This window comes from Callospermophilus lateralis, chromosome 3 (assembly GCF_048772815.1).
Source record: "Callospermophilus lateralis isolate mCalLat2 chromosome 3, mCalLat2.hap1, whole genome shotgun sequence".
NCBI classification, from domain to species: Eukaryota; Metazoa; Chordata; class Mammalia; order Rodentia; family Sciuridae; genus Callospermophilus; species Callospermophilus lateralis.
Window position 1 is genome coordinate 117,977,329 of NC_135307.1, and position 69,197 is coordinate 118,046,525.

Below are 69,197 nucleotides of genomic sequence, written 5' to 3' on the forward strand. Positions count from 1 at the left end.
CCTTTGTGACCACACAAGGCATCAGAAGGGTGCTTTGGGATTAACTTCAGGCTTTGAGGCGGCAGTTCTTAGGATGAGGAGCAGGAGCTCCTCCAGCTCTTAGGTGAGGCTGGGTTTGGGTACAAAAGTCCTTTGGTCACTGGATAATCTAGCCAAGATTGCTTCTGTAAGTAGAGCTACTTCAGACATCTGAAATATGAAGGATATAACCCACTACTATCCTGGTGGCCACAGGGGGCCCTCTGAGGAGGTGGTGCCCTTTATGAGGGCAGCAGCCGTCAGTTTAAATACTGATTTTTTACACTGAGGATGGAAACGAAGCGTGCTCAGTTTCAGTGGCTGCATGGCTGTCTCTTCTATGGGAGGCCATTGCTCTCTAAGGGTAGACAGGAGTGGACAGTTAGCTAGCTTCCTCCTCTGGGCTTTCCCCTCACTGTCCAGCTCACACTCCTGGGTTAACGCACACGTCATAGTTTGGTAGTTGTCCGTTGGAATGTCTGGGGCTCTCGAGAAGGGCTGGGTCTGTTCCTTTTTGAATCTCTCACAATATTTTTGGCATGAAATGCCTTTCCAATGTCTGACTGCTCTTAGCAGTCACTATGCAGGGGCAGCAAGAAGTAGGAGAGGGCCTAGTGTGGGGTGGGGGCGGAAGTCCAGCGGGTTTGGTTGCCCATGTCATTTCCACCCACTTGCCAGGCCTCCTTCTTATGTTGTGGCCAGGAATGGGAGACCCACCCAGAGAACTCTGGAGGTCTGCTCGAGTACCTCCATCTCTTTAAGATCTGGAATCTTCTGGGACCAGAGGAAGATGCCAGTAGCCCTGGCAGTTCCCGTTGGTCAGGGGAAGCTGGGGTGGAGAGGTGAGGGAAGCACTTCTCTGGCTCCCTATTGGAGGATGAGTGTTCCAGCTCAGTGCATTCCACAGCTGCCATGGCAACCCCACTTAAAGGGACAGCTTCTAGAAGGCTTCAAAGGGAGCCTCTTCTTTAGCACCTTAGAGGTGCTAATTATTGAGAGTGGTAGGCAGCATCTTCAAGCTAGGGACTCAGGGATTTGTGCTCCTCTGGAAATCCCTCCCCACACCCATGGGTTCACATTCCAACTCTGATGTCAGCTTTGGTCTCTTAATGGGAAAGGGTACCCTGGTCCTCTTAGCTCCTGGGCCTGTGGGAGGGCCTCTTGCACACACAGATGGGGACAAGAGATCTGGAAGGCACCAGGGGGTGGACACTCAGGCAAGGAGCAAATGCTTTTGAAGTTTGTGTGTGCACCTTCATGTGTATGTTCAGGATTGATCTGTGTTGTGTTTGAAAGTCATGAGCAAACCTGTGTTCACATACCCAAGCATGCACAAGTGCACGTGTCTGTATGTGTGTATATGAAGTCGAGGGCCAGAGGCTTCCAAACATACCCAACACTTGGACAATGGTTGGCTCCTGTCTCCCATGCCATGGGGAGCAGCTTCTTAGAGGAAGGGGATCATGTGGTATTTTATACAGTGAGTGGCGCCTGCTCTAAGTTTTGGGTACACATCTGAACATCAACAAAGGCTCCCCGTGCAAACTGAATTCCCAGAATTGGTGTGCCGGTGAAAGACCCCCTCTGAGGTCCTGGCAGGGCTGCTGGCCAGCCCACTGTCCAGTCCAGGCTGAGAGGAGTGGAGGGTGTCAGTCAGCACCAGCTCCCTGGGGGTGGGGCAAGCCAGGCTGTGTGAATAGAGTGTCGTCAGTTCTCTGGAGAAACTGGAGATGAGGCTAGATCCTGCCTGACAGGTCTGTCACCCCATCTCAGCTTACACTTCCAGGGAAACTGGTTACCCTGGGTGGAGGCTGGTCCCAGATATCAAGGCCCTGAGGATCTAGCCCTGAGCTTCAGAGAGGGGCAGGAGAGTATGGGGTGTGGTGTGGAGACACCCTTGCCTGGAGGTGCCGGAAAGACCAGGCTTGTAAACCAAGGTAGGGCTGCAAGCTCAGGGTGTGGGACACTCTGGGGCCACCTCATCTCCAAGCCTACAGGCCTTGGGCACTCTTCTTGGGGCACAGTGCTTTTCAGTGTAGCAAGAAGAGCCTCACTGGGCCGTGGAGGTCTTGCGTACTTTCCTTCTACTTTATTGTGTGGCTCTAGTTAACCCTCTTTCCCTCTCTGAACCTCAGTCACCTCTCAGTCCTTTGGAAGGAGGAAGCTTGAGAGTGGAGAACCAGGAAACCGGGTGCTGAGATATGAAGGGCATCAGGGGAGGGCGGTCCAGGGACAGGATGGTGGGGAGGAGGGAGTCTCATCCCTTGCCTTCGTTCCTGGACCAAATGTTATCGATTCTGGGGTACAGGAGGACGTCACTTTGGTTCTCAGATGCAAGTCAGTTTCCAAAGGCTGGCTGGGCTCTCTACCCCCAACCTAGCTGTACTCAGGCCCAAGACTTCCGTATTTCTCCCCAGAACTCAGACACCTCTCACGTTTCCCTTCTGATGACTTCAACCTACTCTCAGGGCCAGACATGTCCCCTGGGATCCAGAGTCCATCTCTATTGCCCCCAACCCTGTGACACCCTCTAAAGGGCAGGGCCTGAGGGTGGAGCCTCCTTGGTAACTCACAGAATGGCTCAAAGGTCTCAGGACCCATTTCTAACCAAATGACAGGCCAAGGACAGGGACATCTAGCTCTTTTGGGTCTTTGCTGCTTCTTGTACCTTCAAGAAGAAGCGCCTTTGGTCCTTTTGTTGGAGGAGGGAGGCAGCAGAAGTCTTCCTTTCCAAGTCCACAGGGAGTTGAGAGGCAGCACCTGGGGCAGCCCCCCCCCCCCCCCCCCCCCCCCGCATCCTCGCTCTGTGTGCCATGTTCCCGCCTCAGGGTCCCCAAGGTCCCCCACCTTCTCCTTTGCCACTCCAAACACAAGTGAATGGGGAGGGACAGGGCTGTGGAGGCCCAAACTCAGGCAAAAAAAAAAAAAAAAAAAAAAAAAAATCTAGGACTGGGAGCATTTATTTTGATGTTTTCCTTGAAGCTCCTTGTAAAGGACTTGGCCTATCTCTACCTAATTGAAGGGCTTTGGTCCCATCCAAAGACTGGGCCACCTGCCCACACAGGTGGGGACAAGAGATATGGAAGGCACCAGTGGGTGGACACCCAGGAGCTTGCCTGGCTCTGTTCAACTGCTGGCTGGGCAGGGCCAGATGCCCTGCCCCAGTAGAGTGAAGCCCATGTGGACAAAGGCCCATTGCACGGTCAGACACAAACAACACACAGCTGTCCAGAGCCTCGGAAGCACCATTTATCCAGGCTCCATGGAGCCAAGTGTCCCTGGTGTTCAGGGGAACATAGGCACTGCAGTGACCCTCAGCCCGAGACCCTCCATGCTTCCAACACGTCTGCTCCAGGACTGCTCACCACAGTGGGGCCCTGGGAATGAACTGGCTTCAGATCCTCCATCCCACACCCCCAGGGACTCCATGGGGCCCAGCCAGCCCAGCACCTGTTAAATAACTCCCTGCAATCCCCTGAAAACAGCCATCCCCAGAGCAACCCACCCACCCTGCACCGGGAATATATTATTCTATCAGTTTCTGTCTCCTATTGTGGAGGGGCTCTCAGCTCCAGGGAAAACCATCTCCTTAAAACACCAGAGGGGAAGAATTTTCCCCTAACCCTGGAGCAGAGACAAGGGGGGCCTGGGTTGGGGTGGAAAAGCCAGGAATCACCCCTGTGTCCTCTCTCTGCCTGGGGTACGTACTTCCTTCTCCTTGCTCTCTCAGCAGCTGGGGCAGGTGTGACTTACCCAACATCACAGACCCAGGACCCAGAGTCCTGACCCACCCAGGAGGTCACCCTGGTTTTGACAGCCCCAGGCAGCTCCAGGGCAGGGGGCGGACTCCCTGCCTGCTCCTGCTGGGCCCCTGCAGTTCTCTAGCTTCTGAGTAGCTGAGGAAGGTTCCAGCTCTTGACTGCACTCTGTCCAGGGCCCATGGGGCTGTCCACTAGCACCTTCCACCCCTGGCGCCTCCAGGTCTCTCTTGCTCTGGGAATTCTCAGACAGCACCACGGCATGGAAGCCATGGAGTCTGGGGTGTGGGCAAGCCTGGCCCTGGCCCGATCAGCATCTGGGCCCAGGCCAGGCCTCATACCCAGTATTGGCCATTCCTGAGGGCAGGGTTGGGTGTCCGGCAGAACTGCAGCAGTTCCGGGTCAGGCTGGCCTCCTGGCGGGGACCCCTGTCCAGGCACAGCTGTGAGGGGTATGGCCTGACCCGGCTCTACCTTGCGAAAAGTCTCTGTGTCCCCGGCCAGGCCGTTGCGGGGTTTGGCGGTCAGGATCTGGACATCATGCTTGCCCGTCTTGTTGCGTTTGCGGAGGTAGAAGAGCAGGGGCAAGATGAGCGCCAGGAGCAGGAGGACCAGGCACACAGGAATGATGATGCTGAACATGTTGGCCTCCAGGAAGCCCAGGAAGCCACCCCTGGCCACAGTGGGCACAGGGCTGGATGCTGCCGGGCCTGGCTCACCCGTGGGAGGGATGCTCTCTGGCTCCCCTGAGTCAGTCTGAGCAGCCTCAGGGACACTGAGCAGGGCCACGCTGTAGGGCCGGGCTGCATTATAAGGCTCGGTAGTAAAGTCCAGGGAGGCCACAGCAGGTGGGACACCCCGTGCCCATAGTTCCAGAGTGAGACTGTCCCCTGCTGGGCCAGGCACCCTACCCTCTGGCCTGCCCACCTCGAGCCCCAGCCTGCCATCCTCCAGGTCCTGCTGAGTGAAGTGCTCCACAAGTGGCTGGCTCCTGGGCTCCGTCCTGGCCCGCGGCACCCGAACCACGCGGCCATGCTGGGGTCCCGCCAGAAGCCTGAAGCGGGGCACGCTGCCCGTGCGATTGGCCAGCTCGCCGGCATCCAGCACGGTGGAGTCCAGGCGTAGGGTGGCACCCTGGGGCCACGGCCCACCTGCCCACACGTGCAGCAGAGCCCGCACGGTGACATTCACTGTGGCTGATGCATTGACGCCCCTGGCCAGCGCCAGGACCTTGAAGTGGTCATGAGAGGAGGAGAAGTTGGTGAAGGAAAAGACCACTTCGCCCTGGTCCACCTGGAGCTGGCTGAAGGCTGAGGCAGGCTGCCCGCCCACCAGGAGGTGCCCGTACTGCGGCCCCTGGGTGAGGCGGTAGGCCACGTCGGGCTCCTCCCGATCCGAAACCACCTGGAGCTGCTGCCGGCTCAGGGGGGAGCGCCCCAGGGCTTGGGGCACCTCCAGGGGGGCTCGCGGCTGCACCTGGATGGCAGAAGGCAAGACGTCCACAGCCAGGGTCATGGGCAGAGGCGGGCTAGCCCCATCAGACATGCTCAGCTGGAAGACTCCCGCCACGCTGCTCCCATTGGCCACAAAGGCCAGTCGCCCCGCATCCACGTCGGCCTGTGTGAAGCGGGTTGTGGGCCCCGGGCTGCCCCCCAGCAGACTCAGGAAGCCATTGTGGGGTGCCCTCTGCACCTCATACTCGATCTCCCCAGGAGCTGAGTCTGGGTCCACCACACTCAGCTGGGCTCGGGAGACCAGGGCGCGAGAGCCCCGCGTGAGCCGCAGCGGCATGGAGGCCTGCGGCTGCGGAGGCCTCTCGTTCACGTCCCGCACGGTGATGCTGAAGGCCTCTGAGGTTTGGGGTCCCACCACAGAGGCTCCAGCTGGCCCCTGGAGATGAGCTCGGAAGCGGAAGCCATCCTGCTGGGTGCCCCCACCACCGTGGGCATACACCAGGCTGTCCCGCGGCCACCTCGGACTGCAGGAAGTGGGGCCTCCCGGCGTGGAGGGGCTCCTCAGACACCAACAGCTGGCCCCGGGTGGGGAACTGGGTGACCTGGAACAGCACGTCATGCTCGGGGCGCTGGGATGCTGGGATGCTGGCCAGGAGGTTGGAGGCATCAAGGGCAGTGATGGTGATCTTGGCCCGCTGGCCCTCAGAGACCCAGAGACCTGGGGGTGGGACACAGGCTGTGAAGGTCCAGTCCACTGAGGGAAGAGCCCAGATGGCTAGAAGGGGGACTCCAGGGCAAGGTTGTGTCTTTCTTCAGACCAGGAACCCCAGAATTGGGCTGGAGGCCCTGGGGGGGCAAGGATTCTATTCCCCCATCACAAAGCCCCCAACCCACCCTTCCTATAACTTGCCAGATCTCGGGGAGCTGTAATAGGAGCTGCTGACCAGTCCTGTTGCCCTCCTCGTGGGGCCTCTCCCTTCACCCCCAACCTTGCCAGGGCATCAGCTTCTCACCTTTGTTTCTCCAGAGGCGGGTGAGACGCTGGGGACAGGTGGCCTCAAAAGAGATAGTCACAGCGAGGGTGGCAGCCATGTCAGGAGCAGGGGGCGAGGACAGCAGGAGCTCTATGGCATCATGGGCTTCCCAGAAGGGCTCAGGGGACATCTCATGCTCATATAGGACATTCCCAGCATATACCTGAAGGAGACACCGTTGTTGGGGGTGACAGGCTGGCACCAGCACTGGGCACTCCTGTCTCCCCAACAGTCCAGTGCCCAGCCTCACTCTGGGCTCTCCCAGCTGTGCCCAGGCCTGTGTGAGTGTGTACTCTGCTCTCTGCCTCACCAGCCCAGGGGTCGCCATTTGGCAGTTGGGTGGCAGCAAAGGGCTGGGCTCTGGAGTCAGCTGCCTGGGTTCCTCTCCCATTTCCATCAGCTGGGCCAATCCCCAGCTCTCAGTCCTTGGGGAATGCCATCATCTAACTGTGCTCCCATCGACTGCAAGTCCTGGTGATCCACCAGGTCCCTTCCTCTCTGACTTACTAAACACACCACTTCTATAATCTCCCTTCTTTCTCCAATTGGATCAGTGCCCCCCACCATGATCATTCTCTCCATTATTTAACCATAATATTCTTCCTTCTGTCTTAAAGAAAAACACTCCTATCCACTTCACTTTTTCCACCAGTGCTCGCAACCTCCTGCCTTTCTGCTTTTCTTTGCAGCAAAACTACCCCAGAAAAAATGTCCACGTCCTCCTCCACACATCATCAGTCGCTCCACTCAGGCTTGTGATCCAAAACCTGTTCTTGCCAAGGGCACAGGGGGCTCAGGGGTGTCAGACCCAGGGGCAGGGTCTCGGGCCTCACGGACCTGCTCGGCATCATTGACCAATGGAGCAGTCCTTCTCCATGATAGCTGTTGACTTCTGGGCCATTCTACCCTCTGGGTTCTCCTCCTAGCTCACAGACTCTTGATGGTTTCTTTACTTTTCTCCAGCGTCTTATGGAGGCCTTTGACTCTGTCCTGCTAGACTCCCTGGTGCTTTCAAGCAGATGCAGGGCCTCAGACAGCAGCTCTGCTAAAGACCCCTGATCCAGATCTCTAGTCCAGAATGCTCTTGCCTGAACCTGAGACCCAGATTTCTTTCTTTCTTTCTTTCTTTTTTTTTTTTTTTTTTGGTAGTGGGGAATGAACTCAGGGGTGCTTTAACCACTAAGCCACATCCCCAGCCCTTTTTGTTTTTTGAGACAAGGTCTGCACTGAGTTGCTTAGGGCCTTGCTAAGTTGCTGAGGCTGGCTTTGAACTTGCGATCCTCCTGCTTCAGCCTCCCAAGCTGCTGGGATTACAGACGTGACCCACCGCACCTGGCTCCAGACTTAGATTTCTACCCAAGTCCTCAGCAGTACCATGTGGATGTCCAACGGACATCTCAAGCTTCACAGCCAATTTGGACTCCTGCTCTGCCCTGCCTCCCAGTCTCCCACCACAGATGATGGCAGCTCAACTCATCAGTGTCTCAGTAAGAACCACAGAAGTCCTCTGTGGCTGTTCTTCACCACCACATCTCCTGCCTGGATTGTAGCAATAACTTCCAGGCTTGGTTGCTGGCCCACGCCCTCTACAGTTTGTTCTTTATATGGAAACAAAGTGAGACTAAAAGTCAAGGTTAAGATCTTTTTTTTTTCTCTTCTGAGTCAAGTTCTTGCTATGTTGTCCAGGCTGGTCTCCAACTCTTGGGCTAAAGTGATTCTCCTGCCTCAGCCTCCTGAGCAGCTGGGACTACAGCATATACCATTGTCCCCAGCTTGTTAGGTCACTCTTTTGCTCAAATTCTATAATGGCTCACCATTTGAACACAAAGGCCCCATAATAACCCTGTTGCTTCTGTGACTTCAACTCCCTCCAACAATCGCTGCGATTACAGGCATGTGCCATGGCACCAGCTCTGAATAGAAACTTAGTGTGCAGAGACTCCAGGCACAGCGGGGACTGGGGTGGGCTGGGAACAAGCTGGTCTAAATGGGGAGGAGATCTTGTGCTAAGGGAGGCGCTGATCCTCAGGAGTTTGCTACAAGAGAGAACACAGGCCTTTTAAGAAATGGATAATCAGGGTTTTGGGAACACCATGATTTATATGCTGATGGTTAACTTAAAAATATAAATTCAAAGTGTGCCCAAATAAAACACATCTGTGGCTCAGATGTAGATTGCAAAGAATGAAAGACTCCCAGGCCGATGAACAGGCTGCCAGGGAATGGAGACCCCCAAGCAGTGGGTGTAGGAGGCTGGATGCCTGTGTTCCAGAACTCCTGTGAGTAGGCGGTGTCTGGAGGGGAGTCAGGTAAACCCAGGCCAGGGAGGAGGGATCCCTGGGCTGCGGGAAACAAGCACTGTCCTCTGGTGAAAGGAAGACCAGCGGTCAGAAGGCAGTGCTGGTTTTGTCTCTTACTAGCCACGTGCTCTCACCTGACCTCCATGAGCCTCAGTTTCCTTATCTGCAAAGTGGGACACCTGATCCCTGCCCTGCCTAGCTCAGAGCAATGTAGGACAGCGGTGCTATTAAAACCCTGCCAGTCTGGTCTTGCCCTGCCCCCTACCTCTAGTGGAGGAGGGTGTCTCTGCCACGTAGCCTCTTCCCAGCCTCCCTGGGTGACACTGCCAGCCTGGGCCGCTGGTGGCCATTCAGTCTAGCTCTTCACTTTTCTGGGGTATGAGGGAAGTTAATGTGGGGACTGTAGAGCTGGGGAGGGGCACATAGAGCCTCATCCTGTGCCTTCTCCCTTCCTGAATATTCAATGTCACGGCTCCTAGAGACTTGGGGTACTCGGCTGCTGTAGCCGCTGGCCTGCTGGGTATTTTGCTGTGGGAGGGGGCAGGCAGGGGCCCTCATAGGAACTGGGGTTCCAGGGGAACAGGAAACCCAGCTTTACAGCATTGATGCGATAGACCTAAGAGCTCTCCCTCCACCTTGGTCAAAGCCATCTCCTTCTCTGTCTGCGCTACTTGCTGGGGCAGGGACTGGCTTGTCACGTGCCGAGTTCCACTTAACATGGTGCTTCTCAGAAGAGACTGGGCACCCTGGTGGGGAGGGAAGGAATGATTAGGGCTTAGGAGGTCTCTGGGAGGAGAGGAGGGGAAGTTGGAGAGGGACCTGGAGGTGGGGTCTGTTGTTTTAGAGGGAAGGCAGGTCCCCTGGGAGGTCCTTGAAGCAGTACCAGTCCTGAGCACCCCGAGACTGCCCCTGCTCAGGACTAACTGGGATCCTGTGCTGGGCCTGGACACCAACACAGGCTCTGGGCAGGAGCATCAGGGGCACCGGCAGCTCAGCAGAGCCCATGTTCTTCTCTGCCTTTGGGGAAAGACAAGGCTGTCAGGAAACTCACGGCACCTCTATCTACAGAGGCAGCGATGATTTACATGATGGTGGCTGGCCCCACAGGTGCAGTTAGCAGAGAGCCCTGCAATCCCAGCAGCCTAGCAGCCTGCCTCTACCTGTGACTGAGAGTTCTAGTTCTGACTGGTGGCCCTGGTATGCCCAGGGACAGCTATACTCTGAAGCTGCTCTGATGGGTGGCAGTGACTTCACTCCCAGCCTGGCCTACTCAGCTGCCTGTCTACCGAGCTGTTCCCACGGCCCGCTCTGCTCCTTGGGGGCACCTGACTCGAGCCCCAGGCTCACTCCTCTGCCCTCAGCCTAACTTCATCTCAAGTTCTATCCCCTGAACCAAGCACCGCTCCTCACCAGCTACTGGGCTGCCTCTGCTGCCTTCTCCCCTGTACCTTTCCAAGCCTCTAGGATCTAGTTGCAGCTTCCCCAGATGCTGGGCCCCAGGACCTTATCCTTGCTTTGGGACCCTGCAGCACTGACCTTCTGTATCCTTGTCCTGCTCCCTTGACCACTAAGCCCCACCTGCCTGGCAGTACCTGGAGTGCAGGCCCCGGGGGGCTTTGCTGCTAATGATGCTGGAGCTGGTACCCGTGTTCACGTGGAAGTCTTTAGGCCCTGCAGGTCACCTGAGTTTGGATGGAGACCTGTGGTGGCTGCAGAGTTGCGCCCTTACCTCAGCCTGAGTGAAGTTCACCAGGGCCTCCCCAGCACTGCCCTGCTGGACGTGGAATAGCCGGCCAAGCTGGGGCCCCCGCAGCACCCTGTAGAACAGGTGGTGGGGGTCCGTGCCTGCGCTGGAGCTGGCTCTCAGGCTCTGGCTGCTGAGAGGCTGGACAGACTCTGTGAGAGGCAAAAAGGGCTGGTCAGCCTTTGCCCAGGAGCCAAGACAAACCCTGCAGCCACCAGAGCCACATGGTTCTGGTGGCTGCCTTCAGCTCTGCCCCAGGTACTCAGCAGACCCACCTGGGCAGACGGTCAGTGTCCGGCTGCCCTCCAGCGACAGCAGCACTTGCTTCTGGGCTGCCACGCGGAAGAAGTGTCCGGAGGAAGTGTGCTCCCCATCAGAGAGGTCAAAGCGGAAGCCTCCATCCAGGGCTCCTGAGGACAGGGGTGGAGCTGAATCCCACTGGCCCAAGACGGGTCCCTACCCTCAGGACATCCCCACGGGCTGCAGAAACCCAAGCACTCACCTCTGTGCGAGAACAGTACGAGCCTGCTGTCCAGCTGGGCCTGGGTGAAGTGGTGGACCTCGGTGTCTGGCGCCATGCGCAGCACTACACGCCCATTGCTGGGCTGCTCAATGGTGTAGACTAGGTCCTCGGGTCCCGAGTCGCCGTCTGTGCTCCGAAGGGCCTCAGTAGGTATGGGCACAGTGGCCCCCTCCCACATCTGGGGACATAGGCCTGTGAAGGTTCCATCCCCGCCATGCTTACCCACCCCCATTCTCCTGGCCTGGGGCCACCATCTGAGGGGTGGGGTCTTGCCCTTAGATCCGGTTATATGTCCTTCTGGGTCAATCACTCATGGGGAGTGTTGAGAGGGGCCCCCATTCCCAGAAACACCGGTCTTTTGGCATTCCTGGGCTCCTCCCTCCTACAGCCCTTGGAAGAAGAGGCTCCAGCCCAGGGCTGGGGACACAAACATGGGTGGATGGCACCACCTGGTGGCCAAACTGCCACACAGCATTCCTGGCCGGTGGTTGCCCAGGCAGCCTTTAGTCTGAGTCATACTGGTTTCCCCGCCCCCCAGCTGCCCCCCCCCCCCAAGATATATCCTAAACCACAAAGGACTCTGTGCCCTATGTCAGAGACAGCCCAGCTTAGCCCTCTTCTGGAAATTATTTAGTACTTGGAGTTGAACCGAGGGCCTTGCACATGTGAGGCAAGTGCGCTGCCACTGAGCTACCTCCGTAACCCTTTTTTATTTTGAGCCAGGCATGGTGGCACATGCCGGTGATCCCAATGACTGGGGAGGCTGAAGCAGCAGGAGGATTGCAAGCTGGAGGCTAACCTCAACAACTTATCAAGACTCTCAAAACAAAGGATAAAAAGGGCTGGAGATGTGGCTCAGTGGTAAAGCACCCCTGGGTTCAATCCCTGGCACAAAGGAAAAAAAAAAAAAAAGGTGGGGACATTTAAAATTTATTTTGAGATATGGCCTTGCTAGGGTGCCTGGCCTGGCCTTGAACTTTCTATCTTTGCACCTCAGTCTCCTGAGTCAACAGAATTACAGGCATGAGCCACTGCCCCTGCTTGGAACCTTATAGAGCTCCTACTGACGGGGGTTGTCTTCACCCCGGAAGCTGGCAATCAAAGCCCTGCCTATCCCGTGTTGTGCCATGTGGGCTGGGCCAAGCTGCAGCCTTTCTGTTCCACAAGTAACATCTATCCTGTCCGGGCCTCAGTCTTCACCTCTGCAGAGTGGGGGTGCCACTGCTCTGCAGTGACATAAGGGTTGGGAGAGCCCAGCTATGGCCTCTGCTTGTGGAGGATGGAGGTGGAGGCTTAACTTCTCCCCACCTGAGGACCACATTTAAGGACTCGTAAGAAATTCTGTCAGGTGTTTTGTTTTAGGAAAAGCCTTCTGCTACAAGTGATTCCAGGAGCTAGCAGGGCCAGTGTAGCCATTCACGAGGCTACTGGCTGCACACAACAAAAGCTCACCCCTGTGTTCTATCCTCGGCACGGTATCCCATCTCGTCTTCCAACAACCTACTAAGGCATGTGCCACTTTGCAGAGGAGGAAACTGAGACTTGGAGGGGGTGTACTATATGCAGGGAAGTAGGGGACCCTGGCCTCTTCATAGGAGCAGAGGTGGGGGTGGTCCCAGGGATGCTCCCACCTGCAGGCCTGTGTTTGTGATGAGGACAGGGGGCTGGTCATTGACTGGCAGGATGGTGATGGCGAAGGTCACGGGATGACTCTGGCGGTCCACCTCGGAAGCATTTGCCACCAGAACAAAGCTGTCTGTCAGCATCTCACTCCCATCGTGCACATAGCGGATCAGCTGCTCCTCCACCTACAGGCAGGCGCAGAGCCAGCGGTCAGGCCCCAGCAGGACTGGGATTTACCGGTGGTCTCAGGCCCAGCACCCTCATGCCCTGCTTTTGGGTGTAGGAGGAGACTGCCTCTTCAGAGCTTCAGTTTCCACAGGGGGAAGGCGGGAAGAATAATTTCTACGACCCAGAGGGATTGAGGGGAAAGGTGGTCCCTAAATTCTGTGGCTCCCCATCTCTTCTCGGTATCTACCCCTAGACTGGGAATTTCTGGGGCTCCTCACTCTGTGCCCAGGGGTGGGCAACCGCATAGCCCCTGGGTCTCCTGGACAGCTGTACCTCTTTCCAGGAGAAGGTGCTGAGGGTCCCATCTTGAGCTTGCTCCTCCCTCTGCAGGGCACCGTGCCGGGGCGGCTCCAGCACCTGCAGGTTGAGGCTTGGCAGCGTGGGGAAGTAAGGCCCAGTGACACGGAGCAGCGGAGGGGCCAGGGTACGGGTACCACCCTCGGGAACACTGAAGTTCTGCGCCTCCAGGGGGATGGCAGTGGGCAGCACCTCCAGCTCCATAAGGATGCCCTCGAGGGGAGCACCCAGGCCAGAGGTCACGTCCAGGGAGAAGGTATCACGCCAGGCCTCAGGGCGGGAGTGTAGGTACAGGACGCGGCCCGCATCCACGGCCTCCTGAGGGAAGCTGTGCACGGGGTCCAGCCTGGGCGGCTCATCCGCTGAGGCACCATGCGACACCATCACCAGGTAGCCGGCACTTGGGGGGCTCTTCACTGAGAACACGATGTCTGCTGGTGGTACTGCCTCCTGGGCTGCCTGGTCAACAGAAGGCAGTGGGGACTCACAGCAGGCCACAAAGGGGGCCGTCTCTCTCTCTCTGTCTCTCTCTCTCTCACACACACACACACACACACACACACACACACACATGCAGGGTTGTACTCAGACTCTGCTAAGGTGATTCCTGGTTTGCCTGGAGCCTTCTGTTCCCCACCCTGCTGTTACAATCTCTGGCCACCAGAGGGCGCCCAGTCCTTCCTAGAGGCACAGGCTCCCACACTCCACATGCCAGAGAGTCTGAAGGGGGACCTGCCCAAAAGCTGTGGGGTGCTCCCTCTTCTGAAGAAATGGAGCCACAAAAAACAAGGCTAAAACTACCACCAAATGCATATTTCTGATCCTGTGCCTCTGCTTGGAATATCATCCCTTTACCCTGCTATTGACACCCAATATTCTTCAAAGCCTGGCTCAAACGCAGCCTTCTCTCGTGGGGGGACATCCTGACACCAGATGTGTTTAGTCAGTCTCTCCAAGACTCCAGACACTCAGAACCAGAAGGGCTTCAGAAACTGGCAGTGTAGGAGAATACAGCCAAGAGAGGGCAAGGGCCTGGCTCGAGGTCACGCAGCAAGTCAATGAGCCTGCCAGACAGCCTGTGGTTGCGCTGTGAGGTTCCTGGGTGGTGAGAAGCCCTTCACAGATTGTCACAGTCCTCATATGGGGGTCTGGAAAAGGAACTGAGAGTGCAGGAACTTGAGGGACACTGAAGCCTGTTTCCACGCCCAGCAACTCTCAAATCTCTGTGCCCATGATAACCTCCCTGGGAACTTACTAGAATGCAGACTCTTGGGCTCCACTTCAAAGACTCTGAGCGTCTACCTATATATAGCCCAGGAGTCTGCATGGCTAGCCACAGCAGGCGCACACGTGTGTATATCTAAAGGCACATACAACTCATGGGCAGATGTGTGTCCCACAAGTTCCCCAGAACCTGGGGGCCACAACACGTACAGGTACCCACCGAGGCAAGGGCACACTCACCCCAGAAGCCAGCACTCACATCCCCAGCACACAAGCATGCTCGGCAGGAGGCTGCAATGGAGACCCCACCTGGCCCAGCCTGGTCCACCCAGCTCCTCACCTCCAGCTGGTCCCTTCTGATCTCAGCTGCTTCCCCCTGGAAGACGTAGATCTTTTTGTGCTGAACCAGTTGCAGTGGGGCCACTGGGCCCTCCAGAGCAATGGTCACCTGTAGGGTGGCATCTGTGTGCACTGGCCCTGCTTCCACAGAGAGGGACAGGGTGTCACGGGGGCTGAGGCTGCCATTGTGGCTGTAGAGAATGGCCCCATCCAGCAAATCCTGATGGGAGAAGCTGGTGGTTGGCTGGCCAGCCCGGAGCAGCTGCCCCCAGCGAGGGCCAGCCGTGACGTGATAATGGACCTCATCCCCACTGCGGATGTCCAGGTTGGTGTCCAGATGGAGCACTGCAGTATCGATGGTGCCTTGGCCTCCTTGAGGGACCACGAGGCTGGAGCCATTGGCCACACGGAGGTAGGGCGCGGAGGCCTGCACCTCGAGCATCGCGGTGGCCTGGTGCTGCCCATCGGACACCTGCAGCTGCAGCCAGCCGTGGTCAGCCCCTGAGTGCACAAACAGGACCTGCCTCTTCCTGAGGTCCTCCTGTGTGAAGCGGTAAATGGGCCGGCTTGGCTCATCCACAGCCACGATGCTGCCAAAGAGGAGGTCCTTGCGGGTCAGCACCAGCTGAGCATCAGTGAAGCCCGAGTCGGCATCGCTGAAGGCCACGTCGTCCGTCGTCAACAGCCGCTGTCCACCTCGGGCCACGTGAAAGACACGGCTGATGGTTTGCACAGGGGCGTGGTCATTCACAGGCTGGATGGCCACTCGGAAGACACCCCGAACCTCCTCCCAGGCCATGTCACCGCTGCCCTCGCCCTGGCGGGTGGCCACAAATGGGATATCATCTTCTGTGGTCTCAGAGTCATCATGCTGGTAGACCAGCCGGCCACGCAGCAGGTCTTCGTTGGTGAAGGATGTTACCATGGTGGCCTGGTCCTGTGACCCCCGCCAAGCCAACCTTCCGTGGCGGGGTCGCTCCATGACCTCATAGAGGTAGCTGGCACTGTTGAGACTCTTGACAAAGAGGTGGTCAGCAGAGAGGACACCCTCACCACCCTCGGGCACCGAGAGGAGGACGTTGGTGAGCACCGGAGCATCTGGGTCACCACCGATGTGGATAGGGAAGGTATAGAGCGGGGAGAAGTGTGGAGGGGTCGTGACCCGGAAGCGGAAGGAGTCCTCGACTGCCTCTGAGGCCCGTGCTGTCGCCCCATAGGTCACCCGCCCAGCCTGCAGGTCATCCTGGCTGAAACTCTCGCCATCTGCCAGCCTCCGGCCCTGTAGCTGAAGGTTGCCTTTCCTGGGGGCCTGAGTCACCTCGTAGTGGAAGGACCGGGGCCCCGGGCCTGCCTCCTCCACGGCAGCCTCCAGGTGGGCTGCGGTGAGGACCTCCTGCTGGGTGTTCTGGGTGTGCAGCGGCTCTAGGCGCACCATCCACACCGTGGCTCTCTGGATGCTCACTGGGAAGGACAGATTGCTCAGAGTCTCCTGGCCCACCTGCACCTCCAGGGCCAGGTTCTCCACGGTGTCCTCAGAGTGGTGCTGGGGATCGGTGCTCAGGTACCTCACCCGGCCCTGCTCCACGTCGCGCTGGTGGAATGCCTGCGTGGCCCACCACTCAGCGCCCTCCGCCCCGCCTGCCCCCTGCTTCTGCAGCTCCCCAAACTGCAGGGTGCCCGTGACTCGGAAGAGCACACTCACATCCTGCCCCACAGCGTTGGTCTCCACCGACAGGTTGGCGGGCAAGATGGGGGTGGCAGAGCCCTGGGCCAGGCGCAGCCCCGTGCTGTGGCGGATCCGGATGGCTGGCCGGACAGCCACTACCTTCAGTGTGGCTGGGGGGCTAGCCTGCAGCCCATCACTGACACGGAATGTCAGGTCCTGTGCGGGGCCATCACGGTGGACGTACACGATGCTACTGGCCTCTAGCTCCCGGCAGGAGAACTCCGTGGCCGGCTCCCCAGGCTGATCTCGGTGCTCCACAGGGAGGCGGGTGGAAGCACCTAGGAGCTGGAAGGTGAGGCCCTCGCAGGCAGAGTCGGGGTCGTAAGCCTGGAAAATCTCGGGCCCCAGAGGCTTCTGTGTGTGTTCCAGGATCACCATGAGATTCCCGTGCGGGAAGATGATCCGGGGTGGGTCATTGACAGGGTTGATCTGGATGGGCAGGAGGTAAGTTTGACCCTTCCGTAAACAAGAGGGCACAGGTGCCCGAGCCGTCACTGACACCTCCAGCACCAGCTGGTCGGAGGTGTCCTCAGAGCCATCATGGACGAAGCGGGCCTTGCGGTTCACCACGTCCAGCAGAGTGAACATCTTCCGGGCCTGGGCACCAGGGATGTCCAGCTCCAGCTCGCCATGGCGTGCCCCCCGGCTCACACTGAACAGCACCTGGGATTTGCGGAGCTCGGCTTCAGTCAGGTCCAGTGTGGGCTGCACGTGCCGCCACTCAAGCCAGGCCGTGCCACCCTCGGCCACCACAAGTGGGCTGATGGTCAGCAGTTGGGTAAAGTTGGCAAAGACAGGAGGCAGTCCGGGTTCGGGGATGCATGGCTCAGGCAGCTCCATGGCTGGCCAAGCCTCAGGTGCCACGGTGGAGAAAGCCTCGTAGGGGCCGTAGCCGTCCTCCTCGTACTCGTCTCCCTCCAGCCTGCAGCCGGCCGTCATGCCGCGAGTGAGCAGGGCTTCCCGCAGCCCCTGCCTCTGGCCATTGACGCTGAGGTCCTCCATGCAGCCCAGCAGGGAGGCGTTGGCAGCCCCCGGGGCCAGGCTCAGGCGGTGTTCCTGGAGGTGACGGGAGGCCTCTGTGTCCAGTCCCCCCAGGAGGAGACTGCCACGTGGCTCCAGGTAGCTGAGGACCCCACGGTTGGACGTACGTGTGGGGTACTGGTCCACAGAGATTTCCAGCCGGTGAGCATCCATGTGGATGCTGACCTCATGGGGCTGTCCGTCGGCCACAGGCACGCTGTTGTGAAGCAGCACGGTGCCCTGGCCCTTCTCAACCACAGCCCGCAGGTGGCCCTCGAATATGTCTACATAGATGAAGTCCCCCTGCCGGCCCCCTGCCTGGAAGGCCAAGGGTGCCTGCTGGCTCTGGGTGGTGAGCGTAAACTCCAGCGTGCCTTCGTCCTGAGTGCTCCAGGCAGGGAAGGCAGCGAGGGAGTGGGGCCCAGAGAAGCCCAGGGCCACATCATCGCCAGCAGAGAACTCCTCAGCACAGCCGTCAGGAACATCAGGGGTCAGGGGCCTGAGGAGGCTACGGCCATTGAGGGTGGCTGCATGGAGGCAGCCCCTCAGGGGTCGGCTGGTTCCTCTCAGGTAAGGCAGGCTGAGGCTCCCACAGCCCCCCACAAAGAGCCCATAGGGGACCTCCAGGGGGGCTCCCTGGACTGGGGCGGAGGTGTTCAGAAGCCCATCGACAGAGAGCAGGGCCCAGCTGTCTGAAATGGTGAGCACCACAGTGTGGGGGGCTGAGTCGCTGAGCAGCATCTCCCCCGGTGTCTGCAGCCTCAGCTCCTCGTGGCCCAGGACGAGTCTGACCTGAGGAGAGACAGGGAGATCAGAGCCGGAGATGGCACCCTGAATCCACCACCCTGTGTCCCTCACACTTGGGGTTCCCTGAAAAAGGGGTCCTAGGACAAGGGCCCTTGTTGCCTTCTTGCCATTTCTTTACTCATCTCCAGAAAACTCAGCAGAAGGAACTCAGCCAGGTCTGGAGAGACTCAGGGACCCTGGTGTGAATCTGATTCTTGTGCACAGGGGACTGCTGCAGAGCAAGATGTTCTCCCAAAGATTCGATTCATATATCTTTATTCTTCTTCCTCTTTCCTTGGGTGAGAGGTGCCAGAAGAATCACCATGGGTTCTAGAAAATTCTACCTCCAAAAAAATGAGCACCTGGAAATCGTCTGAAAGACCCCATAAGAAAGGCAAAGCCACTGAAGGCAATCGGGGTGACTAAAGGCAGCTGGGCTCACTGCTCAGGGATGGGGACTCAATCAGTGTTTTGATAGTTTAGTAAAGAAAATCTTCCTGACTTGGGGGACTCTGTGTATGTGGGGGTCTTCCATAACATCAACACCAGAACTGGCTCTATTGATACTTCCACAACCAGACAGTAGGATGGGTGGTGGCAGAGCATGGGACCTTGGGAGTCCCAGTATGGAGCACCCTCCACAGGGGTGGCCACCACCATCATTCCTGCAGGGCAGAACTGCATCAGCACCAGGCCATACCGGGCCAGGGTTCCACAGTGACACCTTGTGGCAGTGAGAAGCAATGGCGTCAACAGACTGATCAGGTCACAGCCCACTGGGGTGTGGAGCAGATGGATCTGCCAGATGTGGACTAAGACCCTGGGTTCTCACACTCTTCATGATTAGAGGGAAGACTCAAGGGAGAGACAGAAGATTCCTTGGTAATAAAGCTTGTGTTAAAGGATGAAGGGAAAAATGAGGAGGCTCAGCTGGCGATACTGGCCATTACCATCAATGGATGAACCATAGCCACGCAGGCTAACTAATGCAGTGCCAGGGGATGCCCAGGGGGCAATGGGAGCTCAGGGGAGGCGGCCTAGGTAGAGTAAGCACCAAGGAACTCTCTGGGCGAGGGGATGTGTTATGTGAGGTATCCCCCAAAAGCACATGTGTGAGACAATGCAATTCACGGGAGAAATGATCGGTTGTCAGAGTCTTAACCCAATCAGTGAATTAATCCCATGATTGGATTAACTGGGTGGTAGCTCGAGACAGGTGGGGCGTGGCTGGAGGAGGTGGGACATTGGGGGCATGGCTTTGGGGTATATATTTTGTATCTGGCAAGTGGGTCTCTCTTTCTGCCTTCTGATCATGATGTGAACAGCTTCCTGCGCCACGCTCTTCCACCATGATGCTTTGCCCCACCTTGAGCCCCGAGGAAAGGAGCTGGTCGTCTGTGAACTAAGACCTTTGAAAATGTGAGCCCCCAAATAAACTTTTCTTCCCCTACATGCTGCCATATAGTCATGGCAGCAAAAAAGCTGAATATAACAGGCTGTTTGCATTGAGACAGGAAGGAGACCAGGCTCAGCAGGCCCAGGAAAGGGTGAACACACAGTAGAGGTGGTGTGGGAGCAAAGGCCTATAGCCAGAAGTCGCCAATGGCCAGGGAATGGGAACCGGTTCAGGGTGCTCAGAGTTGAAGTCCAGCTAGGGACATGGTGAGGGGCCAGGCTGGAGGCGGCTGGGGGGCAGAGTCTTTTTACGAGGGAGTCACATTTTCTGGGCTGCTGCTACCCATTTGCAGTGCAGCACTTGAGACCCCAGGGTGAAAGTACTTGCATAAGGCCACGTGACCAGGTGGGCATCATTCTAAGCTTGAGAAGGAATCCTGTCTCTGGTCCCAGAGGAATGTCACTGACCTGTAGGCGTCCAGAGTAGAGTTGCAGCAGGAGGTGGTCAGCCTGGCCTGCTGCCAGGAGAAGAAGGGCTTCAGGCTGAGATGTGGAGAATTGCAGCTGTAGGTCTATGTTGGTCAGGGCAGTGGCCACAGGCACCTCCAGGTGGTTCTCACCGAAGAAGGAGGCTGGGTGAGAGAGGGAGCTGTGGTCAAGGCTCACACCTTGCCTGGAGGAGGAGAGGTGCTGCAGAGATAGGCAGGTGGCTTCAGGGAGGGGGTTCTGGGCTGAGGTACCCTCCTGGTTCTCTGTGGCCCAGCCTGAGAGTATTGGCCAGCTCCCGGAATCATCTTGCTCCCAGCAGAAGGCACAGTTTCACCTTGTGTCCAGTCTAGGCCTTGGACATGAAGAAGGCCAGACCAGAAGTTTCCAGTAACCTAGATCCCTTTCTTAGAGGTGTAGGGCAGAAGGCTTCGGACAGCTTTGGTTCTCCTCCCCTGGACCCCAGAGACTCTCGCCTCAGTGTGGAACCTCCCTGGTCCATAGGAAACCATCCCTGGCCTGAAAACCTCGTTTGGTGGTCACAGAGCCTTGAAATGGAGTGTCAGAAGAATCACTTCTAATCCAAGCTAATCCCTGCTAATATTCCTTCTCCTGGGTGCCCCCAGGGGCACCATACCAGCAAGGGTTCCTGGACAATCCTTGTCACACCACGTCTACCTTCATGGTTGGCTGGGGCCATGCTGATGCCTGATGGTGGTTCTCAGACAGACACCCACCCGGCTCTTCTCCTAGGCCATTCTTACAGCTGCATTTTGGGGTGGGGGTAGTGGCTTGTTGGTCTGAGTCTGCCAAGGAGCAAAGGCTTGGAGGCCAGATGGAAACCACTTGCAGTGTCAGACACAAAATTGGCCAAAACTTCCTCCATCCCCACTGCTATTGCTTCCTGCTGCAGAGCTGTTACCAGTCCCTGGTGAGCACTCAGATCCACCCCTATGTTTTCACCATGGCCAAGGAGTTTGGGATGACAACAGCTGAGATCCTCCTTCCTCAGGCCAATCTGGGGCCCGAGGCTGAAGACACGGTGTGGGAGGCTGAAGGGTCTGCTGAGCAGGCCAAAGAGGGCTCCCAAAACATCAGAGCCTGTTTGGTCACTGCGTAGGGTTCCTCTTGTACCACACTGGGACACTTCCTTTTATTAGTTGCTATTTTCTTTAGGCAGTTTCCTAAAATTAGCCTCCCTTGATCTCCAACCTGCCACCACAATTTCTGGTCCATTCCTTTTGTAGTGATTAGAATAATTGTAACCTTGACTCCGCCTGCAGATGGCCAGGGCTGGGGCGGGGTGTGGGGGGCAGACAGGAATGGGGGAAAGGAGGACTCAGCTCTGTTGGGCTCCCCTGAAACCCTGTGAATAAGCACAGGCTGATGGCCTTGATAGGGATAATCTGGCACCAGCCACACACGTGCTGGTCCCCAGCCAGCCTGAGCCAGCTGACATCCGCCTGAGGAAGTAGCATCAGCCACTGGAGGGGTCTGAGCCTTGTGTGCCCCCCGGGAGGGATGTGCAAGAAAGATATGGCTCTTCCCTAGGCTGGGCTGGAATCCCCTCCAGCACCTTCCCCTGCCAGCACTGCTGGTAACACTGGAACCTTGTCTGGGAGCTAACAGGATCAAGGAAGAATGCTAAAGCATCTGGGCAGGTGCAGCCCAGTGGGCTCAGCAGGCCCAGAGCACCTCAGACCAGTAAGGGACAGACCAGGAAACTGGCAGGTGGTGAGCGCCTATAGGGGCTCCTATAGGCAAGGTCATTGTTTCTGCTGCTTCTTCTTGACCCAGGGATTGAGCCCAAGGGTGCTTAACCACTGAGCCACATCCCCAGCCCTTTTTGTGTTTTACTTTGAGACAGGGCCTTGCTAACTTGCTGAGGCTGGCTTTGAACTCATGATCCTCCTGCCTCAGCCTCCCAAGCTGCTGGGATTACAGGCGTGTGTCATCATGCCTGGCAGGTCATTGCTTCTTAAGAGCACAACACAGCACGCTAAACTGAGAGCAGTCGTGGCACAGAGGATGGGACACGCAGGCCCCACAGGATGGAGCCACCATGGAGATGGGCTGGGGTGGCTCACAGCAGCTGGCAAGAGCCAAGTGTTAAAGTTTCAGGAATTTGGTGAGCCAGGTGATGTTGCCCACAGTGAGAATATTTATATCATGGAAAGAAGTAAACATGTCAAATCAAGACTCCCCCTCCCCTCCAGAAATCCTGTTGTGAAACATTGACCTGCTGGTCCCCCACAAGGAAGGGGGCGCCTCTCCCTCCCCTGGTGGGAGCCAGCCCACCCACACTCCCTTGCACTGAAGGTGTATGTAAACTGGTTGGGATGTGGTGGAAGCCAGGGCGCTGGGCCAGGCAGGAACTGAAGTACACGGCTGGCCCTAACCACTCAGCCACCTGCGGCCAGCCCCCTCCCACAGGAGAGAGCAGCAGTCTGTTTGGCCAGAGTGGGAGGGCGGCAGGAAGCAGAGGTACTTTCCAGAGAGCTGGGGTGTGAATGGGCCTATTGAGGGGCTGGGCCCTGCTGTTTCCTGTGGGTACAGGCGAGGAGGGGCTCACACTGGCTGCCTTGTGCTCTGGAGTACGCAGGCCAGGCAGCCCCTCGTCCCGGCAGAGGCCTCGCTGGCCAGGGCTGTGGAAACTCTGACAGAGCCTCTCCCCCTACTTCTGTTCTTCTTCTGCCCCTCTTACCCTCTCTGATGCGCTACAGTCGCAAGAACCCGGAATCCCTGTCCTGGAGGTGGGGGAGCAGCTGAAGGGGGCTTTGAATGTAGAGGGGTGCAGGATAAAGAAGCCTCCAACTGAGCCAACTCCGGAAAACTTCCTGGAGGAGGTGAGGGTGCCACAGACAGAGAGAGGAAGGGGAAGAGACCATCTCTGAGGTGGGCAGCGAGGCCATGTGAGGGGCCAGTGTGAATACACAGGTCCTCCATCAGTGGGGCAGAGGATGCTTCTGCCCCCTCATCCCCTAATGGCTCTAGAAGGTAGAGAAGCAGAGGAAAAAGCAGCGTGAGCCACGACAGGTGTAGTGGCCAGATTAGGGCAGTGTAGTGGGGAGAGATGGGCGGTGACGAGGCAGCAGCACAGCTGAGACCTGCCCTCCATTCTCTTGACCCCAAAGATTTATCAAAACACCAGCCCAGACTTGCAGCAGTTGGGTAGACTATTCCACTCACTGGCAGTTCAGGTCTCAGTGGTACCATTCTGTGAAATGGACACTCCTTCCCACCCCTTCTCACTTCTGACTGTGGGGACTGATCCTGGAGGTCTCTTCCAGGTCCAGGAGTCTGCTCCCCAGTATGGATGTGCAGAGGGTTAACGGTGTGGGCTGCCAGGGTCGTACCAAGCCTTCCGCATAGAAGGAGCAGGATGCCCTGAGGGCCTGGGGGACATGCAGAGGAGCAGGAGGACAGCCGTGGGCCTGGGCTTCCCTGTCTGGAGGAAGGTGTATAGGAAGTATCCAGGGCTATGCAGATGTGTACTCGCGAGTGTGTGCAAGTGGCTGACGGGGTGTGCTTTGAGTTTGCATAAGGCTATGTTTGTGTGTGTGCGCGTGTGGGCCGGGAGCTGCCAGGACAGAGCAGCGATTGTGCCCAGGCCTGTCCTGCCCCTTAGTGCTTGCCTGCTGCTGCTTGGCTGGGCCTGGCGGTTTGAAAGCAGCCGTGTGTTCCTGGAGGGCTCCTGCCCCTCCCGCTGGCGCCCATCCGAGAGGTCGGCCGAAGGTGGAGAAGCCCTCAGCTGCCCACCCTTCCTCCCAGAACAGGGCTCTGCTGTGCAGGGCGCTGTTGCCTGCGCCCAGGGTGGGGCGGCTCTGTCCTTCTTGAGACCTGAGGGCATAGAAAGAGCCCTGTGTCCTTTCCTGCCAATCCCCTTCTCAGATGGGCAGAAGAAGCCTGAGTCAGGGTCCGCCAGCAAGCCACCATCTGGCAGGTCATGGGCTGTGTTGGCATCTCCTGGCTCCCTGGGGGCATCCCTGGGATGTGTGTGAATGGGGACCTGGTCCCTGCCCCCGGGGAGCCCTAAGCACGAGGCCTGCTTCTTATCATATGCCCGACCTTCTGCCTGTCAGTAGGTTCTTGGGACAAGGGGTCCTTGTGTGGGGAGCACCTCGGTGCATTAGGCTCCTGGTCTGGAGGGCAAGGCCCCAGCCTTTCCTAACCTGAGGCTGCTGCAGAGCCTGCAGAGTTCTCAGGATGTCTGGGGACACGCCAGCTGCCTCTGTCCCTGTCTTGTCCTCTCCGCCATACATGCCAGCCTGGACCTTTATTTTGCCCTGGTCCTTCCCTAGCTTGGTCATGGGCTCCTCCTGCCCTAGAACAGTCTGGGGAATCAGGCCTGGGGCCTCCAGCCATCCCCGCCCTGTACCCCTAATTCCTGGGAGTTGAGTCCCCCAATATCAAAGTTGTCTGCAGCCCAAGCATGCGATGGACTGCACTTCCCAGACAGACACACAGAGGCTGCAGGGGAGAAGCACCTGACAGGGAGGCAGAAAGAGCTGCAGTTTCTGGCCTAGCCACCCGAGGCCTACTTCCCAGGCTCCCCGAGGGCACCCCACTCCCTGGCAGCGGATCCCTCTGTGCCCTGCTCTCCGCCACATTCCCGCTTGCCTGGGGGCAGCCAGGAAGGCCCCACAGCCAGCGTGCGTCATGGGCGGTGGCAGCATTCCTGGGTGTCTGCTGCTGCCTGACTTTATAAGGGAGTAAGTGGGAGCCCAGAGCCACCAGGCAGGATGGCCAGTGAGAAATGCCCAGAGCCCAGCTGAGGGTGGGCCTGGAGACCCGGGCATGGGAGTGTTGGGGGGCACTGAGTGCTGCTCTAAGGGAGAGGTGGCTGGGAAGGGGGGGCATATTCATCACTCATTCATTCACAAATGCTAGAAGGCAGGGATGCGAGAGCCAACCTGGAGACAGTGAGCCTGAAAGAGAGACTGAAACTTAGAATAAGAAGCCCGGTGCGGTGGCGCACACCCGTAATCCCAGGAGCAGAGAGGCCGAGGCGGGAGGATCGTGAGTTCAAAGCCAGCCTCAGCAACTTAGCAAGGCCCTAAACAAGTCAGCGAGACCCAATCTCAAAAGAAAAAATAAAAAGGGTTGGGATGTGGCTCAGTGGTTAAGTGCCCCTGGGTACAATTTCTAGTATCAAAGGATGAAAAAAAAAAAAAAAAAAAAAAAGAAAGAAAAAAGAAAGAAATGAAGATGCTCTCCTCCACAGAGTAAACCCAGGGATTCAGACCAAGGCAGAGGCAGGAGATGGAGGACAGAGAAGGCAGGACGTTGGCAGAGGCCCTGCCTCCCTGGACAGGAGGGAGGAGGGGGCCAGCAGGGGAGGGAGAGGTCCCGCCTGGGTGGAGCTGGACTTCTCCACCATAGCCCCTTGGGGTTTGGCACCAGGGGTGGCAGGTCTGGGAGAGGCTGAAGTCTGAGGTAGCCTGAGGGGGACATGGTGTGCAGTGCGTGGGAGGCCCAGGCAGGGATGAAGTCCTCTCTGTCTCCCCTCAAGGATGGGTGTGTTGGGGGTGGCCCACCTGGAGGCTGAATGCTGGCCTTGTGTGAGAGCAGGAGTGGGCCTGGTGCCCCGCTCCAGCAGCCAGGCCCTCTTTGAGGTCATCCAGCCCTCTAGACCATGGGCCAGATTCCTTCCCTTGGAGCTTCAAGGGACACCCTCACTCTTTTTTTTTCAGTACTAGGAATTAAACCCAGGGGTGCTCTACCACCTGGGCCCATCAAAGGGCTCCATCCCAGCCCTTTTTTTTGTTTTGAGTTAGGGGTTGCCCAGACTACTTGGGATCCTCCTGCCTCAGCCTCCTGGCTGAGATATAGGCATGTGCCACCACAGCACCCAGGGTGAAGGGGTCAGCTCTTCTTAACACCAGTGTTCGGCCCTCAGGACAGGGACACTTACAGGAGGTGGTGTGGACAGGTCTCTGATTTGCAGGCAGAGCCTGTGGGGCTGCTGCTCTGGGCCGGTTCTCCCATCTCCAAGGAAGGACAGTAAAGGGATGTGCGGAGGGCACGGAGCCTGCATGGCTGTGTGGGTGGTGTGTGGGTGTGCCCGGGTCAGCAGCCACGGGCAATGAGGAGGTGAGTGGGTGGTAAGGATGGGAACCCTGGGTCCACACTCTGGTCCACCGTGAACCCTGGACACTGGACAGGACTGGAGGGCCCCTTCCCTGCCTTGTGTCTGCCTCCTGTCTGGGCTCCCATCACGAGCGAGACACTGCCTCTTGGACCTGCTCAGGTGCCAGCCTCTCCGGAACCTCCTCCCCAGCAAACCCTCCATTATCACCCCCACAAGGCTTGGCCGTCCCAAACTTGAGTTATTACCCTCCCCCCAACTCTGCTACTCTGAAGGTGCCATGGGATTTACAGGGGGCAGATTTCAGGTCAGACCCAAGGGACAACATAGCCTGTCCAGGGATGACATGACAGTGGATCACCAGAGCCAAGGCTAGAGAGATGGCTCATTGCTGGCCGAGCTGCAGACCCCACACCTGCAGCCCACACGGTAGTCATGGGTTTTTAGCCATTCTAAATCCCCGATTCCAGATGGTTCTATAACCAGCAGCCACTGCTCCTCTGCTGGCTTAAGATTTGCCTCCAGACAGTGGGAGATTAGTTCAAAATCATATGGAACTTAACATGGCAGCCATCCCTCTCAGGTGACAAGACCTCATCCCGGTGGAGAGCTGAATGCCAGGCTCCACAGGGCTCAGGGTAGACAGCCTCCACAAATAGGCACTGCGGAGACCTCTGCTGGGGTCAGGGTGGCTCCCTCCCACTCCACCCCAGAACTCTTGAGTCACGAGACTCTCACTCCAGGCACTTGACCTTCTTGTTTCATTGCCTTTCCGGTCCCTTTCAAAGGAGGCCAGGGCAGGAAAGTGATTTCCCTGGCTCTTGCTTCAGTCCTGACCCCCTGGGTGCTGGCCTCAGCTATAGGTCCTCTAACCAAGTGTCATGAGTCACCCATGCAGAGGGGCATATATTAGGGAATATTTCCAAATTAGGGCCCTCCTCTGGAAGATGAGTGCCCCTGGACAGACAGCAGGGGATGGGTGGGGTGGTGGATGCTGAGCTTGGTCCATGGAGGCCTACAGGGGCAGACTGGTGTTCTGGGCTCCCAGCCATGTGTCCCAACCCTGGGGCCATGTGGGGCACAGAGGAAGTAGGAGGGAAAATGAGAGGTTTTGAGGGAAGCAGCAGCCCAGAGTCCAGCCCAGGCTGGAGGGGTGGGAGGAGAGGAAGGGCTTCAATGGCGTCTTTGTGAAGCACTACTGCTCCCCAGGCCCGGGCCCAGAGGGTGGGGCTGCTGTGGTGGGGAGCCATTCCAGGAGGCTTTTCCCTGCCTTATAATTTTCCTCCTTGTTCGGGAGATGGGTGGATCTCCTGGCTCTTTTCCACATCCCCAGTCCCTGGCTTTCCAGGACCTAGGGGACGTGGGGCTCTCATCTCAGTGGCCCCTCTTGCTGGAAAGAGAAAGAGGAGGAATTCACCTGGCGTGGGGCCACCCAGCTCCTCCAGCTCCCATTCTACAGGCGAGGAAGCTGAGGCTCAGAGAGGACACTCCCTCATGCTCGGCCTCACAGGGAGCAGAGGTGGAGCTGGGTGTGGCTGGGGCTGGGTGCTGGGTGCTGGGCAGGGTGTGTGTGCAACATCCCAGGCCCAAGAAACGGGCTGTGGATCGGAAGTGGACCATCTGCCCTGGCTGCAGTGGACGAGGGTGTGAGAGCTGGCCCGCGGCCCCTGCCTGCGGAGACACACTTTTTCCCTTCTTGCCCCACTGGGGCTCCCTGTGTCAGGGAGGGGTGGGGGCGGGCGGGGCAGGAAAGCATCTGCTGGGCCGCCAGCCCAGCCTCTTCTGGAGGGGTTGTGAGGTCTGGCTCTGGGGCTGCCAGAAGAGGAAGGGACCTGCCTCGGGGGCTGGTGGGAGGTGGCCAGGTCCAGAAGACTGTGTTAGCGCCAGCCCTGCCCACTGGGGGGCTTGAAGGTCAGGAAGGGGTCAGGAGGGCAGGGGGTCTGAACTCTACCCTGGGCCTTCCCTGGGCAGGATTCAGAGCAGGAAGCCTACTGTTCTTCTCCCAGTCTCTCCTTGGCTCAGCAGCCACAGGGCAAGAAGGTCCTAAGGACAAGGCTGTGGGGACATGGCTGGGCTCCCCTGCCTGGCAGGCTACTTTGGAGAGTGTGAGTGTGTGAGCTAGGGCGGGAAACAATGGTTGTAGATCTGGACAGTGGCTTGGACCTGAAGCCTGGTGGCCATTCGCCATCTCATCCTTAGTTCCCCATGTGACACACAGGGAAGATGAGCAGAATGACCCAGAAAAAAGTCCCTTGTCCAGAGAGATGCCAGGTCAGAGGCCTCCCCCATGTCATTCAGAGACATGTGCCCCATGCTTTCACTGGCCTCAGTTTTCCCATCCATAAAAGGGGCCTAAGAGGGGAGAATAATATATGCCTGGATCCCAGGGTCAGTGGCTGGCAGAAAGCTGTGGTCACCTCAGTGGGTACAGCAGAGCCACCTCTAGTATAAATGGCCACAAGCCTAGCCAGGCTGGAAGCTGCTGCTTTTTTTTTTTTTTGGTGCAGGGAATCCAACCCAGGGCCTTGCTTACATTACACTAAGCATGCACACTTTTCCTTTTTTCTTTAGTTGTAGGTGGACACAGTATCTTTATTTATTTTTATGTGGTGCTGAGGATCGACCCCAGTATTTCGCATGTGCCAGGCAAACGCTCTACCACTGAGCCCCAACCCTGGCCCAAGCATGCACTCGTCCACTGTGCTGTACCCCCACGGGCTAGAAGTTCCTAAGGACACAACCCAGGGCCCAGGGCCCCTGCCAAGCTACCCGCACATCATGAGACCCACGGACACAGGCTGCAGAGGGAACATTAACATCTGGGGGACTAAAGGGATCAAATGGAGGTGGCATTTGGCCCCATTAGAGGGGTTCCATCAGGCAGAGCTCCCCACACAGACAGGCATGCAGCAAGGTCCAGGCACTGCCAGTAGGAGGCTGTGGCCCTCCAGAGGTCCCCATGCTGAGGTCTCACCTCCGGGGCAGGATCCCTCCAGCTGGCACCTGTCAGCCCGCGGCCCCCGGGGGCCAGGCTCACGGCTCCCACTCTCTCTCTCGCCCACCTTTTCTCCTCCAACCTCAGACATGGCCTCTTAGCTGATGTGCCCACAGGACATGTAGGACATCTAAGACCACCCACCATAAGCCGGCCTCAGAGTCACCTCTCCCCAACCTGCTCTCCGTCAGTGAAGGTCCAGTCAGGAGCCACTGCTGGGCAGAAACCTGAGCCACCCTAGACCCTCTTCTTCCTCCCTCCCCAAAGTTGACGAATACCCATATTCTCAATTCTGCTTCTAAATTCTCCTTTAAGTCTGTCTCCTTCTCCTCTGTGCCATCCCTGCCTGGTTCAAGGACCTTCCTGTCCCTCTAGCAGCAGCCACAGCACACCTGAACTGGGTCCCTGCATCCTCCTTCCCTGCCTGGGCGCCTTCCATGCCTCCCTCCCCCAGGCCAGGCCTCCAGACCCCAGCACAACTGGAGCCCAGGGATGGCCTTGCCGCTGCCAGCCAGGCTTTCCTATCACCTCCCCTGGACACTCGACACCAGCTTCACTGGACCTTGGGCTTTTTTATGGACACCTAGCAGGTCCCCATTCCCTGCCTGGGCTCGGCCGGGCCTTCCCTGTCCCGCCCCATACCCCAAAGCTCTTCTGCCCTTTTGTTCCTGCAGGAACAAGTCCATCCACCCCTGACCCAAGGCACCTTCTCTTCAACTGGGGTTCAAAGACGCTCAGCTATGACTTGGGGATCTGCGTTACTGCCACCTCTCTGTTAACACTGTGAGTCTTGGGGACAGTGAAAGAAGATGGAAAGGGAGGAGGGAGGGCTGCTGCAGGGCGCCATGGCGGCCACATCCCCGCCTGGCCCCGCTGGGAGCCCACCCCAGCTCTCTGCCACCTGGCGGCACCCCTGCTTTCCAGCCCTCCAGGGTCCCTGTGCTCAAAGGCAGGGGTTAGACACAGCGGCCAGAGAGGGTGGGGACTGCCCCGGCAGGGAGTGCTTTTCTGGGCCTGTGGTGACTGAGTCTGGTGCTTGTTTTTTTAAGAAAATAGACTCAGAGCCCCTATTTATAGCTGGGGGCCATAGCCACAGACGGAGGGGACTGGTTTGAGGCCATGCAGGCTCCTGCTTAGGCAGGGGCTGCAGGGTGGGGCCATTCCCAGGCCCCTGCCCACCCTAGCCCCCAAGGAAGTGCCTGTGGGATCCTGAATTCGCTGGGACAGGATGTAGCCTGTGCTTTGGGGCTGGGGAGGAGACCCGAGTGAGGAGGATAGAAAATGTCTCTCAGGTTTGGTCCCTGGGGCTCAGAGTCCGCTGTGGGCATGGGTGGAGGTGGGGTCTGTCATGTCTACCAAGGAGGCCGAGGAGGGCCCGGGTGCCAGCAGCAGAGGAAGCACCCCAGACTCCACCAGCGCTCCATGAAGGGTGACCCAGAGAAAAGGGACCAGAGATGGGGAGGCAGAACTGGGGGAGGACAAGATGGGAGAGCAGGGCTGGGGAGAGCGGCCTGCAGGCCAGCTGACCCTGCGGGCAGAGGGGAAAGGGCAGGCTCAAGGAAGCCTGAGGGGGGCTTCTGTTCCCTAGAGTCTCATGTGCTCTAGGCACAGCAGGATCTCAGTTGGATCCAGGTGAGCAAGGAATCAGGCCTCTCTGTGGCCTTTGCCCCACAGGCCAGACCGCAGCCCCTCCTGTTCCGGGGCCTGGGGACCCTCTGTTCTTAGTAGCTGCAGGTTAGAGGCCCTGCAGTGAACTGTTGTTTGTGGTACCCGGGATGGAAGCCAGGGTCCTGCGCATGCTAGGAAGTGCTGCACCACTGAGCCACATCCCCAGCCCCGTCCCAAGGTCCTCAAATGGATGGAAGGGACAGGGCAAAGCCAGGACTCCTGGGGACAGCTCTGGTCTCTGGCTTGCTGGGGAGGGAGTCCCCAGCCTGAGAGGTTACAAGCTGAGGCCACCACAGGCCTCACACCTGCTCCTGGCCTCTACCGGACCCCTCTTGGCTGTGCTTCCTCAGGGCGGTGGGGTGACTCCAGCCTGGGGCATGTGTCTTGGAGCCAGAGCCACAACCGGTGACTCAGACAGTTAAAAAAGGAGCAGCTCCGAGGGGTGACTCAACTGGCTGTGAAGGGCCGGGTGGGTCTGCCGGTTACTAGATGGGGTGGTCTGGGTTTATTTTTGGCAGGGTGGGGCTGGGGCCAGCGGGTGGAAGATGGGAACCGGGGGTGGAGAGGAGCTGCTACGCTCTTCCCGGGAGAGCCCCAGGGCTCCGTGCCAACTTAGGAAAGTAATTTCCCAATGCCAGAGGCTGCCTCTCAGCCCCATTTCAGGACCTGCCTGCCCTGCTGTGTGATCCAGGATGAACAGTTTGCTTTCTCTGGACAGAAGCATAATTTCCCTACCCTATTCTCAATAGGATTGAGCTCAGAAATTTAGAGCTGATCTGGAAGACTGAAGATCCCACTCCCAGAGGTCCAGAAAGGGACAGGAGTCTGCCCCAGGCCACACAGCAGGGCCAGGTATCTCAACTTATCACAGGCTCAGATCCCTATAACAATCTCCCTCATCCCAGGGCTGTCAGTACTTGGAGGAACAGGACCCCGCCTGATTATCCTTCCCTAGAAGGGCTCAGCTGGGCTCCAGATGCCTGGAGATGGAAACTTGGCCAAGGGAAGGCGCCTGGATTCTACTAGCACATATCCGGGGAGCTTGCTGGATTCTGCCCAGTGGCCAATGGAGAAAAGTTATCCCTTTGGGGGGTGAAGGCAGATTGTCCACACAGATGGATCTTAATCTGGAGGCCTAGGCTCTGGCCAGCCCCTGATCCAGAGGGTCCCTGCAGTTGTCACTGCCTCAGGCTGCTTGCTCCACTCTAGCCACCTCTGGACACTCATTTCCCCTCACTTCCCCAACTCCAATTTCACACAGAGGGACCTCAGGCATTACCAACACCCCAGAGAGGATCCTTCACCTCCTTCAGTCTGGATTTCTGCTCCTCATGATGTAGCCACCATTGTTTATCATGGGTGGTGGTTAACAGCTCCATGGTAGTTTTGGCAGTTGAGTCATCTCATGTCACTAGGCCCTGGCCAGAGTCTACATATACCAAGAGGGAGCCCCTAAGAGATTGGCAGAGAGCAAGGAAAAGATAGGCTTCTAGGCTGTCTGGCCCATAAGCAGACATTCACTCTCTTCTCCCCAGCCACCTGCTCTGCAGACAGGGTCTGAGTTCTACTTGGTCAGTGGCTCGACCCCATTGACCAGGTTCTTGCTGCCTCCAGCTCCTGTGTCCTGCCCAGGGGCTGTGGGCCTTGGGAAGTGGGCCCTGGAGGGGTTTGAGGGGCTGTCTCTGCTTCTCCCGCGGGTGGGGGAGGTTTGAGCTTGGCACGCCAGCCAGACAGATGCAGGGGCCCTATTTTTTGTAGGGTCCTGGGCTGGTAAGCAGCAGCGGGCTGATGCCATCCTGGAGAGCCACCTCCCCTCTGCCACTTGATCCCCCACAGACTCACCTCTTCTGAGCTCTTGCCTTGGAAACTTCCTAAAGGCTCCTGATGAAGGCTCCCATACTGCTCTCTGCCCGACCCCAGGAAGAACACGGTAGTAACCCTAACAGTGACCTCAGGTGCAGACCTGGCTGGGTGTTTATTTCAGGTCAAGAATCTTGTTAAATCCTTAACACATGGAATTCTAGGAGGTTTTCTGGTCATTTATTTATTTATTTATTTACCAGGGATTGAACCTAGGGCTGCTTAACCATTGAGCCACATCCCCAGCCCTTTCTTAAATTTAGAGACAGGGTCTCACTAAGTTACTGAGCCTGGCCTTGAACTTGCAATGGAGAGCCAGCCAGCCATGGGGATTATAGGCGTGTGCACCATGCCTGGCTTATTTCTACTTTAGAGAGGAGAAAACGGAGAGGCTTGGAGGGGCCAAGTCACTTGCCCAAGGTCACACATAGAGTAGTAGGGCTGGAATGCAATCCCCAGCTCTCTCACACCATGTTAGCAACTGCTCCTGCTCACCCCGCCCCCCCATGTAGTCCCCAGGGAGCTGAGGACTCAGAAGGGGAAGAGGGGAGTCAGGACAGGAGACTCCCAAAAAGGGTAAAGGGTGATTTGTTCCTTCCCTGATCTGGGTGGGAAGTGTGTGTGTGTGTGTGTGTGTGTGTGTGTGTGTACCAGCGCCTGAGGCCTCCCTGGCTGGCCTCCAGCTGCAGGACAGCCAGCCTGGCCCCAGCTGCTGTGCACAAGCAAAGGGGGCAGGGAGGGGCCGGTGTCGTGGGAATCAGCATCCTGGGCCCATTGATATTTATAGCTGCTCCCTCCTGAAATGTGGGCGGGGGAAGGGGTTGCTCTTAGGTGGGAACGGAAGTTGCTCTCCTCTTCCCAGTTCCCTTTAGGTCCCCAGAGAGTAGACCGGCCCAGGCCAGAGGCCCTGCCCTGTCTGTGGAGCCAAAGGCTGTGTGTCCTGAGTTGGGGGTTTCCCCCAGGGCTGCTGGCTCAGGGGCTGGACACGCTCCTTAGCAGAGCTTGCTGAATAGCGCCGTGTGTCTGAGTGTGTGTACACATGCATATACACACACATCTGCTAGGTGTCAGACTGATGAAGGCCATGGACCAGGGGGCAGAGGGCCAGTGAGAGTGGGCAGGATCCCAGGAGAGAGGCAGAGCAGGCTGTGGGTCTCAGGACCATCTGTGGTTAGAAAAGTCTCCCAGAGGGTGTCCTGCTGGGCGGAGCCTTGGAGGGGCGGGGAGGGAAGGCCAGTTGCAAAGATCAGTGTGGACAGAGGTGGAGGGTGCAGGGAACAATGGATGGTTATCTGATGGCCTAGTTCATCAGCCATCCCTGGGACACAGGATAACCTTGAACATGGACGCTGATACCCTGTGGGGAAGAGAAGGGCACAGCCCCGTAGACAAGGAGGCATTCCCTGCTGGGGGCTCTGGGATGCTACACGCTTCCAGGAAGAACAGGAGCGGGGAAGGTGGGGCAGAAGAGACCCAGAGCTCCCAGGTCTGGCTGCCAGGAAGCTGGGTCCTGGCCTGCACCCCGCCTCCAGGTTCCTGGGGATGGCACTATCTGGGGAAGGACATCTTCCAGGGAACCTTGGTATCAGTCTGATTTAGGAATCTTTGAAAGCCAGGAAGTTTTCAAAGATTTTTTTTCTTTTTCTTTTTAAAGTCACAGAACCCTCTGTCAAGACTACATCTTACACAAAAACCCAATCTACAAACATACATTCAGGGAGCTGCTAGGCATGAATTGGGGAGGGATAGGGGCCCTGTGTTCCCAGGCTCTGCTGCCTCCAGCCGGCTCAGGTGTAAGAGGCCATTGTTGGAAAGCCTCCCGGCCCTCTGTGGGCCCAGCCCTGAGCTCAGCAGTGTGATGAAGAGCCCTAGAGAAAGCAGAGGGGACGTCTGCCCCAGGGAAGCTTCTGGTCCTGTGGGCAAGGCTGCCACCCAAGTCAGGGAATAGGGACAAAGGTCAGGGAGGCCTACAGGAGGCGCTGTGTGACTCTGGTCCGCTGTGTGACTCTGGTCCGCAGCTTTCTTGCCCTGAGCTTCGAATTCCCGCTGAACCACAGCAGGGGGTGCGCTGGTCTGGGGTGGGGGTTCTGCAGTAGAGTCCAGGGAGGGAGGCAGTCTCGCTGACGCACCAGGACAACTGACCGACCAACCATTAAGCCACCAGAGAGACAGCCACGCTGAAACGTTTAAGCATGAGGCATGGCTGGTGGCCTGGCTAACGCACACCAGAACTAGCAGGTCTGGGAGCCGACGGGCGTGGGTAGGCATGGAACAGGAGGAAGCAATGGCCAACAAGACAGGCACTGTCCCTGGCCAGATCCACCCAGGCCACCAAGCCACTGTGACAGCAGCCTCAGGGGTAACACCTTACATCTGAGACAGAGGTGGCTTCATTGGCTGCCCTAGCTAAGGTGTGGGGGGCTTTTTGAAGGGGATTTGCTTCGGCTCTGAAAAGGTAGAGGGTTTAGAGAGGTGGGGGACAATTGCTGGAGGATTATGGGGGGACAGGAGCAGGGAGCCGTCTCTCCCTGCTGGAGGGCCTGAGCCCTCTGCTGGGTGTGGCCACTGGGCCGGATCCAGGAAGGCCTGCTGTTGTTGGGGTGGGTAAGGACGCCATGGTTGTGTGTCCAAGGAGTGACCTGTGGGGCTGTTTCCCGACCGGTAGTGCTGCTGTAACATGGCCAGGGCCCACCAAGAGGTGTCTGGAGGCCAGAGCTCAGGGATAAGATGGCTCCCTCCTTTGCCCTGCTTGGAAGTAAGGAGCCTCCCGAGAAGCGGAGAGCTAGGAACTCCTACCCCAGAGAGAGTTCAAGCACAGAGCTGTTCATTTGAATTTAATTCATTCCGAAATCATTCACACCAATTCAGGAATGATGGTAATACAGTTAGTGTGAAACCCATGCTCTGCCTGTACCTGGAGAAAGTCTTAAGTCTAGAAGGTTCTATAGAACTGGACCCATGCCAGGTCAGAGGGTATGTTGGAGGCCAGAAGGGAGCTGATGCTGCCAAGATTTGGGGGAGAGGCAGTGAGAGAGCAGAGGGAGCAGGCCCAGGCCCTGGATCACCCCCCTGTCCACCTGCTCAGCACAATGCCCTCTGACCCCACCCTGGCTCACTTCTCCCCAAGGTGCTGCCCAGGCCAGGTCTGGGAGGTAGGGACCCCTGAGACAGGCTCCTGGTGTCAGCCCCTTTGTCTGGGTTGGTGAGCCAGGCTGTGCCCATGGTCCGTGCGTCTCTGTGTCCTCTTCTGTGAACCCACATCTGTGAGCGCCAGTGAGAGTGGACGTCAGGGCTATTTCCAACTCCCCCTCCCCTGCCCACCCTCTCGGGCAGCACGCCCAGTTCCCAGAGGCAGCCTATACACTTCCTCTGCAAGCTGCACACGCTCCTGCCAGCCGCCAGCCACAGGGCCCACCTGGCGCAGCCCACCCTCCCCCAGCCGTTCCTACTCCGAGCAGCACTGAAAGGCCCTTCTTATCCTGCCTGGGCTGGTGGGTGCGGGAGGGGGCTCAGTTACACTTGGTTCAGGGACAGCTTTTCTAGAGTCCGAGTGGGCTGGGACAAGGCTCTGGCCCCTGCCCTGCTCTCTGCAGCACCCCTCAGTTCAGAGTTCCTATCCAGGTAACAAAACCCTGCAGGTCAGGCGCTGCATGGGGGTTCCACCTCAGTCCCTCACTCTCTGCCTTTCACAGTCAAGCCAGGCCAGGGCAAAGAAGAGGTACAGGAGCCATCGTCCCTGTATGCTCTGCGCTCAATCTGACCTCCTAGGTTTTTTTTTTTTTTTTTCCATGCGGACAGAAATGCCATCTCTAGGGCTGGGGTTGTGGCTCAGTGGAAGAGCTCTTGTCTAGCACGTGTGAGGCCCTGGATTCAATCCTCAGCACCACATAAAAATAAATAAACAAAACAAAGTTATTGTGTCCAACTACTTCTAAAAAAAAAAAAAATCAATGCCATCTCCTTTCTTGTGTGCCTGTCCTCCAGGCACTGGCTCACACCCCCTCTTTCCCAGGGCCTGCTCCTCTGCTCAGGGCCTCCACAGGGCCTGGAAGGAGCTGGAGGCACATTTTTCATCCATAGATCATAATGACGCAGGGCTGGGAGCTCTTCTTGGGACTTAGAACACCTTGCTTACTCCCTGGGGCCTTGGTTTCCCAATTTGTACAGAGAGTCCAAAAATGCCCGACTCCCAGGCTGCTGATGAGTGACGGAGAGTCTCCAGGATAGTGGAGAGGGAAGCCTTCCTCAGGTAGGGGCTGCCCTTATTGCAGGGAGCTGGGCCAGGCATGGTGACAGACGGATTTGTTGGACAGGAGCTTTGCCTGGCACAGGGGCTGGGGGGACGAGGGTGGAGCAGTGCATGGTGGGAGTGGGGATGGCACCCCCTCCCCATTTCCAAATCCTAAAGTCAGAGGTCAGCTTAATGTTATAAAATTCCACAGGCACCTTGCTACTTTCCTGCCCTAAAGCCTTCATTGGCTTCCAATCGCCAACTGGGTATAGGCTATGGGCTTCATTTTGCCATTTACGGTTTCAATGCCCCAGCCCAATTGCTCTCCTTGGCCTGTGCTCAAAATATGCCTTCTGATCCCAACACCCCTCAGCTTACACCACCTCAATTCTCTTGCTCAGGCAAGGACTGTCTGGAATGCTGACTCCCTTCCCAGACTCCAGGGCTGGTCTCAGGGATCCCTGTCCCATCCCGATTTCCTCTGCTCCATACTTTTGATTTGGATCTTTGCATATACAACTAGGATTTTTCCTTTCTTTCTTTCTTTCTTTTTTTTTTTTTTTTTTTTTTTGGACTAAGGATTGAATCCAGGGGTGCTTTACCACTGAGCTACATCTCCAGCTGTTTTCATTTTTTCCATTTTGAGATAGAATCTCACCAAGTTGCTTAGTGCCTTGCTAAGTTACTGAGGCTGGCCTTGAACTTGCAATCCTCCTGCCTCAACCTCCCAAACTGCTAAGATTACTGGAGCATGCCACCACGCCCAGCATGCTGTTTGAGTTTTAATCTGCTTTTCTGTCTCCTGAATAAGTCAAAGTTCAGCCTTTCCTTTTCTGAGCACCTCTCACTGCCTGGCATGATGCGCATGTTGCTGGTAGTACTTGAGACTGCCTCTCAGTTGAAGCTCAAGGAGGTGGGGGTGTTGGGAATCTCTCCCTTGGGCACAGGATGGATGAGTTGACCTCCCCAGTCATCTTGGATGCCCCCTTCCCATGTCTCTGGAGACCCACCCTGAGATCTTAGGGGACTAGGTCTTTGCGGCAGAAACAGGGAGCCCAGCAATTCAGCCCTGACTCACCCCAGTACAGGGGGTCCGTCCCTGACTCATTTCCCTTCTGAGCACCTCGTGATGCTCTCCTTTAGAACTGGCTTCCCCATCTAATGGGGAGAAGGGTGTGGCCTGGGCCCCTGGAAGGGAGGGCTCAGGCCCCTCCTCTGCTCAAAGTTGCTCTTGGGATTGGTCCCAAAAGATGTAGGCTGAAGCACTGATTCATACATGGGTAGTAATGACCGATGGGCCCTGAGGCCACGGTTCTTATGGCATAACTAGACTATGCCTTCACTCAAGGAAGAATGCTGTAATGTTGAGATTCTTGGCATGGAGACAGGGGAGGCAGACCAGCACCTTTCGGAAGGCAAACTTTCATTCAGTCCCTGCTGGGGCATTAGTGCTAGGGACGGGGAGGTGTGGCATGGGGGTGGCTGCCTGGATCTGTTTAAAGGACAAGCCTCTCCTGGAGCACAGGATACTTGAGGGGCTCCAGCCTTGCCTCTAGGAGGCTGAAGGATGGGTGGTCCTGTCACTAACCAGGCCTCTCAGGAGAGAAAAGAAGCGGGAGACAAAGGCAGAAGGAAGAGGGGGAAGTGGCAGCAGAGGCCAGGGGCCCAAGAGACCACCTGGAGCCAGGCACAGTTGCACACACCTGTAATCCCAGAGGCTCAAGAGGCTGAGGCAGGAGGATTGTAAATTAAAAGCCAGCAGCAGTAATTTAGCAAGGCCCTAAGCAACTTAGTGAGAACCTGTCTCAAAATCAAAACTTAAAAAAGGTATGGGGGTGTAGCTCAGTGGTGAAACACCTGGGTTCAATCCCCAGAGCCAAAAAAAAAAAAAAGACCACCTGGGAACAATGGGAGGGGAAGGTGCAGGGGGCCAGAAACAACCAGGAGGTGATGGCTGAAGCTGGGGGGGGCGCCATACACAGGGTGAGGCAGGGTGGCTCCTTCTCCATTTCCCGCCACACAGCAGTCCCATAGATGGCATATGGCATCTGCGTTTGGGGTGCCCGCTTCTACCGTCACTGAGTGACAAAGTGCACCCAACATGGTCACCCCAAGCCTGCTGGGCACACAGAGCCTGGATGGCATTGAGGCAGGCTTAGCAGATCCCAGAGGGCAGAGCCACGCCCTAGGCAATTTGACTCCAGGGCCCCTGGTCACCCAAGCTGGACAATCTCGGACAACCAGAGTCCCCCATAACCTAGATCAAGAGCTTTCTCTGGGGTTCCGCATGTCCACCCCAGGGTGAACCCTGGAGACCGCAGCCTGGAGCCGGGAAAGCTCAGACCGCCTTGATTCCTCATCTGGGGGCCTCTTCTGGCCCCTCTGGTCCCTTTTCCCTCTGAGGAGCCTCTCAGCTCCAGCCAGAGGTCTCAGCCCCCCACTCACCTGCAGATGCCCGTCGGGCCAGCAGAGCCAGGGTCAGAACCAGGGCCAGGGCGGGGGCTGGAGGCGGGCTCCGCGGGCCGGAGCGCATCGCGGCGGGCTGGGCGGCAGGACTGGCGCGACGCGTAGAGGAGTCCCGAGTTCCGAATCCGGAGTCCCGACAGCAAAGCGGCGAGCGGAGAGGGCTCTGCGTCGGGGCTGGGCCGGGCTCGGCGCCCGCGGTACTTAACTCGGGGGGCGGGGCAGGCGCCGACCCGCGCTCGGGTTTCGGGAGGGCGACAGGCGGGGGCTCCCTCATCTGCCCCCACCCCCAGCCTTCTTAAAGGGCCCGTGCTGAGCTCCTCCTTCCAGGGCAGGGTCGAGGGGACCCTTACTGCTCCCTCAGACCTGGGCTCCACCCGGATATTTGGGACAAGTTCCCGAAAGAGGACCTCTTAAACGCTGACCCCCAGGACCCCTGAAGACACCCTCTGGGAGTAGGTACAACCCGGGGCATCCCCCTCTCTTCTCTCCCTTCTGCCCTTGTAGGGTTGATGGGGTGTCTCCACAAACTCCAGGCTTAGGCTGGGGACAGAAGCCCACTATTCCAACGGGCCACCTTGACCGAGGCCTCCTTAGGACTCCCTTCCAGGAGGTTGCGCAGGGCTCTGATCACAGATCCTGCCACCTTGACCTTCTCTGTCTGTAAAGGAGAGATGTCTGCGCTTCCCCTCAGGGCGGAAGAATGCTCAATCCCATGGTATTATTTGTCTCAAAGAAACTTTGCATGGTGGGTGAGGACCACCCATTTCCCCATAAAGGGGGAGGAAATTGGCTCAGGAGATGGTCTTACAAAGCCTCAGGTGGAGAGTAGGTCCCTGGCCATTTGGACCCAGGAACTCAGGCCACCCCACCTAAAAATCCTGGTGTTTTAATTTGCCGCGACTGCCTCCTGGAAATCTGGCCCTGGATTTAGCTCCTACCTAACAGTTTCAGGCTGGGGCCTTTCTCCTGGCTCCCTCCCAGGCGAAAACTTTCTGTCTAGTCCCAAGCAGGAGTTGGAGAAAGGGCGATGGTATCGTGGAGTTCACAGTGCTAGAGGCTCTAGCCTGTTTTCTGCCCAGACCCAGTGTTGGGGTTGCCTGTCACTGGTTTCTTATCCAGTCAAGGGATGGAAGAGCACCTCCAGAATGCTCTCCCTCCCTTCCCCAACCCCAATCCCTGAACCCCACCTACCTACTCCACACCCAACCCCACCCAACCTCCACCCTCTTCCCAGCCCCTTGACCTGTGTGTATAGCACTTCATAGTTTGCAACAAAATTAAGCCCCATTTTGCAGATGAAGACATTGGGGTCAGGAGAGATTAAAGGACTTGAGCAAATCTACATAACTCCTAATAGTTGGAGCAGGGTCTTTGAGCCCAAATCCAGTGCTCTCACTGCCATCGCATGGTGTGAGGGTGCTGGTCCCCCCCCCCCCCCCCCCCCCCCCCCCCCCCCGTGGTTATGAGTAGTGGTCTTGGATGCAGACAGACCTGGGTTCAAATCCCAGATCTTCTACTTGGTTGTCCAACCTTGAGCTAGTTCCTTTATCTCCGTGTCTCCGTTTCTTCATTTATAAAATTGGGTTTATGATGAATTGAATGCTTTATTGTATCTCAAGCGCCTAGCCCAGTAGTAGACTGATATACAGTAGGTACTCAAGTAGTGCTTATCTTTTCTCCTAAATGTGCCTATGTTTCTTTCTTTTTTCTCTCTTTTCCCCAGAAAAGAGAGAAACTCTTTTTACTGGGATTGAACCCAGGGATACTCTACCACTGAGCTACACACCCATCCCTTTTTAAAATTTTTTATTTTGAGACAAGGTCTCACTAAGTTGCTGAGGGTCTTACTAAATTGCTGAGATCAGCTTTGAGCTTGAGATCCTCCTGCTTCAGTTTCCTAAATTACAGGCATATGACACTGTGCTAAACTCATCCCTGTGTTTCAGTTTAAATACAGCTTCATACATATTACCTCCCTTGACGGAACATTAGCTGTGAACCTTGAATTTTCCACTTTAGAGGCAGCTGCATATAGAAGGTGTTCAATAAATGCCTGCTGGGGGTATACTCAGAAGCCAATTGTTGCTATTCTCTAGGGATTTTTGCAAACCTAAGAACTCTCATCTAGGCATCCTAGTAGTCCTGGCAGGTGGGCTATGCCCAGCTGGCTTCAATGACAATAAGTCCATTGCTCTACAACTTCTCTCTCATTTTCCTTTTCCTGAGTCAGCAAGGTACCCGGTCCTTATTAGGGACTAATCACTGGTCAAGCATGGGTTCAGGGCTCATGGGGTGGGGGCTGCTCAGAAGACTAGAGGAAAAGGGTTTCCTTTTTAGGAATGAAAAAAAGAGAAGGTTTTTGCTTCTTTATGATTCTAAAACTTTAGCAGAGATATCCACCTACTCCATGTCCCCATCTTCTCCCATCTTCCCTGATCCCTATCCACAGATTCACCCACTACCACCAGGAATCGTTTGTAAGTCTGTGTCACTTCCAGGTAGGGAACTGCTGCCCACAACTGAGATTTGAGTAGGGATTAGCTCAGCGCCTCCTCCTTCCTTGTTGCTAGCTGGGCAGAGGAACACAGGCCTGGAAAAATAAGGCAGCCAGCACCTAGCAAGAACCATGCTCTCACATCTCTCCTGGGGCTTCCCTGTTCATAAAACATCACCTGGGCTTTGGACACTCGAGGGAGTGTGTGTGTTGAAGGGCAGAGTCCATGAATACAAATAAGGAACCAAGGTGCTCAGATGGAAAGCCATGCAGGGGCTCTGGTGCACTTGGGCTTGGCCTTTGGTCAGCCTGTAGCCTCGGTCTTGAACCCAGGGCTGATTCGGAGTAATGCCATTCCAAGCAGACTGGCAGAAAGTTGAAGCCCCCATACCACTTTGGAACTGATCTCTGAATGTCTTCTGCTGGCTCAGAATAAGGCTGTTGGATGGGGTAGCCACGGCTCCTTGCTGTCCCCTCCCTAGCCTCCTTGGCAAACCTGAATTGAGCAGAGCTAATCTGGCCTCCCTTGCATGCTTGGGCCTGGTTCATGTCTCCCCTGTGCCTGCCAACCTTAGTTTGCCATGACTGCCCTAGGCTTGGGTTGGCCAGGCATCCCGGCAACGCTCCTTTCCTCCAGGAAGCCCTCCTTCTCACACACTGACCTTTCTCCCAAGACTCCCTGCAGCACTGATCTCTATAGTTCTCTGGGGCCTGCCTCACTGGGTCAAGAGGTGCAAGTCACTTCTTCAACATCCCCTAGGCTGTCCCCTTCCCAGCCTAATACAGGTCAGGGCACATGGCGGGTGGCGAGGAAAGGAGACTTAGGACACACTGGAAGAAGCCTATAATCCCAGTGGCTTTGGAGGTTGAGGCAGGAGGATCACAAGTTCAAAGCCAGCCTCAGCAACTTAGCAAAGCCCTAAGGAACTCAGTGAGACCCTGTCTCTAAATAAAATATAGAAAAGGGCTGGGGATGTGGCTCAGTGGTTAAGCATCCTTGGGTTCAATCCCCTATACAAAAAAAAAAAAAAAAAAGCACTGGAAGAAACTCACCCAGAGTGAAAGAGGATTCAAAATCCTCCAAAGCTACGATGACCTGGGGTGGACACTGCCTCAGTTTCTCTGAGTGTCCTGGGAGGACAAGATACCAGAAGGCCCAGCAACATCCATTCCCTGCCAGCATTGAGCCGTGCGTGCTGGCCAGGTGCTTCTGGCCTCTTAGCCCAGTGCTTCTTGGACTAAGTGTACCCGCTCTGGCAATGGCTGTGACTTGGCCCTGCCCTCAGCCAGGGTGTTTTGCTCTTTGACTTCCTGGGCCCCACCCGAGGAGCCTGTGGCCAAATCCCGCTTGCTGGTAAATGGCATGTGCTTGTGCCCTAGATGGGGTGGTGCTTGAACAGGGGTGTGCTCCAGCTGCCCAGGCCCTGTCCTCAGGGAATTGGCCCTCTGCCATGAAGGGCACAGAACCTAGGCCACCACTGTGTGAGGGGACACAGGCTTTAGGTGCAGCTCCTGGCCTTGAGGTCTCGCCATCTGGAGCTCCACCGCAGTGGGTCCAGGTTTGGGCCTCTGCTAGAAGTGGTCCTGCTCCTGCTACTGCCCGAGGCATTCGCGGGGCTCCTCCAAGTGCAGGCAGCCAGCTGAGGCGGGCGGAGCCGCTTGTCCCAACAATTACACAATTCAGAAGCTGAGAAATTATCTTTGCCGCCTTCGGGAGCGGGCGGAATACAGGAGGCCAATGGAGAGCTTGGCCCTGGCTGGGGGCAGGATCTGAGCCACACCCGAGCGTCCTGGGAAGCTGGGGCTGGGGGCAGGAGCAGAGGACCCCCTCGCAGCCTGTGTTCTCCAGGAGCAGACACCCCGCTGCCATACCACATCCACAAAGGCTTGTGGCTTCAGTGGCTGTGACCAGCTGGCCACAGCTGACTCCCCCTGGGGTTGTGCTATTTCTAAATATTAGTTCAGGCTGTTAACCCTTGCTGTGCTGCCCTGGGGGACAACAGTGCCTGTAGATTTAGACTCTGTGGGAGGGCTGAACAGGCCCCATCTGGATGGAAAATTTGTGAATGGCCTTGCTTAGGGTCTGGTATGGGGCAGGTACCTCTGGGGACTGGGATGGGGCCCCCAAAGGAGAATGAGAAGTACCTGCTTGGGACTGGGACCGAGGCTTGCCGTGGGTGGTAGACGTTGTGGGTCTGAGCTGGCGGCCGGGCAGGGCAGTGGAAAGAATGTGGGGTGAGGAGCCAGAGCCGGGCCCTGCCAAGCCTTTTCTGTGTGGCCTCAGACAAGTCACTTATTTGTGCCTTTTTCTTCATCTGTGAAGTATAGAGCCACTATGGTGTTTGGATGATGACCTCCAACAAGGGGCTTTATTGATGGTGAAGGTAGTGCCTGGTGGTTATGACCACGGCAATAGTTTAGGCCAGGGTCCCACTCTGCATGACTTTCAGGAATCCCTTGGAGGAGATTGAAGTTCACAACCAAGAGACACCTAGAGCAAGCTGATGGGTATGCCTGTAGCCCATCTGGAGATTTCATGGTACCACCCAACACAAGAATATGTAGCTTGGGCACACTTGTAATCCTAGCAACTCAGGAGGCTGAGGCAGGAGGATCAAAAGTTTGAGGCTAGCCTCAGCAACTTAGTGAGATCCTAAGCAAATTAGAAGGAACCTGTCTCAAAATAAATAATAAAAAGGACTGGGATGTAGCTCAGTGGAAGAGCACCCCGGGTTCATTCCCCAGTGCCACAAAAAACAAACAACAGATCTATAGATAGATAGCTATAGATGTATTTCTTGGATTTCAACTCCTCCTGGCCTTGTTGGTCATTTGTTCTTGTACAGTGAAAAACCTTGAGATAGCCAGTCTCCAAGATGGCCCTCAGTACTCCTTGTTGGCTGGCTCTGTGTCCTTGAATAGTCCTCTCCCTTGATGAATAGGGCATTGCAGAATGGATGTTGTGATTTCCAGGGTGAGCTCATGAAAACAGACATAGTGGCTTCTGCTTTGCTCACTTTTTTTAAAAAAACATTTTTTAGTTGTAGGTGGACACGATACCTTTATTTTATTTATATGCGGTGCTGAGGATCAAACCCAGTGCCTCACACATGCTAGGCAAGCGCTCTACCTCTGAGCCCCAGCCCCAGCCCTTTGCGCCCTTTTGATTGCTTGTTCTGGGGCAGCCAGCAGCCTGTGGAGGCCCTGTGGGGAGGAGCTAAGGTGTCTTGCCCACAGCTGGCTCAACTTTCATGGGAATGAGGCACCTTGGACTTGATCTTCCAGTCCCCAACCCATATGACTGCAGGCCTACAGACATCTTGAGAGACCAGGAGCTAGAACCACTCCACACAGCACAGACCCTTCCAAACTCCTGACCCAGAGGCACTGTGTGTGACAGAAGGAGATTTCTGTTTTAAGCTGTTAGCTTTTGGGGATGAATTGTTACACAGCAATAAATAACCAATACAAACCTGCGCAACTGTGGATGGCAGTCCAGAGAGCCAGACCCAGCTTGTGCCTGAGACTGGGAAGTGAGGCTCAGCTCCTGTGGGGAGAGTGGTGTTTCCCGGACCAATCAGGGGGTCAGCTGATTAACTTACTCAACAGATGTTTCTTTTCTTCTCCTCCTTATTTATTTATTTTTTTAATACTGGAGATTGAACTCAGAGGCACTTCACCACCCAGCTACATCCCCCCCAGTGCCCCGCACCTTTTTTTTTTTTTTTTGAGACAGACTAAATTGCCAAGACTGTGCTTGAACTTGAAATCTTTCTGTCTCCTGAGTCACTGGGATTACAGGAGTGTATCACCCCACGTGGATCTTCTTTTTTTTGCAGTACTGGGGGTGGGACGTAGGGCCTCATGCATGCTAGGCAAGCTCTACCCCTGAGCCACGTCCCCAGAGAGTTGTCTTATTTTTTGAGTTTCTATTAATCTGGTATAACTTTTCAGTGCCCCTTTGTTTTTGGTGACACTGCCGTGTTTGGCGAGGACAGGTCAGTTATTTTGTAGAGCGAATCTTGATCTGAGTTTGTTTACCTCATTATTAGATTTAGATCACGCGTCCTTGAGGGGGACAGCCTGACAGTGATGCTGTGTCCCACTCAGAGCCTCCCACCAGGAGGCACCCACACCGCCCGCGCCCTGGTTGGGACGTTCACTTGCAGCACTGGGTTGAGACGGTGCCCACCAGGCCCCGCCCCTGTGAAGTTACTGTTTTTCCCTTTGCGATTAATAAGCATTTGCCAACGTTGAAAGGTCAGGCTGGGGAAGAAGAGCCAGAAGAGAGCCTGTGAAGGGACAGCCCAACCAGAGAAGAAAAACCAGGAGAACATTCTGGGTAAGGGAGGGAGTGGTCAGTCATTTTGATCCACCTCTGCCAAGAGACCAGTCCAGAAGAGGATGAAAAGTGGCCATTGGGCGCAGCTGCCACATGCAGGTCAGTGGGCATCTAGTCAGGCCTGATTTGGGTGGAGCCACGGGCCTGGAGTCAACTCACGGTGAGTCAAGGGTGAAAGGAGGCGAAAATAGAAACCTGGAGGGACAAATGCCCCTTTTGAGAAATTCATGGACTGGGGAGAGGAGGTGGGATAGGTGGTGATGAAGAGCTGCGTGGGGACAGGGAGATGATTTTTAACAGGTGGAGGGGACTTGGGATATCAGAGTGTGATAAGAAGACACCAGATGAACCAGGCACGGTGGTGCACACCTATAATCCCAGGGCGTAGCAGGCTGAGACAGGAGGACTGTGAGTTCAAAGCCAGCCTCAGCAACTAAATGAGGCCCTAAAGCAACTCAGTGAGACCCTGACTCTGAATAAAATACAAAATGGGCCAGGGATGTGACTCAGTGGTTGAGCTCCCTGAGTTCAGTCCCTGGTACCCAAAAAAAAAAAAAAAAAAAAAGACACCAGACTAGAGGTGGAAGTCCTAGGCGATGGGCAGGGCCCCAGGTGGGAAGTGGAAGCTGGTAACAGCAGATGCCGTTGGTCTGAGTGTGACGTGTGACGGGGAGGGTTCCAGCCAGAGTCTAGTCTGACGGCCTCTGTTTTCTCTGCTGAGGAGTGGATGAGCGGGGTCTGCAGGGACGCCTGGGCACATGGAGGGACTGTGCCAAGCTGTAGATGATCCCTGGGGACGGGGAGAAAGCCAACTGACCAGAGGTGTAGCTGGGCAGTCAGCCAGGGGGGCAAGTCCAGGGTTGAGTGCACGAAAGCAGAAGGGTCCTGGAGGACGAGGAGGAAGTGCAGGCTCAGCGGCAGAGTCTCTGGGATGGCGGGCCACTTGTGCAGCAGGGCGCTAGAGCAAGAGGAGTGGAAGGCAGGGGCTGGGATGTTAGGGGAGGTGGACAGTCAGCACCTTGGTGGGGGGGAGCCCAGGGTTGCTGATGGGCATGGGGCTGAGAGGGAGCCAGCAGAGGTGTTTAGACACGGGGCGGTCTAGGAAATGGGAGGCAGGGGATTGACCGGGGATGGCTCCCAGGGAGGCCTACGTCACCAGGGTCATGGCAGGAGTTGGTTGGGGTGGAGTTGTGTTGGACACCAGCCGGGAATTCCAACTTCATAAAAGAAGGACAGATGACAGCACGGAGTTGAAGAGGGGCACTCCAGGACACTAGGACCCTAAGAAATGGCACATGTGACAAGGAGGGGGCACCATCTGGTCCCAGGGAGGGAAATGACCCCCTTTGTCACAGACTCTAAGAAATGGGGAGTGTGAGGAACAGAACAGCGAGTTCTGGAGAAAGCTGAGGGCCATCTCAGGGTGAGCTAGTTCCCCATCAAAGATGGAGCGAAGGGACTGTTTGGAGCAGAAGCGAGACTTGGACCTGCTGGGGAGTTGGGGGGGCTCACTTTCCCCATGAGAGCTGTGCACAAGGACAGGCCACAGGAGCAGGGCAGGAGGTGGGGCAGATACCTGGAATACAAGGAGGCTCCCAGGGTCTCTAGGACTTGGAGAGCCCCACCAGGAAGGTGGGGGTCACAGCCCCAGATCTCAGGGAGCACCTGAGATTTGGAGTGCTCTGCTGCTGCTGGGCGGGGCTCTGCCCTCTGTTCTGGTCCCTAAGTGGCTTGAGGCACGCCCAGATGGCTGCTGTGCCAGGCCCTCCTCACGCCTGCTGGCTGCCGCCCCGGAGCAGACCTTGCCCTGAGACCAGACACTGTGCTGCCGATCCCATTTGTGCTACTGAGGCAGTGGACCACGTTGGGCAAGTCCTTGACCGTTTCCAGCCTTGGTTTCCTTATCTCTATAGTGGGGTGGCCACCGAGGCCCCCTTAGAGCCGGCCGCCCTCTGGTTCCTACAGTGGAAACCTGTTGCCTGGTTCCGATCAAACTCACTCTGAGTCATGGCTTGGTGGGTGTGCCCAGGCCCCCCGGGCCCCTGGCCTCCTGGGTTCCTAGGGGTGAAGAGGTCTCTCCAGGGTTTTCTCAGCCCTGGGGCTCATCCATGGATTAAATGGGGCTGGAAATCTTCCCTCCTCTCCATGATTCCTGTCCCCTAGGGGTGCTCTTGGCCATAGCACAGAAGTGGCTTTTTATGGCCTCATCCTCCTTTATTTGCCTCCCAATCCATGTCTGAAATGCCACCAGCAGGCGGATATTTTTAAGCTGACATGGATCTTTAAATACCATGCCCTGGTAAAGAGGTCTGGGTGGGGGCCGTCAGACAGTCACACCTTAGTGTGAAGCAGTTGGCCTAATCTTCTGTCAAGGGGAAAAGAGACTCTGACAGAGGGAGGTGTCCAGAGCCAGAGAGACAGGTGACAGGGGCAATGGGAGAGGGCCCCAGGGCTGTGTGTGATGAATCCCTTCCTCTACGACCAATCCCACTCTCCCTTTCCACTCCTGTCCCCAACCTTTAGGCACCCTCACTATTAGTGAGGAGCCGGCTTGGGTGTACATCACCCCTCCCTTACTCTTCCCAGACCCAAGGTCCTGGGACCCCTGAGCATTTCACCCAGTTGCGGGTGGGAAGCAGCAGCTGAGCTCTCAGGGTTCCACTACTGAGCACGAAGCCTAGAATCTCTTCGCCACAGTTCAGGCGCCACGGCAACTGGAGGAAATAAACACACTGGGTTTCACGGTCCAAGTTCTGCGGTGATGTCATCCCCAGCTCCAGCCTTCTGGGCCCTGTGGCTGGCTGCACCCCAGACAGCCTCCACTGCTCAAGCCAGAGGATTGTCTTCCTGCTCGGCCCCCACATGGTCTCTGAGGAGGAGTGGGGAGAGTGGTTAGGGGGGCTGGGGGCAGGGCCCCCCCAGCTCCTTGCCTGAGGCTCAGATTCGGCTGTAGCTGCTGTCGGCCCCTCCCCGGCCTTATCCACGATGCTGCCCAAGGAGGCCCCGAACCACGTGTTCTATGCACAGCACCCAGAGAAGAAGGTGCAGGTGCCCTCATGGCAGGAGGTGAAGCAGACCCCTATCATCATGGCCATGATCAAAGGTGAGAAAGGCCCCACCCCGGGCTTGGGATCACTCCCTGAGGAGTCCCAGCCTGCCAGTCCTGCCTCCTGCCAAGCACATCTCTCGGCCAGATTCACCTCAAAAAAGCCTTAGAGTGATGAATCAGGAGCCTTTAGCCTAATCTTGCTTTCTCTTCTTTCCAGTGCTGGGAATTGAACCCAGGGCACACTAGGTGAACACACTATCACTGAGCTACACACCAGTCCTGGCTTCAGCTCTTCCATTTCCTTTCAATGGGAACCAGACAATTAATTCTTACTATATTGTTAATGACTGCTTATTCCGCTAAGTAGGAAGTGGGTTAAAGTCGTGATGACATGCTTAGGTTCTGCTAGCTGAATGTCTCAGAATTATCACATTACTGTCTTGTGTGACTTGGGCAGATTGTTTTTTTTTTCCTGTTTTCATATTTTACTTTGAAGTTTCCACTTCTCTTTTTTTTTCCTTCCACACTTTTTTATCAGTGCACATTATAGTGTACATAATGATGGGATTTGTTGTTATGTATTCATACATGCACACAATATAACAATATAATTTGACCAATATACTCCCTAGCACTCCCCGCTCCCCACTGTCTCCTATCCCCTCGTCTCTTTCCTTCACTGATCTCCCTTTGATTTCCACAAGATTCCTGTCCCCTGTCACCTTTCTTTTCCTTTTTCCTCTTTTTTTTTTGGGGGGGGGATGTGTAGAGAGGGAGGGTAACAGGGACTGAACTCAGAGACACTCGACCACTGAGCCACATCCCCAGCCATTTTTTGTATTTCATTTAGAGACAGGGTCTCACTGAGTTGCTTAATGCCTCACTTTTGCTGGGGCTGACTTTGAACTCACTATCCTCTGCCTCAGCCTCCTGAGCCACTGGGATTACAGGCTTGTACCACTGCGCCCAGCTCCTTTTTCCTCTCCATCTTCCACATACGAGAGAAAACATGACCCTTGACTTTTGGAGTTTGACTCATTTCACGTAATGTAAAGTTCTCTAGTTCCATATATTTTCCTGTAAATAACATAATTTCACTTCTCTTTATGGATGAATAAAACTTCATTGTATATTTGTACCACATTTTCTTTATCCATTCATCCATTGATGGACCCCTAGGCTGGTTCCATAGTTTGGTTATTGTGAATTGTGCTGCTATAAACATGGGTATGCAGGTACCACTGTGGTACAATGACTAATCCTCTAGGATAAATACCAAGGAGCGGTATAGCTGAGTTATATGGTAGTCCCATGCTTAGTCTTTTGAGGAATCTCCATGCTGATTTCCATAGAGGTTGCACAAATTTATAATCCCATCAACAGGGTAAAGTGTTCTTTTTCCTCCACATCCTCTCTAGCATTTATTATTTTTTGTTTTCTTGACAACTGCCATTCTGACTGGTATGAGATGAAAAGATCTCAGTGTAGTTTTGAATTTCCTTAATTGCTAGAGATGTTGAACATTGTTTCGTATAATTTTTGGCCGTTTGTACTTCTTTTTTAGAAATATTTTTTAGTTGTAGATTTTTTAGTTGTAGATGTATGTAATAAAATAATATTTTACTTATTTACTTTTATGTGGTTCTGAGGATTGAACCTAGTGCCTCACACGTGCTAGGCAAGCGCTCTACCACTCAGCCCCAGCCCCAGCCCTGTACTTCTTTTTTTGAGGAGTGGTAGACTGATATTTCTAAGCCTCAATATTCTCATCTGTAAGATGGGAAAACAAGAGCATCTCCTTTGCAGGGTCGTCTGGGATGCTTCATTGAAATAAATTATCAAGTGCTTAGCATGGTGCTAGGCTCAGAGAAAGTTCTCAATTAATTAATTCTAACTGTTACCATTCACCATTCTTACTCTGCATTGTCTGCCCAAGGGAAACTGCATTTTAACTAGGAATACTGTCTCTTTCCTAAGGAAGCAGCTGGATGGCAGAGGATTTGTGGTAGTAGGCTATCCGTAAGAGCCAAGACCCCCTGTGTTCTCATGAGTCACTTTATTTGGGGCTTCCTCTGTCTCGGATCAGTGGACTCAGGCTAAAGGCTGCCTTTTCTGTCCTTACAGGTCCAGGGCCTGCCAAGTACCTCCGGCCATCCTGCACAGGCTACATAGACCACGACACCTCCATGTTCCAGGAGCCTGCGTTTACCCTGCACAGGCGGCATTCAGAGAAGCGTGAGCAGCCATCACCCTGTCATGTTTATGGGTGGGGTCACTGTTGGAGTCTGTGGGTGCAGTGAGAGGCATGGAGCCACCCTCTGTAGCCACAGGCCACAGGGAGCTGAGGCCTGCCCTGAGTGGGGCAGAAGGAAGCACAGGGATTCCCGCGTGACCCAGCCCCTCTGAAGGCTGTGCTGCAGCCAGCTCCCGGCCACATGGCCCCGGGGACCTGTGGCGGATGTTAGCACTGTTGGTTGGTAGAGCAGGGCTTCTTTTCCACCTCACCTTTGGCTGGGACCCCTTGGCTCTGGTCATCATGTTCTGCTGGATTCGCTTGGCACAGTGGCTGGCAGGAGTGGGGGCAGTGGGGATGAGGTGGGAATGGTGGACCCAAGAGCTTCCCAGGTGGCCTAGAACTTCTAGGAAGGGAAGGGAGGGAGCAAACAGTCCTAGAAGACCGGGGCTGCTGGCCAAGGCCAGCGAGAAAAGAGGCTGGACAGGGGTGAGGCCATGTGTGTCTGGGGGGTCTGAGATCTAGGGTGTCTGCCAGGCTCCTCCCCGAGGGGAGGCACACCCTTTTTGGCAGGGAACTGCCCTGACCTGGGCTGGGCCCTTTTTCAACACTAACAATAGCCACAGTGGCTATTATTACGTCTTGGCACCAACCTCTCTACCTAAGCTTGCAGTGCTTGGCCCGTGTGGCCACTATTTTATTTCTTCCTCTGAACTAGGTGTTTTGGGGATGGAACACAGGTCCTTGTGCATGCTAGGCAAGTGCTGTACCACTGAGCTACCTCCCCGGCCCAGAACAAGTCCAGAATAGCAGGTCACATGCCAAAAGTCCCACTTTATGGATGAGGAGTCAAGGGTTCCAAAGATCCAAGAGCCAGCGGAATCTGAAAGGAGCCCTTACTTACTCCTTTTGGCTCACGCTGGGGCAGCCACTGGGGCTGACAGGGTCCCTCCTTGGTTGCCCTACAGGGATCACAGATATATGCAGCCCTGGGCCTTGCTACTTCTTGGATCCCAAAATAACTCGGTTTGGAATGTCCAGCTGCCCGCAGGTCCCCATGGAGGAGCGCATCTCCAACCTGCGTAAGCTATGACTGGAGAGGGTGGGAGGCAGGGAGGGAGGCCAGGAGGAGGGAAGGGTCAGGGGATGGGGGTCCTTCCTTAGGACTTGAGCAGGGTCAAAGTAGCAGCATATTTGGATGCTGGCATCTCCTTGCGATGGCACATCAAGACACCCCTGCGGCACGCTGTTATCGCCATGTCTGTCACAGTGTTTATGCCTAGAAGCCAGGTTATGTGTTATGATGTCATGGGGCTCACGTGAAGGCTGCAATATTGCCACGTTAAGGAGCTCACAGGCTGTAGTGACCTCAGGATGTTTTCCTTGTGTTACCACAGGGACAACATCAGCACACTAGCAGCCCAAGGCTGATGGCCCCTGGTGGTTTTTATATGACACAGTATCACAATCCTGGTGTCAGGATGGCCTAAATGACCATCTTGCTGCTGGGCGCGGTGGTGCACACCTACAACCCAGTGGCTCAGGAGGCTGAGGCAGGAGGATTGAGAGTTCAAAGCCAGCCTCAGCAAAAGTGAGGCACTAAGCAACTCAGTGAGACCCTGTCTCTAAATAAAATGCAAAATAGGGCTGAGGGTATGGCTCAGTGGTTGAGTGTCCCTGAGTTCAATCCCTGGCACCCCCTCCCCCACAAGAAAAAAATGACCATCTTGCTGTCCTCTGCCTGCCTGTCACCCCATTCAGGGGTCGGATGTCCCTGTCCTGCTGCTGAGATGGTGCTGAAGCCACTGCTCCCTCTGGACCCATCAGCTGGGTGCCAGGGACTGGGGGCCCCTCCCCTACCTCTCCATTTTGCTCACTTTCAGGCCTGTGCCCCAACCCATCCCCTTGTCACTACAACTTGGAGAAGATCTGTCCCCCTGGGGAACGCAGGGCTCCCCAGTACGCTTTCGGCTACCGGTGTCCATTCAGAGTGTTGGACCCCAACCCAGCCCCCAACCAGTACCAGCTGCCAGTCTCTCTGGGGCCCAACAACCCCGTCCAAAGAGCTGCTCCCTGCTATAGTCTGAACTCCTCTAACAAGAACTGGTTCTACAAGGAGGATGTGGCCAGAGGCCCCGGCCCCGCCATGCATGCCCGGCCCGAGCCGTCCATCTACCAGAACCGCAGCCCCATCTACAGCATGGCCAGGCGCTTCGCCTACCCACTGGACCACACCCTTCGGCCTGGCCCTGGCTCCCACAATGTTCAGGAGGTCACTGTGCACAAGCCCCGCATGCCCTCTTTCACCATGGGCGTCAAACACTCCCCCAACCTGTGCCCACTGGTCACCGACATTTGTGACTGAGGTCCCTGATGGTGCACTCACCCTCCCACACACAGATGTTATTTTTCTACGCCAAATTGAGCAACTTGATCAAGGATGCAAGTAGCAGAGCTAGTGTTGAGCACACGGAAGGCACTAGATAAATATTTTTATTTATTCATTCCTTCGTTTCGCATTCATTCCTCACTGCTGGATTCCTTTGGGCCCTGTTCTGGGAGGGGCTGGGATACTGGGAGAGGGACTGTGCCTGTTGTCAAAGAGGGGTTCCAGGCTGGCTCACCGGGGGAGCCTCACATCCTCCACAAAGCCCCGGGCCGGAGCCCCGGAGAGCTGAGTTCTGGTCTTGACTCTGCTACTAACTACCATGTGGCTTTCGCACTCCTGCTCATGCCGGGGCCTCAGGGTCATCCTTTGGATGGGAAGCGGGTAGGCCTGGAGGAGGGTCCCCCAGTTCAGAACTGCAAGGCTCTGATCCCTGCCAGTGACTGGAACCCTTTTACTTTGAACCAGGAGAGGAGGGGAGGGTGTGAGAAAGCAGGGGGAGGCCATTCTAGTTGGGGAGGGGGAGGACAGGTGTCCTGGGGGAGGGACTCAAGAGGATAAGGTGGGACCAAAAGGGACAGGGAGTTGGGGGGTGGTTCAAAGCAGCAGGAGCCTGTGGTGCCGGAGGCTGTGCTAATACTGGGAAAGAGATGGTGGGCAGCGTGGGGGGGCCTCAGGCTCCATCATGAGGAAGTTAGCCAGATAAGACAAGTGTTTCCAGAAGATTCTCTGGGCAGTGAGAGAAACCTGGCCAGAATAAGCACAGCTAGAGGTTGTGGTCAGCCTATGAGTTGCTGGGAGGGGATCTGAGTGTCACATGCTGTCTTTGGAGAGTCTCCCTTGCTGTGTCCCCAACCTTAACAACCTAACCCAGCAGAGGAGCTCTGACCTATCCAGGAGCGGGCAGCACTATCTCAGCCTTCAAGTCCAGGCCTGTGCCCACCTGCTCTGGGGCAACAAGGGCCCCCACTCTGTTGACCTTTGGGGAGACTGGGATCTCTGGGTCCGCTGTTGGTCTTTCCCTAGCCCTCCTTCTGCTTCCCCACCCGACCCCCTGCCTCAGGAAGGGAAGAGGGAAGATCTCCACTGATCTGGCAGCCTGAGGCCAGTGAGATGCCCAGGGCTGAGGCTGGAAGGGCGGGTGGGAACCTTGGCCCAGAGAGGAGAGAGTGAGGAGAGCCCCCAGACCCAAAGGCTCAGGAAAACGCATGTTGTCCTAAGGGCTGAGGGACATAGGAACAAAAGGTTTTAATGGCTCATCGTTGTCAACTTGAGCAATATCCAGTTTTTTGAAAATATTTTTTAGTCATAAATGGATCTTTTATTTAATTTATTTATTTATATGTGGTGCTGAGGATCAAGTCCAGGGCCTCACGCATGCCAGGCAAGTGCTCTACCACTGAGCCCCAGCCCCAGCCCAATATCCAGGTGTTAATTGAAAATAAAAATTAAATTGAATAGATCCAAGTTTGGAGAGGAAGAAGCAGAGAATCTCTTTGGAATTTTTTTTTTTTTTTCCAACCCAACTTAAAATTTAGGATAGAGGTTTCTAGAAAATTCCCCCGGCCTCATCCCTGACTGTGGGCCTGTGAAGTTCCTCCCCTGCCCCACCCTTTGCCCAGGCCCTGGGTTTGGTGTCTGTCCTGTCCTTCCCAGGCCTCTACAAGGCTGGCCTGGGCAGGCTCTAGAGAGAGCGAGCCAGCTCGGGGACCCATCTGTCTTGCAACAGATTAGAAAGATGTCATTTTGCCGACAATGCCATTTATCACGGCGGCTGCAAAAATTAGTGATGCTTGGGCTGAAAGTGTTGGATGGGGGTGGGGCTGGCAGGTGACAGCAGTGGATGCTCCCTGTGTCACCAGGTTGGGGGAGCTGCAGACCAGCCTCTGAACAGGGGTGTTCTGAGGAACAGCACAGCCCAGGCGAAAACCCCTTTTGGAAAGATGAGGAAAATGAGACCCAGAGTCTGGAAATAACTTTGGCCGTGTGCAAGAATCATGGCCTGTCTGTGTGTAACCAGGACCAGGGGCCAGTGCATGACTAGATTCAGGGTGCCGTGTTCAGCTAGATCCTTCACTTATTGGAACTAAATCCTAATTTTTGCCCCCATCGTGCTGTCTGAAACAGACCTTCAGCCTGAACCCTGAGGCCACCAACATGGTTAGGACTGGACACTAGAGCTTGAACAGACCGTCAGAGTGAGTTTGTGGTCTCAAGGGAAGACAAGAAGGAGGCTGGAGGGGTCAGGAGGAATATTTGGGGGATGAAGATGTTTATATAAGAGATGACCCTGCTGAGAAGGGGAGGTGGCTTCCAGGGAAGGCGGATTGGCCTCTCTTGTGCCTCAGCCCACAAGAGGACAGGGTCACTCAGCTTGGAATTGGCCTCTCCTCCCCGTGGTGGTGTCCCGGATGAGTGATCTGCAGAAGGCCTTGCTCCCTGCTCTCCTGACCCTTTCTGAACAACTTGGTGGGCCCAAGCTTGATCTTGTAGGATGCTGCTGCAGCTGCCATCTGATTCTTGTAGGACTTAAACCTGTGCCTTCAGAAAATTAGGCCCCAGAGCATGGCACTTGATCATATAGCTGCATCTGTTCATTCAACAGACATTGCTGAGCCCCTGCTTAGGCCAGGCTCTGGCTGGGCCCAGGGGTACAGGGAGATGGTCTTCACCTGGAGCCTTGGCCTTCAGGAGTTCAGAGGGTGGTTAGGGGGTAGCTCTCTCCATCTGTGAGCAGACACTGCAGGGTAGGGAGGCTCCAAGCTCCCACCTGCATTTCCTCCTCTCACTAGAGGGCAGGGAGAGGCCTGGTCTTCATGTTGGGCTGGCCCAGCCCAGGGTTGGTGCTGGGTTTCTGTTCACGACTAAAAGGCTCAGGGGTCACTCCAGTTGAACTGGGCTATCTGGGCTGTGCAAAATAACCACACAAGAGACACAAATACCTTTTTGTTTGGGGTCGCTGTGTTGGCTCCTCTGACCTTAAGGGTCCGCAGGAAGAGAGAGAGCGAGAGCATGCGCTGAGGAGAAGGCAAGGGGTCAGGTTTCAGGGGGCTGAGTCTATCTTCATGATGTCCACTGACAGCAGGTTGACTGACACCTGGGTAGGCCACACCCGAGGGCACAGTAAGAGAAGGGGACACACATAAGGCACTTCCATGGAAGATTCTATCCTAAACAGGGCAAGGGGTTATATTATAAAGGAACAGATGAGCATAGCTTCACCCATGGGGCTGCAGCAAGACACACCCATGCACGAGACACGACCCTCGAACCCAAGAAGGGTAGGGAAAGCTCTGCCACATTTCTGTGATTGAGCGCCTCAGCACCCAGTTGGGGAGTGTGACTTAGTCACGTGTAAGGTTGATCTCCCACAGGTTGGTTGGTGGTAGAGCTGCCATCACTGGACCCTCCTGGACACTGGCTGGCAGGCTAGTCTATGGGCCTGTTGTTGCTGGAGAGACCTGGAGGCCAACCAGTCTGGTTCTCAAGAGCTGGGGAACGGTGGCTCTGGGCGAGGAGCAAGAGACAATCCTGACTGCACACAGGCACTCAGGGTGTGCACAAAGAGGGGAGAGGATTTAAGGAGAGAGACCTTGATGATGCCTATAATCCCAGTGGCTCAGGGGACTGAGGCAGGAGGATCTCCAAGTTCAAAGCCAGCCTCAGCAACTCAGTGAGGCCCTAAGCAGCTCAGTGAGACCCTGTCTCTAAATAAAATACAAAAAAAAAAAAAAAAAAAAAGGGCTGGGGATGGCTCAGAAGTCAAGCACCCCTGGGTTCCATCCCTGATACCAAACAAACAAAAAACCCAAACTTACCTTACACCTCATACCAGCCACCCTCAACTACGTGCCTTATAATATACTCACAGGGAGATACACACACCCTCTCTCACACGATGCAGCGGGGAGGAGATGGGGGTGTCTGTGTTTATGGAGGCGCTGGAGCAGGACGCCCAGCCCTGCTTTGCCCTCTGCCTACAGCTAATACTGAGAGGTGTCCTCCCGAGGGGCTGCCCAGGGCTGGGGTGCATGTTGGGGGGTTAGGACAGGTGCTCCTGCTCTCAGCCCTCCTGTTCCTCACTCCTTTCGGTGGGGTGGGGAGCTGGTTGCAGGTGCACCCCCTTGAGTCCTGGGAAGCGCATCTCCTGACTCACTGTGGTGGGGAGTCACCCGCCTTCCCTTGGTGTCTGTGGTCTCTCATCTGGCTCTGCTCCCCACTCAGTCTTCCTTCCTCTCTCTGTCCCCTGTTCTTTCTCACCCTCCTTCTGGGTCCCTGTGTCCCTCTGCCCTGTTTATGCTCTAGAATAAAGATGGACATTTTCAATTACCCCCAGATAACACAGCCATTCCTGGACGCTCTGACCAGTGTGTGTGTGTGTGTGTGTGTGTGTGTGTGTGTGCAGGTGCACACGTGGACACTTGTTTGTGAGTGGACCTGGAGGTGGGGGCGGGACTCACCCCCCCCCCCAGTGCCCTTGTGGCTTCTCTCCTGGAGGCTTCATGTCTTCCTGGGAGGTTGGAAGCACGTTTCCCTTCAGGGGAGGAAGGGAGACAAAAGAGAGAAATAAAAAACTGTCATCGCTGTCTTGTAAACACAGTGTGCAGGCAGAGCAGGGCGCAGCAGGAGAGGGGGACTGAGGGAGGCAGCGAAACATGGGGTGGGAATCGGAGAGCACTGGGTGGTGGTGGGAAGGTGAGTAGGAGCCACTGTCCCAAGGCCCAGGCGGGTGGGTGTGGGCATGGGGAGGGCTGCCCAGGGAGGGGAGGGGATTCAAGGAGGGAGACCCCGATTCCGAGTGTCAGGAGAGTAAGATAGACACGTCTGCTCTCCTGGAGTGCAGCATCTACCAGAACAAAGCGGTGCTCTCTGCATTTCGCACTTGCCATACACCAAGCACCTGCACCAGCGAGGATCAGAGGGTGGGTGACCTGCCCCATAACACACAGCCAGGGGGAGGGACCCCAGGTTTTAGCCCAGGCTTGTCTGACTGGAGCTCTCCTTTCACACAGCCTGCTATGGGCACGGGGCTGGGAAAGTGGCCTAGGGGCTTGGCTCTGTCACACCGGGTTGTGTGACCTTGTCCTCCCTTCTCTGGGCCGTCACTTTCCCTATTTGAAAAGTGGGAAAACGTGAGCTGCTCCTCGGCTTCGGGGAGGATCAAATGTCTTAATGTGACAGTCCCTCGGCTCCGGCTTTCTGGAGAGCTGGCTGGAGTCTTGGGGAGGCAAAGACCACCCAGCGCTGGGGGAGGGACTGGCCCGGAAGGCGCCTGCCGCCTCAGCTGCGGGGGGAGGAGGCGGAGCTCCGGGTTCAGTCCCTGCTGCCGCCCAGTGGCAAGCACTGGAACTTCAGGGGACGGGTCTGGATGGGCTTCCCAGACCCTCAGCCTGCCAAAGGTCAGAGCTGGGAGGGGTCTTCTGGGGATTGTTGTGCGGTCCTCCCTGGCCCTGTCTTGCAAATGGTCAGAGAAGGGAGGGACTTGCTCCCAGGTCATCCAGGAGAAGCTTAGGCTTCCCTCTGATCCCATGGCACTCAAGAAGCCCCCAAGTGGCCTTGAAGTAAGGGAGGTGGAGTTCTGCATCCTCAGCTTGAAGTCACCTCCTCCAGGAAGCCCTCTGTGCCTTCTCCAGTAGAAAGTGGGCTCATTCCTGCTCTGCAGCCCCACTCTTGTTTGCTCCTCCTGCTCCACTTGCCGGAACCATCCCTCCTCCAGCAAGTAGACAGTGGGCCTCGGAATATCAAGAGTGATCAGAGCTATCTTCACCACTTGGTGGTGGTACCGCATGTGCCAGGCCCAGCCTCTGTCTTGGGACTTTACCTACCTATCTCACTTGAATCTCATATCAGCCTCAGGAGGTTGAGATTGATTTGAGTCCCATTTTCCTGCAGTGGAAACAGATACAAACAGGTTGTGACTTTTAGATACAAAGTCCTAGAGCAGAGAGTCCAACTCTGGTCCATCCATTCGCTGAAGAGGAGCCGTCATTTGGAGATAAAAACTACCCCCATGGCCATATGACAATCATCTGTGACCAGACACTGAAATTCCTGGTTTGAGGGTCTTGTGGGCCCAGGGCTCAAGCTCAGCACTCTGCTGCCATGTGAATCGCAGGGCAGGACCATTCCTCTCTGGATCTCAGTTCCTCATCTGTGAAATGGGTGTATGCTCTGGACTACTTCAGACCCATTCTGGCTCCTGTCTCCATAGGTCTTGGGGCCTGGGCCCTGGGGTGGGTCGGTTTTGAAGGGCAGGTCTGGGGGGCAGAGCTCCGGGCACAGCTTGTGAGCCAATGTGTAGGGCTGGGGGGGATTTTGGGGGCAGGAGGGCTCCGGATCTGGGACAGGTAGGGGGTGTCACGCTGGTCCATGGGCCTGGGAGCTTTTCCCTCCGCTGCCTACCATAGAGGGGAGTTTTTCTTGGTAGAAAACAGTCTCATCAATCAGCGGCAATGGGGGGCTGACAGGTGGCCACTCCCTGCCGGCCCAGGCTGGAGGCAGACTTGTAAATCCCACTCCCGGCGAGGCAATAAATTCCCGTGATTCACACCGGCCTCTTGGAAGACAGAGAGAGACATTTGGGGCTGTGGGACAGGCTGTTCTATCCTGTGTTGAATAGGGGGTACCCTGGAGGGGAAGGAGCTCCGCCTCCTTCCAACAGGAGCCTTCCTGACCCGTCCCTTCCCCAGCCCTGGGTCTTTGCCTATTCAGGGGATTAGGGTCTCAAATAGCTCCCTCCCTAGGAGATGTGCTGCCCAGGCCCCAGCGACCTGCGCCCTCAGTTGGGCCACTCAGTGCTCTGGTTTGAATCACCTGGTCAGGTGGGTGCCTGTGTCCAAGAGGGCGACCCTACCTACCCCTCGGCATCTGCCCCTGCCAGTCCATGCCACATTTCAGCTTGGTGGTTATAAAGACCAGGGGCTGCCTTGCACAGTGGGGCCCACCTGTAATCCCAGGGGCTCGGGAGGCAGGTTCAAAGCCAGTCTCAGCCAAAGCAAGGCACTAAGCAACTCAGTGAGAGACTGTCTCTAAATGAAGTACAAAACAGGGCCTGGGATGTTGCTCAGTGATTGAGTGTCGCTGGGTTCAAACCCCAGTACCCCCGCCGTGCCAAAAAAAAAAAAAATGATCAGGGGCCACCAGGTTTGTGTATTTCTCATTCTCGGGGTCTACAGTCCTGAATTCACTGCCCCTAAAGCACAGAAGGGCCTCGGAGACCCTCCGGCCAATGGCTGCAATCACTTCTTAGGACTTTGGTTATACTCAGATGCTCAATGAGTTCTTATTTACTTAACATTTTTCTTTAACTGGCTTACTTTTAAAATTTAAATGTGTGTTTAGTCTTAAGCAATATTTGTAGAATCAAGTTCTGATATACCAATTAAAATTAAACACACACACACACACATACACACACACACGAAATAAGTACAGTCAGCCCTCCCCATTTTGGTGGGTTCTGCATCTACAGATTCAGCCAACCACAGATGGAAAATATATATATTTTTAAATGCATTAGTACTGAACATAGACATTTTTCTTGTCATTATTCCCTAAACAATACAATACCACTGTGTACCTAGCATTTACATTGCATTAGATATTATAAATGATCTGGAGAGAATTTAAAATTTACGGAATAGGTACATTGGTTGTGTGCAAATTTTGTGTAAAAGATGTGAACATCTGTGGATTTTGGTATCCACAGGGGGTCCTGGAATCAATCTTCCAAAAATATTGAGGGGCAACCACACATGAAATATATACATGAAAATAAACGCCGAGTTAAGTAGCAGATGCTCACCCTGTGTGTTATCTGAAACTTCAGTGTCTCACCCATGATACACACTGGCTTTAAGAATGGCTCTGGTCTTCCCCCATTCTACAGACAAGGAAAACCAAGACTCAGAGAGGTGTAGGGACTTGCCTGAGGTCACACAGTGCTTGGATTATCAGCCAGTCCACCTGACTGCTGGTCCAGTGCTTCTTTTACAGAAGCATGCTCCTTGTTTGCTTAGGGTGTGTGAGGCTTCCTTCCCCCATTTGGATTCAGAGAGGCCTTTGGGAGACTCTGCCCTAATGCAGAGGGATACCTTGGCAGGCGGGTCCCCTGGCAGCAGGTTGACAGGCAGGTATGCCAGCCTCCTGTGTCTCCCTGTGCCCTTGATGTACCTGCCCTTTTTTTGTGGTGCCAGGGCTCCTGCAGCACCTCAGGATTTGGGGAAAGTGGAACCATGGGGCCTCCGGGGAGGGGAGAGCAGGGCTCTGCAGCAGTCTTCCCTGGGGAGCTGCGTAGGGAGGCAATAATTAGAGGCACCAGCTTTCAGGCAGGCAAAGAAGGTGGCCTCATTAGCGAGAGCCTTCCCTGCATCGCTCCTCCTGCCACCACCGCCACCACCACCCCGGAGATGAGGCATGGTGCCTTTCTCATTGGGGACAAAGGTGCCAACTCTAGGGAGCCAGGAAGGAGATGTGTGTGCAGGGCAGCCAGGGCTGTGTGGACACTGCACACACAGCATGTGCCACCCAGACACAGGCACGAGACACACATCACACACGCTATGTTGCTAGATGTGTATGCACAAAAGCACGCGTGCAAAACACAGAGGTGAACGCAGGAATACACACATTCCGCAGACACACTGCTCAGGCACAGAGATTCTTATGGAGATGTGTACACACAGAGGCGGACTCATGTGAAGACCTACAGAGCACTGAGACCCATGTGGGAGGTAGACACATGTGCACACCAAGACACACGTGTGTGTGCATCACACAGCCACCCAGACCTGACTCCAGGCTCAGAAGCACGTGGACTGCACACAATGTGTGCACACCAGACCTGCAGAACCGTGCAGAAGCCCAGGGCGTGCCTCAGGGCACTGATGTACACCTTAGTGTCAGGGACGCCTGCACGCCCACATACGTGCACATGGAACACGTGTATCATATTTTTGTTGGAATCTAACAAGGCCCAAGAGGCAAGGACTGGTTAGTTCCCTGGGGGGAGTGAAGAGACAGAAGACGAGGACACATTTAATTAATTCTTATCATTCTTGGCAGGGAGGAAGGGAGGCGAGGAGGGAGAGAGGAATGGAAGAGAGGGGGGACACAGAGAAGGGGCAGTGGAGGTGGAATGGGAAGTGGATGGGAGCAGGAAAAAGGCTGAGGGACCCTCAGGCCCAGGGCGTTGACTGTTCAGAACTGGGCAGGCCCCAATCCTGACCCGAGGGGCCTGTCAGGGTCAAGGGCTTGGACTGGCGTGGAAATCCTGCCGTGCCCTCTGCACAGCTCTCACTTGCTGCCCCCGAGAGGAAGTCCGCTTGCCCACCCTGGGCCCATGTCTGCTCTGTGCTTGTTGGCCTGGGGGCCATGGGAGACAGAGAGGGCCCTCCTGGACTATAGGAGACTGCCTCACTCCTGCCCTCGGCTAAGCCCAAAGACAAAGTCAGGGAGCTGGGTCCACAGGACAGAGACTCTGAGAGGGGGCGGGAATGTGAGGTCGGGTGGGGGTGGGACAGATACAGGAACCAGAGATGAGGGAGACGAAGCAACCCCGAAAAAGGGGCAGAGAAAGAAATGAGACAGAGATTGAGTCTGGGAGTCAGGCAGACCCAGAGACACAGCCCCCATGGGTCCATTCCTGTGGGCAGACAAGTAGAGGCCCTAAAGAGGATCCAGACTCAGACACAGGAGGAGACAGACTGGGGCAGAATGAAGACATAGAGAGGAAGGTCTAGAGACCGGGCGAGATAGCCAGGCCCTGTCGTCGTTTTCTCTGATCAAGAGGAAGCCCCCCCCCCCACCTGGGGACAGAGGGAAACTCCTGGCTTGGAGAGGGTGCTGTGTGACCCCAGCCGGGCCATCCAGCTTCTCTGAGACTGAGCTGCTGGTCCCACCTGAGTGGGCCCCAAGGCTCCAAGGGGAGGCTGGCTGCACACCTTTTCTTCCCTCCACGTTGCTCTGGGTCAAAGGAGCCTGAGGTGGGGTGGGAATCCCAGCAGGGGCTTGGGAGAACCAGGTGCACCTCGGAGCCCCTGAGTTGGTAAATGAGGCAGAAGAGGGAAGTCTCTGAGGGCTGCTGTAATGTGCCGCAGCCCCGCAGCTCTGAGTGACGGAGCGTTTGCCCTGAATATGGAAAATGCATAAATATCCATTTTCAGGCACCAAGGCGGATATAAATACAGCATAGGGGGGTGCAACTCTCAGTAGTAATTTACCGGTTCTGTTCCCCACGGTGGCACAGGCACTTACACTTGGCCATCAGGAGGCTTTCTGAGATGGCTTTCTGACTGCCACCTGAGTCCCTTCTCCTGGAGAAGTGGCTCCCTGGGGATTGGCTGCCTGGGGAAGGGATGTGGCAGGGCAAGGGGTGGTCATTCCTGGGCCTGCTCTGCCCTAGGCCTTCGGGGCCTCTCTCACTTTCATCTCCTGCAGCATCTCCTTGCTGGGTCAGGTCTGGCACGTGCCCAGCTCTGGCGCACCTGGGCAGGATCCGAGGAGCGCCAATCCTGCCTGTAGGAACTTCCCGACTGGGAAACAGAGATGCCACCTTAAGTCCTAGACTGGGAAGTTCAGATGAGGGGAAACTGCGGGCCAGAGAAGGGAATCATGTGGCCTATGTACCCTGCCTCCCCGGCACACAGGTCGTCCTCTGCCCGAGCAGGAAGTCAGGGGACTGGGGGGTAGAGGCCATGACTTGCTGGCAGGCAGTTCTCTGGTATCTTCTGGAAAGAACAAGGTTATCTAGACCCTCCCATCAGCCCGAGGCATGTGGCCATTCTTTCTTTTAAATATGTTTTTTAGTTGTAGATGGACACAATACCTTTATTTTTTCACTTGTATGTGATATGGAGGTTAGATCCCAGCGCATCATAAGTGTTAGGCAGGTCTCTACCACCAAGCCACAACCTAGCCCCCATGTGTCCATTCTTATAGGCAGACAAGTAGAGGCCCTCAAGCAGCTTCTGGTGTCTCCCCCTGAGACGTGGAGCTGGAGCATGGATTTGCAGCTTCCATACACTTACCAGACCCTTTGCCTTGGACTGGGACTTAGGACCCAGAATGGTTCCCCAGCACAAAGCCTCACCATTCGGAGGGCACAGAGTATTCTTTGTCCCTTCTAGGGTCTTTGGGCCTCTTTTACCCAGGAGGGGTGAGGTGGGCTTCCCTGCCCTGAGTGGGAGCCCACCCTGGGAGGAGGAAGCAGGTCAGTCACCTGCTGCCAAGGTGTAGGGGGACCTGTATATGGGGAGGCAGGCATTGCAGTAGAAATATGCCAGGCAGAGTTGGCCAGAGCTGGGCACAGGCTAGGGGAAGGGACGGGGGAGTGGGTGGGTGGCGGGGGCTCCGGGGCGAGGGCCAGCTGAGTCTGGATGGCAGAACTGTTCCTTCTGTTCCTTGCCTCCTCCTCCTCTTTATTTCAATCGTTGTCAACAAGGCCCCCTCCAAACTGTCACAACCACACAGGGCCCAGACCCATACCTCCAGGCTCATCTTTCCAGAAACATCCACAGATTCGGGATAGGTCACCCACCTGGCTGGTGTGAACTGTGGCTGCCTAGGGTCCTATTGGTGCAGAAAGGGAGAAGCGCAGCTGGGTTGGTGGCACACCCCTGCCTGTAATCCCAGCTACTCAGGAGGCTAAAGCAGGAGGATTGCAAGTTCAAGGCCAGCCTGGGTAATTTAGGAGACGCTGTCTTAAAAATAATTAAAACAACATCAAGAAGAAAGGGAGAAATGCTGAACAGACCAGTCTCTATTGCCACCAGCTCTCTTGTCTGTTCGAGTTCTTGCTTGGAGCTCAGGGCACCTACCAGAGCAGACTCTCCGGGTTTGTTTCTGGGAGGTTTCTATGTCGGCTTCTCTTAGCCCACACTCACCCTCCTCTGTGCCGTTCTGTGCCACCTGATAGAAGCCTGCAGAACACACTCTGCATTCCCTTGCTTCCTGGCCCAACAGGAGGCGCTGGCAGGTTCCCATACCTGCATGGCAGGCACCTCTTGGCGGTTCTAGCATCAGCCGCAGTGGCACCTCCTGGGCACGGCAGTGAGTGCAGGTTGGCAGGATCCAGCTCTTCCAGTGTCCTCTCTGGGTTCCTTCTCCTCATGGCTCCTCCCTACCATTTTGGACAGCCTGACAGTCCCCAGGCTCAGGGACTCCATAGCCTTTGTTTCTCACATCCTCCAGGAGCAGAGCTCCACCTTGGCTTTTGATGGCGGGAAATGCGCCTGCCTCTAACTGGAGGAAGACCTTGCCTTGCCCAGGGCATGGAATGGTCTCCCTGCATCTGGTGTTTCTGGGCAATGTGGAGGGAGCCCGGCCTCCGGCACCAGTGGAACAGAGGCCTCAGGCTGCAGAGGATCTCCAGTGCTGCCTCTCTTCTCTCCTCCCTCTCAAGGACTTCCTCAGCTTCTTTGTGGTTCTGCTCCCCAACAACCCCAGGCCCCACTGTGGCCCCTACTCTGGAAGCATGCTCTTGGATCCTGCCTCTGGGTGAGCTAACAACGTTTCTCTTTGGGTTGGACCTCTGGGAGGTCCTGATTCAAGTCTCTAGTGCATCAGTCTGGCCTGAGTCATATTTCCTCTGGCTAGAGGCTGGCAAAGGGCACATGTCTTGGCCTTGGAGGTCAGGCCTGCCTACCTGCTGCAGGGCAGCCGGAAAGGAACCAGGGGTCTGGGGGGGGCAGTCTTCCTTAGAACAGGTTCACAACCACAGGCAAACCAGGGACTGAGTTGGGATCAGCAGCCTTGCCCCTCTCAGGGGTCATGCTTACTCCTGCTCCCCCATACCTCCCTGGACCCCAGCAATGCCTACTGTATGCCCAGGAGCACCATTCTGGGCTTCAGTGTAAAACAAACAAGATTCATCCCTGCTCTTGAGAAGCTTAGTGTCTCACATGGAAGATGGCGAATCCACAAATAACCACACACAAGGAATAAGGAGTTGTGGTGCATGGGAAAGAGAATTTAAGCAGGTGGCACGTGCCTATAAGCCCAGTGACTTGGGAGGCTGAGAGGTAGGAGGATCTCAGCAACTTAGCGAAGCCCTAAGCAACTTAGTGAGACCCTGTCTCTCTGTCTCTGAATAAAATACAAAAAAGAGATGAGGATGTGGCTCAGTGGTTAAGTGTCCCTGGGTTCAATTCCCAGTACTGGTTTCTCCTCCAAAAAGAGAATTTAGTTCTCTGTGGAGTGGGAAGGAGCTGACTACTAACAAATCTAACTTGGTTAGTAAGGAGCCCAGCACTGCGGGAATTAGGAAAAGAGGCAGGGGCAGCTCCTGGAGGGCCTTCATCTGCCTGAGGGTGTAGCTGCTGTTTGGCTGTCAGTGGGAGCCCCGGAGGGTGCTGGGCAGGAAGCAGGGAAACAAAGGGAGGTGGGAGTGGGGTGTCAGGAGGACTGTGGGCTGAGCTGCTCTTTGGGATGGGGCCAGCTATCCATCCAGGCCTCCTGCTGGGCTCCCAGGGTCTGCATTTATTGCTGGGTGGCCACACAGGCCTCTCGGGCCCAACACCCCTGCGGCAGCCTGGTGTCGGAGCTAAAATTAGTCTTGAGAATGTGGGAATCGCCCCCTCATTTCCTCTCAGAAGTAGTGTCAAGGACTGCCAGACATAGGCTTGGAACCAAGTGGTTTTGGGGTTCACTGTGGTGGCAAGAACCTCGATCCCCAACTGACCTAGCTCTGGGAGGGCAGAGGCAGGAGGGGGTTCCTCTCACTCTTGGCCACCCACCCCTTGTACACTGCCATATTCCCAGGGACGGGGACCAGATTGGAAGCACTGGGCCCACAGGGCATGGTGAGGCCAGAAGGGCCCCTCCCCTGACCCACTTCTCTGCCTCTGCTTGCCCAGGTGCTTGGCTGCTTCTCTCCTTCGGTTGCCATGGGAACCCCAGGTGGTTGAAGTTTGTGCAAGTGGGGCTACCTAAGGAGAAGGGCTGTGGGTCAGGAGGCAGAGGGGACCGGGGGGGACTGATCCCAGCCTAGGTTCTGAGCCCTGTCCCCTCCCTGGGGCACAGGGCCTCTGTCTGGGCTCTGCCCACTTAGCCCACAAATGGTCTCCTTACCTCCTCCCTCTTCCCACACTCCACAGCCTGGTGGCCCGCAGGTCCTGTTTGTTCCACTTGCAGGATAGTTCTGAGGTCCCCTGCCACAGCTCTGCTCGGCCTCCTCCTAACGGGTCCCCCTCCTTCAGTCTGCCCATATAGCCCTTGTCTACTATGTCCCTCCTGGCGGACCTCCCTTCTGTGGATCCTCTGTCTTCAGGACAGCGGGTTGTTCCTGACCAGCACCAGCCAGTCAGGGTCCTCCTTCACCCTCTTCCTGGGCTCCTGCCACCCCGGGGTGGTTGGGTCTGTGAAGTGGGTAGAGTGTTGAGACCCACTTCCAGAGCTGCAGTCTACAGAACTGCAGTGTCTTTCTGGAGTTAATGGGTTATGCCCTGAACATGGGTTCCTTATGGAATATGTTTGAGAAGCAGTGGTGCGTCTTCACCTTCTGGATATTCACAAAGTGCTCTGTTACAATTTGGGGGCACCAAGGAGTCCTGGAGTAATTTTTTTGCTTTATTTATTTAGGTCCTGGAGATTGAACTCAGGGGCACTTGACCACTGAGCCACATTCCCAAGATCCACCTCCCTTTTTTTTAATTTTTAAATTTTATTTAGAGACAGAAACTCACTGAGTTCCTTAGTGCCTCACTTATGTTGAGGCTGGCTTTGAACTCATGATCCTCCTGTCTCAGCCTCCCAAGCTGCTGGCATTACAGGCGTGTGCCACTGTGTCTGGCTTTTTTGCTTTATTTAATCCAGATACTGCCAGGGTGTTTGGGCCACATGTAAGCAATGTCTAGGATTCCCTGGACCTCCTTTGAGAACTGATGGATGGTGTCCTGTCTTTTGGGATCTGGGGTCCTGAGGTCAACTCTCTCTCCTCTGGCACTTGGAGGTTGGGAGCTCCTGTGGGACAGAAGAGGCACTGGAAAACTACGCCCCGCCATTATCGCCCGTCTTCAGTCTCCTGGTGCGTAGTGTGGTTCCCGGATGTGTTTTGTCTAAACCACATAACGTCCTTTTAAAAATTGACCTGGTTGCCAACATTTAAAACCTGGGAGATTCCACAACAAATTCTGAATTTTAAACTTCTCTTAAAACAGGAGAAGACCTATCAACACAGTGTGGAATATCCCTCTGTGGGATTGAAGAATGGCATGAACCATTTACATGCAAAGCATCAGATCTGCAAGCAGTTCAGTTTGTTCCTGGGGCCTGCTGAGCCCCCCTGAAAACATTAGAGTTTCTGACCCCTGTCAAAGGGGAGAGTGGGGCTCTTCTCAAGGAAATCTGCTTTTTTGGGGTGACTTAAGCCTGGCCCACCCCTCTTCAGGGGGTCCTTTGCAAAGTGCTCTGGGAATGATAGCCTCTTTGAAACA

General features: G+C 55.9%; 2 protein-coding genes across 5 annotated transcripts; one reads left to right on the top strand and one right to left on the bottom strand.

Moving 5' to 3' along the window:
- Positions 1-3,245: 3,245 nt before the first annotated feature.
- Positions 3,246-39,424, bottom strand: Cspg4 (chondroitin sulfate proteoglycan 4). The gene is given in 11 exon segments (XM_076851133.2): positions 3,246-5,731; positions 5,733-5,947; positions 6,243-6,426; positions 10,293-10,459; positions 10,583-10,717; positions 10,810-11,008; positions 12,462-12,638; positions 12,955-13,437; positions 14,543-18,079; positions 19,937-20,100; positions 39,242-39,424. Coding segments are annotated over 11 exon segments (6,969 nt in total). The 5' UTR covers positions 39,330-39,424; the 3' UTR covers positions 3,246-4,111.
- A 6,549-nt stretch (positions 39,425-45,973) lies between these two features.
- Positions 45,974-53,878, top strand: Cimap1c (ciliary microtubule associated protein 1C). Of its 4 annotated transcripts, none has more exons than XM_076851142.2 (5): positions 45,974-46,197; positions 49,052-49,201; positions 51,272-51,382; positions 52,349-52,462; positions 53,264-53,878. In XM_076851142.2, exons 1-5 carry the CDS (start codon positions 46,161-46,163, stop codon positions 53,743-53,745), a joined length of 894 nt encoding a protein of 297 aa, XP_076707257.2. In that variant the 5' UTR covers positions 45,974-46,160; the 3' UTR covers positions 53,746-53,878. The 4 variants fall into 4 exon arrangements, with proteins under 4 accessions (XP_076707257.2, XP_076707259.1, XP_076707256.2 ...); XM_076851141.2 differs by having other exon boundaries at positions 46,175-46,258; XM_076851144.1 differs by lacking the exon at positions 49,052-49,201.
- The last annotated feature ends 15,319 nt before the right edge of the window (positions 53,879-69,197 follow it).

Coding starts and splice junctions, on each gene's coding strand:
- Cimap1c (XM_076851141.2), top strand. CDS start 46,192: ATGCAGGTCAGTGGGCATCTAGTCAGGCCTGATTTGGGTGGAGCCACG. Junction 46,259..49,051: donor GGGCCTGGAGTCAACTCACG/GTGAGTCAAGGG, acceptor ATTCGGCTGTAG/CTGCTGTCGGCCCCTCCCCG. Junction 51,383..52,348: donor CAGGCGGCATTCAGAGAAGC/GTGAGCAGCCAT, acceptor GTTGCCCTACAG/GGATCACAGATATATGCAGC.